General features: G+C 36.1%; 1 protein-coding gene across 1 annotated transcript; it reads right to left on the bottom strand.

The window, feature by feature from the left end:
- Positions 1-20,700: 20,700 nt before the first annotated feature.
- On the bottom strand, positions 20,701-28,226 carry LOC120079948 (protein FRIGIDA). The gene is made up of 3 exons (XM_039034421.1): positions 27,062-28,226; positions 23,096-23,271; positions 20,701-21,784 (listed from the first exon to the last, which is right to left on the bottom strand). The coding sequence occupies exons 1-3, from the start codon at positions 28,032-28,034 to the stop codon at positions 20,930-20,932; spliced, it is 2,004 nt and encodes a 667-aa protein (XP_038890349.1). The 5' UTR covers positions 28,035-28,226; the 3' UTR covers positions 20,701-20,929.
- Positions 28,227-72,089: the final 43,863 nt, after the last annotated feature.

The raw sequence follows: 72,089 nt of genomic DNA, 5'->3' as shown, positions 1-72,089 counted from the left end.
AATTAAAATATTTAATTTTATCAAAATTAAACGAAATTGGAGAAACGATTATGTTTAAAATATGATTTAAATATTAATTGTATAATATTAATTTCATATTAATTTATTAGATATTAAATTAATAAAATTAATTAAAAGGTTTAATTAATTAGTTTTATTTAAAAATTAATTACTTGAATTAATTTTTATAAAACTAATAAATAAAATTAAATAAGTTTAATATAAAAATGGTTTTAGAAATCATTTTTTGGAAAAATCTTTTGAAAATTGTTTTTCAAAGTGGAGATTTCCAAAATGTTGGAAATTTCCACTATGTATTGAACTTCCTTATTCACATCTCCATTTTCTCTATGAAGTAGGAGCCGCCCTTGATGTAAGCCATGAATTTGCATGGTGAAAGCTCTATAAATTGGAGTGCTCAACTGAATAATGATTCATGCTTACAAGAACTTCAAAAGAAACTCTGCAGAAATCACCAAACCCTCTTCAAATCTCATATACATCCAGCTCAATTTAGTGTTTCCGCCACACAATCCTTGCAAGTGAATAGTAAAGAAGATCTTGGTGGTTGTTTACTTGAAGATTAAAGCTCTTTTCACGTGGAACTCAGCTGAACTTTAAGAGGATATTTCAAAGATATTGTGTTCAACAAACTCTTTTATGTAAAAGTTACTTTGAAGCATGTTTTAAACTCAAATTAAATATGATTAGAGTGCTTATTAATTATGTTTTCCCTCCGCTACACGTTAATATACTCTAACACATAATTCCCTAAGATCTTTTACATTGAAATCTTAGTAATAATTCTTTTATGCTCTCTACTATTAGTCTCATACAAAATTCATATTAATCCTAGATTTAGTTTTAGTTTGTTTCTAAAAATTCAACAAACCTCCCCCTCCCCCCTCCCTCTCCCTCAAATTGGAATTCAAGAGTCAAGTTTGCTAGTTAAAAGAGGTTTACTGAGGATCAACCTCCTACTTCTACTATTATTACGTGTTAGTATTAGTAGTTGTATGAGTTTTACAAATTTTATTTGTTTAGTGCTAAGCTTGAAACTAACGACATCATTTTTGGGCCAAACAAATTGGCGTCGTTGTCAGGGAACTGTGAAATTGTCTTATTTGAATTTTGAATTCCTTGAAAATATATATAAGAGAAATAATAAACCTAAAAATAGTTAGTGTGATTAAATTTCCTTTCGTGCATGACCCACTGCTCTCGGAGTGTACTTTCTGATTGGATTGTAGACATAAACCATGAGGAAAGGCGACTTCGAAAGAAAAGAACAAGAAGAGAAGAAGGACAATTTGAAGAGCTAAGGCAAGAAGAAGAGGAACCAACTCAATCAAACATTATGGAAGAAGCAAGGGAGCGAACCTTGCGAAAGCTTGCAGAGCCAAATTACAACCAACAACCGTTGTGCATAGTGTACCCAGAGACTACCGATCCATTCAAACGTAAACCGGGACATGTGCATCTCTTGCCTACATTTAGAGGACAACTTGGCGAGAATCTGCACAAATATATAAAAGAATTCCATCTAGTATGTGATGGAATTCGTCCGCATGGGGTAACCCAAGAAAAACTTAATCTTATGGCCTTTCCCTTCTTTTTGTAGGATGTGATCAAAGATTGGTTGTAATATTTGCCGGCAGGATCCATCACTACATGAAATGGTTTGAAAAAGAAGTTCTTAAAAAAAAAAATTTCCTTGCATCTAAGGCACACAACATTAGAAAAGAAATTTATGGCATTAAGCAAGTTGTAGGAGAGTCACTTTATGAATATTAGGAAAGATATAAACAACTTTGTGCTTCATTTCTTTATCATTATATCTCTAAACAATATCTTATCCAGTATTTCTACATAGGGTTGCTTCCATCGAAAAGGAGCAATATTGATGCTGCTGTCGGAGGGGCTTGAGTTGACAAGGTGTCCACCAAAGCTAGTCAACTCATATCCACCATGGTGGAAAATTCTCAAAATTTCGAATCAAGGACTCTCGACCACAACATTGCTCAATCCAAAAATGTAAGTGAGCTTAAAACTCAAGACTCTAATCTTGTGTCTCTTTTTATACAAGTTGCTCAAGGCGATCTTTCTCAAGTTAAGACATGTGAAGCATGTGGAGTGGCTAAACATACTTCTGAAGCTTGATCACAAGCTCAAATGAATGCAATAGGAGGCTTCCAAAGGAAGTACGATCCGCATGGGAAAACTTACAATTAAGGGTAGAGAGATCATCCTAACTTCAAGTGTGGATCTTAAAGGCAATTTGAAAACTGAAACCAATCATCCTCATCATTTTTCTCAGGTATGTCTTTAGAAGAAGTTGTAAAATCATTAGCTGACGACTCCTTGAAATTTCAATAGGAATTACATCAACTTAAAAAAGACAACATTCAAATCCAACAAGACACGTAATCTTTCCAACAAGAAACAAGACAAAGCTTCACATATTTGGGGACTCAAATATCCCAACTAGAAAATGTGGTAAGCAAGCTAGAAAGCAAGTCCTCCAGAAAGCTTCCCGCCCAACTGGAACATGTGAATGTAAGTGCAATAACTCTTAGGAGTGAAAAGGAGATTCCCTCCTCCTCCTCCTCTCAAGATGCAAACCCGGTTTACTGCCTTTCAAAGAAGCAAGAAAAGGTAATAAATGAACAAGAGAGCAAGGTAAGTGAACCAAATGAGAATCCCATTTTTCTCGAGGTATGTGATTACTTTCCTCCTAAAGTAGAACCCTATGAACCTAAAGCACCATTCCATAGTAGATTAGCAAGGCCTAAAGGAGAAGATACTAATTTAGAGCTTTTTAAGATGTTAAAAAAGGTACAAATTAACATCCCTTTGCTTAATGCTATTCAACAAATACCTAGGTATGCTAAATTTTTGAAAGACATATGTACTCGAAAAAGAAAGGGGAAGGAAAAGGAGAGAGTAACTGTTAGCAAGAATGTCTCTGCTTTGTTAAAGAGAGATATGCCTAAAAAATGTAGAGATTCGAGAATGTTTACCTTGCCATGCAAAAGAAGAGAAAGAATCATTACGCATGCTTTGCTAGATTTAGGCGCTTCAATAAATGTTATGCCTTACCATGTTTATGAAGACCTAAAATTGAATGGCCTACCAAAAACTAATGTTTGCATACAATTAGCCGATAGGTCATGCATACAACCTCTAGGCATAGTTGAGGATGTCTTATTGAGAGTAGGTGAATTGATTTTTATATCTTGAAAATGGATTAACCTTACACTACGTCTTCTTCTACTATCTTACTAGGAAGACCCTTCATGAAAATTGCAAAAACTAGAATTAATGTAGATAAAGGATCTTTGTTGATAGAATTTAATGGAGAAGTAAAATCATTCAACATTTATGATGCCATAAAATTCTTGGAAGAGTACTTGTCTCTTTGCTCTATTGATTTGTATGATGAGATAGATGATGTTGTTGATTCCATGTTATATGGAAATTTTAATTGTTTGACAGTTCCTTCTATAGATTACGACTTTGATTAGACTTCTCAAAATTCTTCTCACGTTTCTCTGAACTTATGTGAAAAATTTAATTCTTCTCTTGAAATTTGCAAAAATGACCAATCTTCTTAAAAAAATATTGATTTTGAGGATTCAAATAAGTTTGACATGAATAAAGATTCTTCTAAAGAAACAATTGATGATTCTTTGAATATTGTTTGTTTTAAAGAAATACCTTTAACTCATGATTCTAATTCTAAATTTGTTTATAAGAACAAAACAAAAATAAAGCTTCTAACTTTTGCTCAGTTTTTAAAATGCAGTTAAAAGGAATTGAGTCCAAAACTCACCTATCTCCTGAGAAGAGCAAATTCTTGGGTAGTTGTTTCAAGAATCCCAAGAAGAAATGACCTAAAAAGATCGAGAATTTTGACGTTCCTTGAAACATGAAAATTTTTCAAGGTGAACATGCATAAGCTTAAAGTCTACAACGAAGGGCACATAAACAAAGTTCAATTGGACTTGCGTTTGACTAATCCCTTTTACATGTGATCCCCCTCTTCACCAACGTCGAGTAAGCGACGCTAAAAATTTTCAAAACAAGATGAATTTTCTCTTTCTTCTCATTTTCATTTTTTTCCTTTTACTTTTTTTCTTTGTGTTTCTTAGCATACTTTGTCAATAAATAAAAGAATTAAAGAATAATTTATTTATCTTTTTCTCTATAGGTAAACTCAAGAAAAAGGAAAATTCAAAGAAAAACAAAAACAAGGAATTCTCACAATCAAAAGAATAAGCAATCACAAAAATCAGGAAAGTTTCTCTCTACATCCCTTACTTTTTGTTCTTGAACTTACATGCATATTTTAAACATTGAGGACAATGTTTAATTTTTAAGTCGGGGGTGAGAAACATTGCATGTTTATCTTTTTTTATTATTATTTTTAATAGAAAAATGAGCCCTACTAAAATGAATCTTACTAAAATTTTTGCTCTATAATGATGATATAAATACATGTCTGGAACTCTTGAACATTTGAGCTCAGGTTAGATTTGAAGAAAATCACAAATGGGGATCTCCATGAGTAACAGAAGTGGATCGTTCCAAATTTCATTCAGATTGAACACAAACACTTACAGTCTTAAACAGAAACTAACAGGTCATGCATAAATAGAAATTACAGCATGCTACAACAAAATACAAGGGATAGAGTATGCGTACCTTTGAAGAACCATTCTTCAAGTATCCCTCGATCAGTAATCCAATTTGTCCACAACAACACTCAAACGCAATAAACAAAACAGTCACCTCCACGAACGTCTGAATGCTCCTTGAACCCAATCAAGTCTAACTCGATTCACGAACAGAGTAAGGACACCACCACAAGTATTACCTTGGTATTCTCGGTGTGAGAATCCAGAAGTTGTGGGCTTTGTATGATCTTGGCTTGAGGAAGACTGGAGTTATGCGATTGAGTAGACGATCGAGTAAGTGGGAGATAAGAACACTATCTATCGCGTAGACGATGTACTTGATCGTTTAGTAAATGAAGTCTATCGCATAGACTTTGCTACTCGACCGTGTAGCAAAGATCAGTTGAGTAACTATCGTATAGTCAACTCTTAAACGATCATTTAGACTCTATCAACGCTATCACTTAGAAAACTTCATTTACTTGATAGACTCTTTCCGTGAGAATTATCCGAATGGATCAACTGCTAATTTTTGGAAAACAATTTTCTTTTTATCTCAAAGTTACCATAAAACTTCTAATAACCTCCCATTCAATCGGTTATTAGAGAAAAATAATTAATTATCATATAATTAATATATTATAAATAAATATGATAACCAACTTATCATATTATCTTTATAACCTATAGTTGTGATATTTCATCACACGAAACACATAAACCATAGTTTTTTTTTCTATTTTTTTGGTACTTAATATAAATCATATTTATTTTAATTTCTCTAATTAATATATCTCATACATTACAACAATTATATCACATATAATTGAATTTTCTCTTGTTAATTTGAACACTTCAAACTAACCCAAAATCTGATTCTCAACTTGAACTCATTGAGCTACCAAGGGGACCTTATGAACTTGTAGCTTGAAGCTCCAACGGTATGTGAATAACCGACTAAAATATTTAGTCATGAGATCTACCATCCGTTAACTGTCGAACACTCCACTAAAGACCGATAGCTGCACTCTTCTCACTGCAGATATATTTCTGAGTCCATATATCCAATCAACAGTGCGTTAACTCTTCACAAATCACTCGTAAGTATAACTAGACTAATTTATCATTTTGCCCTTATAGTTACATCCAATTCCTTAAGTACCACTAATTCCTCTAATGAGTAATAGGTTATAGTTCTACTATGACTGAGTCCTTTCTTTCAAAGGGAGGGTGTGGCTACTATGTTCAAGGCCCATAATCAGCCCTTAAAGGAGCAATTTATCTACTGACCCCTGCTTCGGGGAAGGAATGAATTCCGTCTTCTGTAACTGAGTTCCTAACTCCCCAATCAGACGAATCCCCAAAAAGGTAAACTTGTTGAGTTGGCAATTTGGCCACTCTTACCCATACTAATCAAAGGACTGCCCTCATAGGCAAGAGTTCCCAAAACACTCAAGATTAAGGTCATGTCACCTATGGTCATTATAGTAAAATGTAAGTCTCAATTATCAACAACGTTATATAAAGAGACTAATCATCTCGTGGTCCGATCTTATACAAACTCTTTGTATAGGAAACCCCCGCTCGCATGTCTCCACATGAATGGTCAGGATTAGACCATTTGTAGCACTTTACAACACTTGTAAAATCTACAAAGCGGGCCGTATCCGTAGTGTCACAAGGATAAGGTATCCCTCCTTTATCCTTATACTACATACCATTTAGGTCATTTAGGTTATTACTTAAGGCATGATCCACTTGTATGTCTCACATATATGCTTAAGTTACATAAAATAACCACAGATCTTAGTTTATTGGATATGAGCAAATGCAAATAAAATAACACTTATTTTATTAATAACAATGTGTACATAAAGTTTACAAACTACGAGACCACCGGAAGAATTAGGACACCAATCCCAACAAGATTTAGATTTTGTGATTATGATATTTTGATATCTTGACTATAGATTTATGGCTCTAATATCTGGATGATGGCTTTGTTATTTTGAGATTGTGAATTTTGTACTTCTTGATGAAATCTATCTTTCATATTAAGAAAATGATTCTTCATAATATTCCTTTTAAATACTCCACAACTTCTAGATGTATAAGATCCTTTACTCATTTTGTTATAAATGAATAAATGCATGATTGAATGAATGTATGAAGTTACGTAAAAGAATCACCATTCAATATGTTTTGTATTCTCAATTGATTTTTACAACATCACTTGATTATTACGATGAAATTTTGGTGACACTCTTTTTAAAGTAAAGATACAAGCAAAATTTTAGACATTTTAAATTTTTCAAAAAAAAAAAAAAAACCATTTTTCAAAGGAAAAATTCTTTTCCTTTTAATTTCATAAAAAAATCGAATGCTTTGTTTTTTTTTTTTTATGTTTATTTAGAATCTTAGACTTTTAGAAATGTAATATCTACTTCATTTTGTTTGTCACCCTGATAGAACAACTTTTGGTCTTGAGAACAACCAACTTGTTTTAGAAGTAAGTCTAGACAAAAAGGAATAAAAGGGGCCTAATGTTAATTAAAAGAAAAAAAGTTGCTAGCATAAAAAAAATATAGCAAGCTTGCAAAATAACATAACTTTCACTAAAGTATGTGTGCATGGATAGAGATGAAAGAGCTACCCTCATCGTGTCTAATTAGGGCCCAGGAGAAAAGAGTGATAGGTTCTCGACGGTCGAGTATGAACGCTATCCTTCTAGGTGAAATAAATGCCAATTAAGACTTGTGTGCATGAGTTTATAAATGCACCATTGTCTTAGAATTGTCTCTCTCCAATGCAAGTTAGGTATATCTTAGACCGATAACCGTGCAAGTGTAGGGCGAAGAGGAATTGGGAGTTAGATATCACCTCTCCACTAGCCTTCAACTCTTAAATAAACTAAAGCTTTGCACTCCTTTCTTTCATGATTTTGCTAGAAAAAGAGCTTTCTTTTCAAAAATAAATTCCAATTCTTTGTTAGTAAATTTGAACTTTCTAAATGCTTTTTGTATCAATACTTCCTAGATTGTGGAGAAAAGAGTTAAGAAACAAATATTTGTGTAAGTCAAGTGAGCATATAACAATTTGAATGAACAAATAAGTGATTTTTCATATTTTGCTTGACTAAATATATGTTTCTAATTTTACTTATTCGGGACGATCAAGAGCTAAGTTGGGGGTATTTTGATAGATCTTGAAAAGAACTACATTTTAGTACATAACTCCCTCAACTTTATACCATCAACTTGCTTAATATGTCAAATTTATAGGTAAAATAGTCCTGGGAGCATTTTAGAGTCATTACAACAAATTGGATTAAAATGGAGCAAAAAGGACAAAAAAATATAGCTAAAGAAGTCAAAACCGAGCAATGGATCAAAGGAAGAGAAGAAAAGAAGGAAGAAAATATAAAGATGTGCAGATTTTTATTGACCGACATCTTTTGTGCGTCATTAAAATCAGATTTTTACTGTCTATCAATTAGAAGGTCAAGGCAAAGCTAATATACAAGGGAGCGTTGCAACACTACGGATTTTGACGGAAAGATAAACAAATGCGTACGCCTACGAGAGCATTGCAACACTTCCTACCACCATTGCAACGCTATAACCTTGATATAAGAGCAATTTTTTACCCATTTTCACGAGGAGAGGCCCATTTTTTACAAGAGAGAGACCAAATTTCATGATTTTGGGAGCAATTTCTATAATTTCTTCAATTCTTGTATTACTTTTCTTGTTTAATTCAATGGATTTCTTCAAGAATCTACCACTTCATGGCTAGATAATCTTCTTTCTTGAGGAAATTGTTAGGTTAGTAAATTCTTGAGGTCTTTTCATGTATTTTCATTTTGTGTAATTGATTGTTCTTGAATGTTTATTTATTTTAATTTCAATAAAATCTGATAGAAATGAGTTGAGACCTCAAATTTGTTAGATTTTTGTATGCAAAATTACATGGCTCTATAGCATAATTGTAATGAAGTTGCAAGAACTAGAAATCTTGAATGAAAATTTAGACTTTTTCCTATTTTCTTGAAAGTATGACTAGTTTACAACATTTAAATAAATGATTCTTGAATTGACTCTATAGTATTTTAAGCATGTTATAACCTAGAAAACCTTAGAAAATTAATGCAATTTAGAAACTTGATGTGGAATTTCTTTAGGAAATATCTTATAACTAAATTAGGGTTAATTGACAATTTTAGGTTAATTAACTAATTGGGACATTTGGGCATGTCTCTAATGGGTTATGGAGCAATTAAATTGCATGAATACAATTAAGCCAATGATTGAATTAGACTAACCAACATAATTCCCGAAGATCTTTTACATTGAAATCTTAGCAAGAATTCTTTTATGTTCTCTACTATTAGTCTCTTACAAAATTCATATCAATCCTAGTTTTAGTTTTACTTTGTTTCTAAAAATTCAATACCCTCCCCCCCAAACAAATTGGAATTCAAGAGNACACGCACACAAAAATTGGAATTCAAAAGTCAAGTTTGCTAGTTAAAAGAGGTTCCCTGAGAATCGACCTTGTGCTTCCACCATTACTACGTGTTAATATTAGTAGTTGTATGTGTTTTACAAATTTTATTTATTTAGAGCTAAGCTTGAAACTAATGACATCATTTTTAGGCTGAACAAATTGGCGTCGAACATACACAAATTGGAGGATCTTCTAATAATTCTCACAATTCTTTCAAATCAATTTCTTAAAAAGTGAAGTAAATTTTTTATTAATAACGAACAAATAGAACTGAAATACGAAAGAGAAAATCGAGCCGACTTTCCATCCAAAAAACTCACTTCACAAAACTTGATCTTGTTGATAGAAATCAAGTTATAAAGGCTTTCAGATCATTGTAGATAACTAGTTTCACGCCTCAATAAGTTAATGTGCTAGTTTTTTTCTCATTTTTTGCTCACATTTTTTACATTCTCGACATTATGCGAAACATACGAACGTAGTAAAGAGAATGAGTGAATGTGAATATGTGTTGCACACTGAGACAAGCGAGTAGCTTGTAGTGGAGCAAGGATGAGGGGAGAGAAAACTAAGAAACAATAAGCATCGAGTTAATAGTATCGAGTATCGAGTGACAAATATCGAACATTGAGTAGTGAAAAGCGAGTATTTAATAGAAACCTATTTCACAACTACTCACTTTCTGAATTGTTTTTCTTAAAAGATGGAGAAGTTTCTATTCATACGTTACGTGGTACATGGGACGACACAGAAGAAGGCTATATTGGAGGCCGTTTGAAGGGTTTGCTAGTTTCGAGCACATTAACGTATAATGAGCTAGTAAAGCTAGTATATGAGATAATGCAAGTTAGTTCAACAAAGTTCAAGATTATAATAAGAGTGACATATAAGATGAATATTTATTCTCCTCCAGTATGCTTAATGGACGATGTTGATGTCTAATTTCTCCTCTCAGAGTATAATCATACTAGACCTCAGGTATTTGTAAGTCTTGAGGAAATTCAAGCAATTCATCGCGAGGCAACATTTGATTACACAACGAGAGAAGACCAACCCATGTGTGGAGCAGATGTCAATGAACATGATGTTGGTCCATTGAGTGTCTCATTGGAAAAAAGAAACATCAATGTTAATATAGAAAACATATTGCATCAGAATGTGACAAGAAAAGAGGTTGGAACTTGTGTAAATGAGAATGTGACGATAGAAGAGGAAGAGGTTGGGAATGAAGAACAACCAACCCTGGTTGTTTTAAAGAGTGATCCTTCTATTGTGAATGAAGAACAACCAACTTTGATTCTGTCAAATGATTTTGACTATTTTGTTGGGAGTGTGTCTCACCAAAATTTGTGCAATATACCGTCTAGTAGTAATATCAGAATAGGGGACTTGCCATGTAACCACAGTCGTCCGTAGAATTGGTGAATACCATTAAAGTAGGTCAAATTTTCTTAAGCAAGAATGATGTAAAAATGAGGTTAGAAATTTTGGCCATTAAGAACAACTTTGAGCTACGGGTTAAAAAATAAAACAAAAGATTGTATAGTGTTCGATGTTTACACCCGACTTGTAAGTGGCCTGTTTGAGCAATTAAAATGGACGGATGTGATATTTTCAAGATCATAGATGTAAGCCAAGCACACGTGCTCAATTGAAGTACTGAATCATGACCACAAGTAAGCCAACACATTCATTATTGGTCACTTGATCAAGGATGAGTTTGACGTTGGTTGGGGTGACAAACCGTGCCATATTATTGAGGATATGCAACATCAATATGGTGTTAATATTTTTTGTGAAAAAGCATGACGTGCGAGAGAAACTGCTTTCGCCCTTGCAGGGGATGCTAGAGGAATCATATGTTGTCTTGCATCCATATGGTGAGGCTTTAAAGATAGAAAATCCTAGAACTGTATTTGAGATCGAGCTTAAAAAACCACAATATTTCAAATACATGTTTAAGGCACTAATTTCGAGTTTAAGAGGTTTTAAGAGTTTTTGACCCGTGATCATTGTAGATGGTACTCATATGAAGGGTAAGTACAAGGGAATAATGTTAGTTGGTGTTATAACGGATGATAATAATCAACTATATCCACTAGCATATGCAACTGTTGATAATGAGAATGACCGACCCTTGAAGTGGTTCACGATGAACCTTAAAACAACAATTGGAGAATGCCTTAACCTCGTATTCATCTCTAGAGTATAACTAATGTTGTTGATGTCATATTCCTCGATTCTTATAAAAAAACTTTGTACATTCTATTTGCAAAGGAATGTGGAGGAATACTTCAAGGTCGAGTTCATTAGAAAATTGTTTAACGATGTTTGTAGAGTGTATCGGGAATCAGAGTTCAAACGATGTTAGGGCCAAATAGTGAACTACAACAATGGTTCCCTTGCTAGATATTTGGGGGATGATAATGTTCAGCGATGGGTGGGCACAGTGTTACTAGTTCGGGAACCGATATGATAATATGGCCAGCAATAGTGCCAAATGCTTTAATGCTATTACCAAAGAGGCAAGAGTATTGCCAATAACTTTATTGCTATAATATATAAGAGGTCTACTTCAATAGTGGTTTTGTGAGCGACAAACAATGTGGTCCGATAATACATCGATACATTTAAAGTATGCAAACGAAATAATGGGTTTAGAGTGTGACAAAGCCAGCGATACCAAGTAAATCCAATCAATTGTTATAGATTTCATGTCATGTGAAAGAGCTAACTACAAGCATGCAAAAGCGATTTGGATCCTAAACCATCTAACTACATTAATTTTAGGATTAAAACATGCATGTTCATATCAGGAAATTAGGGTTTGAGATTACAACCTTTGTAGAACCTCAAAATTGATGCAACTTCTTGGTTAATTCTGATCACGAACTCATTGTGGACCACTGCTAGAGTCTTCCCCACTATTCTTCAGCCCTAGAATAGATTGTGGGATCCAAATTGTGGTGAGATTGAAGGGAATTTTGAGTTTGGAAGAGTGTTTATGTATGGATATGAAGAGAACAATTTTTCTTCAATTATCAAATTGCATGAAGATTTAAACAAATATTTTTTTTCCATTTATAAAAGAAACACATTCAATCAAATTGCATGTAATTTTGACACTAAATAAACCACTAATAAGTAGAATTAGGTGTTTAACTTAGTGGGATTTGTGGGAAAAACCGACTAACCCTAAATTACATTTTCGAATCTAAATTTCATAAATTTAAATTGAAATGGATTTTAACTAAATTCTGAATTTCATAAATCAAAATTTTAATTTTAAGTAAAATTAATTCAAATAATTAATTTTAAATAAAAATAATTTCTTTTAAAACAATTTTAAACAAAATTAATTCTAATAATTATTTTTAAATAATTAATTAAACAATTTAATTAATTTAATATCAAATATTAAATTAATAAAACACCAACCCCAAATGTGAATCGTGTACAATATTTAAATCAAATTTAAATTTTTACAACTCTCCAATTTCATTTAATTCGACAATTTAAATGTCAATTAACAATAATTCCCTAAACTGAATTTGAACGTTTCAAATTCCCTCATCACACTGTCCTAAGGTTTAGTCCGATATGAGTTAGCAAGGGGACCTAATGGACCTACAAATCATGAACTCCAATGATCTGAGATCAATCGGTTAAACTCTTTAACATAATTAACCAACATTCGTTAACTACCGGGAGACTTCACTAAAGCCTAGTAGTTGCACTCTCCTCACTGTAGATGTATTTTTGTCCACTTGATTTAACCATGATTAGTAAGTTAATCCTTCACGGGTTGTTTGTAACTAAAGTTGGGTCAAAATGACTATTTTACCCCTGTAATTACATCTTACTCCTTAAGTTTCATTAATCCTCTAATGAACAATTGGTTCATGATCTAACCACCAAACCAAGTTCCTCTCGGGCAAATGAGAGGGTGGGGCCTCTTGTTCAAGACCCGAAGTCAGCATTAAAGAGAACAACCTATATACTATCCTAGAATCGGGTATGAGTGAGTTCCATCTTGTAGGATTATGTCCCCAGCTATCTACCCAATCTTACCCCTAAAATGGAAGGCTTATTGAGTCGATGATTGATAGTTCTAAAAAAGAGCTATATTCCCTTGCTTAGTTTAGGCTTGTTAAGGTATTTTATGTGTTTGTTGTCTTATTTTTTAAGTACTGAGCACTTAAGAGGTAGAATTAGCCATTTGATGAGAAATGGGGTTAAATTGAAGCAATTTGGAGGTGATTTGAGCATCTGGTGTCAAAAAAGTTGAAATGGCCAATTTGCCCTTGTTAGAGCATCACAACGCTCATCACATGCATAAGTCCAACGCTCGCCTGACAATGAATGGCAGTAGTTGAGCAGGGTAGCATTGCAACGCTATGCGTCATAACACTATCCGCTTTGCAATGCAACGATGATTGACGGGATGCCAGCAGTCGCGCGCACACATCTGTCACAATGGAGAGTCAAGCCAGTGTTGCAATACACCCCTGACGGTCAAGGTCTCATCAATAAGAGCATTGCAACGCTATGGAGATTTCTATATAACCTCTCTTCAATTTTAGGTCATTTAGGCTATCTTTTGGAGGTTGAATTGATGGAGGCCGAGGTGGAGCTTCAGTCTCCTTCTTTTCCCTTCAAATTTTAGTATCTTAAGTTAAGTTTTACATTTTATTTTGGGTTGTAATTGATGGATAGGATATTTATCTTGAATTTGTCTATGAATTAAGAGGTAACTTCTATCTAATTTCTTTAGGCAAGAGTCCCTATGTTTAATTACTTGAAATTTCTTTGATTAAATGTGATTTTCTTCAACTCTATGACTTCTTTGAATTCTGATGTAATTTAGAATTGCATTTGTGTGTTAGACTGACGACCTTATCATAATTGCATATCTTTGCTAGTTAATTTCGAGCTCACGCGTTTCCTTGTGTTCATCTATGCTTGAATTTACCCCAGTAGCATAGGATTGGATGTGAATGCCTAGATTTATAGGTTGGTATTGAATCTTAGTAATGTATGCTTAATCTAGATTCGAAGAATATGTTCGTTAATTGAACAAAACTTTCCTGATAATTAATCGATGCGATTGAATCCTCATTCTTAATGTATATGATTTTTAATTCTATATGATCACTGAGAACCCAGTAGAACTAAGAGCATATAGTTTAATTAGGGTATTGGCTTTCCATCCTTAGTTGATAATTAAGACGCATGATTGATTTTTATTTAATTAGTTATCGGCCTTTGTAGAGACTAGTTAAAGCACACCAATTTGGTAGTCGTGCATGCATAGAATGGATTGTTTGTTTAATTATTGATTTCCATGATAGAAATTGCATAGAATTCTCTCTCTTGCTCTAGAAATTAGATAGACCTCTATCCTAGATTGCATTTATCCTTGCATTTTATGTTTCGCACATTTATTTCTTTTACACCAAAACCCCCTATTTACTGCTCTAGTTAGGAAATTGGCTTAATAAAATAAATCGTGCTTCCCTGTGAATCAACTCAGACTTACCACTATTTCTACGTTTTGTAGTAATAGGAGTAGTCTGGTATTATAAATTTTCTTTTGATTCTTAGTCTTTTGGGCGCAACACCAAAAAGGCCAAGGCAGTGATGTTGAGTCACTCTCATCCATGCAGATTAAAGGATGATTCCGAATAAACAAGAGTTTATAGTTAGTTCGAGATTAAGATCGAGTAACCTAGGTCATCGAATTGAAATAGTCAGTCTTATCAGTAAGTAAAACTGACTATTTCGTGGTTCGGTCTTATGCGAACTCATTGCATAGGACGTCTCCACTCACATGTCTCCACATGAACTATTCAAGATCACATCGTCTATATCAAATACAAATTTGGTCGCATCCATAGTGTCCCCAGGATAAGGTACCCAACCTAATCCCTATACTATAAACCATTTTGGCTATTACTCGAACTTAATCCACTTTTATGTCGCCACATAGAGTTCAAGTATTCTTGCTATAGCCAGGGGTTCTTAGTTTATTAGATTTAGGGTTAAAAAGGTGCAATTCACATATTCAATAACATTTTTACTAAATAACCTCAATAACAATTTTATTGTCAAATAGAATATGTTATAAAGTTTACAAACCATGAGTTTTAGGACATACGACCCAATATCTTGGATGGTGGATTAGACGATATTGCCAGACTTAACACTCGAGAATGTAGTTGCATACGATTTCAGTGTTTGAAGATTCCATGTTCGCATGCTATTGCTGCAGCTAGAGAGTGCAACATCAATCCATTGACTCTATGTAGCAGATTCTATAGTGTTGATACTCTAGTACTAGCATATGCGGAGTCGATAAACCCGATTGGTCGTGTATCCGAATGGAAAAGCCACCAAGTTATACCAAGGTAAAAATACTCCCACCGAAAAAGGTTGTGCAGGTTGGTAGACGAAGGGTAAACAGGATATCGTCTGTTGGAGAACATGTCACATTAAAGATCTGTGGCTAGTGTGGCCAACTGGGACATCATAGACAAAAGTGCACCGAACCACTTGATACGTCCAAATTCAACAAATTGACACAGACCGAGACTTAAGGGACCCAGACACAATCGACACAGGTACAGATGTCAAATAATGTATAATATATGTTGATTTAGATTGTTTATTATTCTGCAATATAGACTGTTCATTTTATAATGACATTGGACTCCTAATAGTAAGCATTCCGATAAATACTCGATATTCGATCCATGTTACACGTTACTCACTATGCGATCCATGTTATACATTACTCAATTACTTTATACCTGACAATACTCGATGGATAAACATTAACCAAAATTACTATATATTCTATACACAATGCATGTTATACGATACAAGTTACTTAATACTCGATGCATGTTACTCGATATGCGATACGTGTTGCTTATAACCTAATAAACATACATTTGCTTATAATATGGAAATATGAAAAATTAAATAAACACAATTTGCTCATAAAAATTACATTTGCTCATATAAAATTCACAAGTTCTTACATTGAATAATATCAAAATTTACATAGAAAGACCTAATAAAAAAACTGATCGGTCCACAACTCGGCACCATACTATACCCTAAAATCATGTATTTTATCTTGCCGCAAGCTCTTCATACTTGTCCCGGCCATCAAATATTTAAAGAACTTATGACAGAATATCCCACAGTCTAGTATATCTACACCTATAGGAAGTTTTTATTGACACGACTCAACTTCCAAGGACTAGGTGCAAGGTCGGGCTTTACGGCATATAGGCTGCAAAAGTGTGCTAGGGAGGGGAGAGTGTAGCATAGAGGCGCTAAGAATGCTCCCAAATCCCTCTGTGTGATGTACCTATGGAGTGAGTCATATAAAAGGATACGCCCAAGGTTAATGTCTATCACCAACATAACCCAATATGAATGTCCCCTGCATAATCATTCTTGAAGTACCTATTACATAGTGATCCATGCACTTCAACCCTCATCGCAACTACTGGATTAAGTGACTTGCTACAATCCCGTTACTAACAGAAATTCTTCTTTGGAGAATGTTACAATCATATCATTCAAATCGAAGGTCATTGTATCATTCCTATCGTCTACAACCTCCCTCAATAGAATGTAGTGGACAAATGGACTGTTGAAGATAATGTCCATGTCCATAAATTGCCCAAATGCTGTCTTCTTAAAAAGGGCAAGTTCAGTGGGGATAAACTTGTCTTTCACTATCTTATTAGTCATCCCAATATGAGAGGATATGTTGATCACTTGGTCTGAGAAACGATCCTGGGGAGGAATTTTGAATTGTCTAGCCATACTGCATAAAATAACAAAAAACACTATAAAGTAATCATTCTATTTTATACTCGATACTCGATACACGATATTCTATCCATCATACTTGATACTCAATGCACGATACACGATACACGATGACTCAATACACGGTACATGTGACTCAATGGTCGATTATCGAGCATTCAATTTGATTTTCCACTTCCATGGCTTATCCTACTCAAACCCTAAACTCTAGACATCCGAAATACCAAGAATATGAAAATCGAAACGGAAAAAATTCCAACTCCATCCAAACATGCAAGATATGAAAACTGAAATGAAAAGAGAAAAAACTATATCAGTCAAATATCTAATAACATGAAAGCGCATATCGAGTAACATGCACATGCAAAAAAAAAAAAAAAAAAAATAAAATAATAAAAGAAAAATAAACCAAAATATAAACAAAGAGACAAAATGATCGAGTATGATGGATATAACATGTATTGAGTGTCATGCATGGGCACGAGTAATTCAAAACAATCGAGTATAAAGTGATCGAGTATTGAGTATGACGTGGAATGATCGAGTATAATGGATGTAGCACCGTGCATCGGGTATTGAGTGACTCGTCATCGAGGATCAAGTACCTTGGTTGTGGCAGGCACACAGGGTGTATCTTAGGGACGAAGCGATAAAATCACGCGTGGATGACGCAAGCATAATGCCACTTTTCATCTCTTTTTCAACCGGTGACCATTTTTCATTTAGGCCTCCCAATTAAGGCCATCCGTACAAAAAAACTCTGAGCCATTGTTTTGGTTTGGTTTAAATTGGACATCTTAGTTTTTATATGAATAAGACTAAAATGTATTGGTTTGGTTTAGTTTTTTTAATTGAAAAATAGTCAAAATCGAATCAAACTAGGGAATATGTATCCATGAAAATATAAAATATAACCCTACGCTTCAAAAACCTTTTAGGTTAATTATAGTTGCTGAAATTTTGGGTTTCTAACACTTATTAATAAATTATCCATAGGTTCAAATATTTTTTATAAAATTTTGAAGCGATTTTGAATCCTATCACATTCTTAATAAGTTGTTCGGAGATTTTAAGGTAAATTTATGTTTCGAAATTAGGCCCTAAAGGTGGAAGTTAATTTTGGCTTTTGTTTTAGGATTTGGTTCAAAGTTTCTCTGAGCAAAAAAGGAGATTGATGCAATTGGATATTAATTGGAGTTCATTTTCAAGTTAAGTGACACTACTACTAGAACGCTCTTGTGCCAAGTGTAAAACTCTGTATTAACTTTTTTTTTCCTGCTAAAGGAATTGAATAATGTTTTTTGGTCTTGCCAACTAAATTGTCAATGTGAGATATATGTTGACGTGAAAAAGTTTTTATATGATTTATTATTATTTGCCATGACGTGTTATATGCTTAACATGATCGATGATTATGTGATTTTATGTGGAACCTTATCGATGCATGCATGTTATATTAAATTATGAATTTTGCGACCTCTTTTCCTTTTCATAGTGTTTTGGCTGAATGAAATTGATACAATTGCATGGACTTGGTGCACTTATACTATATAATTAATACGTAGCCATGCATGAAATTAACATAGTAAGGGTCGATGTATATGAAACTGATACACATCAAATTAATGTATATGAAGTCTATGCACATCCAAGGGAATGGAAAACAGAGTGAGTCAAGAATAAAATATCTTTAGATCCCACCTAGCATGAAGTTTTCAGTACATATATATGAACATGATTACATAATCTAAACCCAAAAGTGGGATTACTCACTCAGTATTTTTTATTGGACCTTTTCTTTTAATATCGTTTTAAGGGCAAGAACATATTTGGTGCTTGACAAGGTGGTCTGTTACTATTTTATTGATTTGGTTTAAACATCTAAGTTTTAGCATTTTTGGCATGTTGTTTTTATTTTCAATTAAAGTTTCCTTTAATTTAAATGTTTCATTAAAATTTATTCCTGATTTTCTTTAGGGAAATTGCATTGTATGACAAATACATTTTAAAAAACCAAAACCATAACTTAAATTTTTTTGTAATTGCAGGTGTGTCAATCAGATAGCAATCATATAACAATCATAGAAATCAGATAGCAATCATATAACAATCATATAGAAATCAGATAACAATCAAATTTTCAAGAGGAAATTTTTTGATATATTTGCATAAAAGCAAAACCTAGGGATACGCACCATTCAATCTTTTTTTAATTAAAGTTGCAATTGTCTCTTTTCTTTATTTATATAATTTAATTTTAAGTTAAGTAGGAACATGCACCCAATTTTCAGAAACTTTTTTAATTAAAGTTACAATTGCCCCTTTGTGTATTTATATAATTTAATTTTAAGTTAAGTGGTCAGTCATATTCAGTTATTGAAATTACATGCATGTAATAATGATTCCATCTAGAGGTCTCAAAAACTCGTCCTATAGTTTTTTACTTTCTTTTTTGTATCATACAAGCACGGGTAGGTTAAATATCGTGTTTTGCAACTTGAAAAGGAAAAATACTTTTTTTTAATCTCATTTGATTATCAATTGTACATATAATTCTATAAGAGTATATCAGTGACATACTTCTATAAAAGAAAAGTCATATACTTATAATTTTTATCATTGATAGTTTTATATACTTCTATCAGGTTCTAATAGCATATTGTAGATTTTGATTGTCCCTTTCGTGTCAAATTATAACGTGACTACGTTTAAAGACAAGCTATCAATTTATCACTAAACATAAATCTTAAATAAATAAAGTATCAAATAAGCTAAGTCTAGTAGTTATAACACTAGTGATAAGTGTTATCGGTGATACAAATGGTGGAAGTCTATCACTGGTTTTATCTCTATCACTGTCTAGACTTTTATTTGTTACTTAAGGTGTATCAGTAATGGTGGTCGATGGAGTTGGAAAAAAAAAAACAATAATAGACTTTTATATACATCTATCAAAGTCTATCAAACATAATGAAAGATATAGTATATCTGAGTCTATTTGAGTCTAATAAAGGGTCAATAATTATATATTTATAATTCTTTTAGCAACATACTTCTATTAGGGTCTAACCCAATTTAATTCAAATTACTTAACCAAGATGATGTTCAAAATTAAATTTTAGTTTAACGAAATTAACTTCTTTTGAAAATATATTAAAGATGCAATATGTAAAGATAAACAATAAATTTATCGCTAAACACAAACCTCAAACAAATTAAAGTATCAAATAAAGAAGTTTATCACTATTTATCACTAAATGAAAAAATTCCAACCTTCAACGTTCTTTTGTGTGCCTTCAATGGACTTTTTGGGCATTCTCTATAAACTCAAGATAAATTTTACTATATTTGTTATTGCAACATTTTTACCTCATTTTGCTATACATGCAAGAGCTCTAAATAATACTATCTTAGCAAAATAAGAGTTAAAATAACCCTTACTCCTATTATCTAAACACACACCCATTGGAGGTAAAAAAAAACCAATAGTTTGTGAGTTTGATTGCAAATAACACTAATGGTTAGGAGTAATGCAAGTTTAATTACATCAATTCAAAATCTTAAGGGGCTGAATGATCAAATTCGAAATACAAGGATGTGATTGTAACAAACTATAAAAAGTGGCTTAGGCATAAGTTGGAGAGGAAAAAGCACAAAAACGATACTGCAGTTGAGCTATGAACAGGAACAGATGAATAACATTGTTATATAACTGAAATGTAAAGTTCACATGTATAAGTTGAGTAAATAACATTCTACCAGCCTGCCTAGTAAATCTAAAGACTAATACATCCATCCCTTTGCTGCTGAGACAAGAAAATCCGTTTCAACAATCCTATCCAAAAGTTGAATTCAAAGCAGCTATTTTTGTTATATTATGAAACGAATAACATTTAGGATCAATTGTAAAAGTAGGGGGGATGGTGATGATGAGGCAGCCGAAGACGAGACAAATTGCCAGTTTGAGTGCTGCTGCTCTTAGGTGCATCATTATCGAACACAGCTGAATCGGCAAAATGATACAGATCAAAATGATTGCTTGTTGTGTGTCCCATGAATCCATCTACAGCCGAATAAGACTCCACGGTTGGTGGTGGTGGCGTAGGGGTTGTCTTAAGTGTAGGCATAGCTTGTTGAATAAAGCTTTGGCCAACTGATATATCTTTGTAAGCTGCTAACTCACGAGTTGGCCCCATTTTGTTGTAAATGGAAGCCTCAATGCTGTCCCTTCCCTTTGCTATTCCTCTTGGGAATGAGGCAGCAGCACTGGAGATACTACTACCGATGTCGGCAGGCAAAACTGTGGTTTCAACCAAACCAGGTCCACGCAAAGACAAAGCAGTTTGGTAATTACCTAATCGAGCAGAACGTCCACCTTCCAATATCTTTTGTGGGATTGAACTACTACCACTACTAAAACAGCTCTTGTCCTCCAAAAATGTAGCTGCATTTTGTTCCAACAAGCCATTCACCGGATAGGACATATCAGGGAATCCTCCTTTACTTGCAGCCACCCTTCGCAATCGCTTTATTTCCTGACTCAGGTACTTCTGAGTCGAAGCTTCGTCTATTTTTCGCTTCATACTCGCATTATCTTCCATTCTTTTCCCAAGTTCCACAATATCCTTCTCCAAGTTTTTTATCATTTCGTGAATTTTCCATCCAGGAAGAGACTTCACAGGATCCAACTTGTGATCTTCCAAACATTTGAGAACACATTTCAGAGAAGCCAATTTCTCTTCACTCACTCGTTTCTGACAAAAACAATGTAACTACAATGTAAGTAATTTCAATGACAGGGAGAAGAACAAGTTAAAGATGTTGGAGCAGAATTTGTTGAGAGAAATGTCGGAAACATAACTAAATTCACTGAGCAAAACTAACAAGTGGGCATGCTTGAAAATAAAAACTAAACATAACCACACATTGAGAGAATTAAAAATAAATAAAATAAAATAAAATATCAGCATAAAAGATGGGGTTCAGATTTCACTACTTCAAGGGTTTGGCAAACCCTCTCCAAATCCCAAATTTCACCCATTAACTATGCATTTATTCTAACCTCGTCTATAAACTTCTAAAATTTTCAATTGAAAACTTCATTTAAGACACCTGCTCTAAATAAATCAATGTAGATACGGACGGAATATTATCTTAAAAACATTGGCTAATATGTTACTCATAAAATGAGGTTTCCCCCTTGATTTGGCAGGTGAACTAAGGAAAAATATAAACGACGTGGGATAAAAAGTGTGAAGGTGCCTTTTTCCACATTGACGGGAAGACTTCATTTTGTTATACACAATAGCCAATGTTTTCAATCACATCAAATTCCTACTTATGGTATATTATTGGCTTCATTATTGTTTGTTTGATAAAAAGAAAACTAGACTAGAACTAATCAAAAGTTTGAGGATATAATTGGAACTTGTAAAAGTCCATGTTTCACAAGAGAAAAAAAAAGATTGTGAAAATTACAATGAGTTACATCTGACAAAAGAAGAAAATAACTAGAAAAAATCAACCAATACAAAAAACTCAAAACCAATAAAGCATCAAATACAACTCAACTCACATACTCCTTAAGCTTACAATAAAGACCAACATCCTAAGGATGAAACACATAATTTAACACAAAAAAAAAAAAAAAAAAAATCCTATGTATATAATAGTATAGCTATTTTATTTTTGTTTTTTTTTTTTTTCATTTTTCTGGATGGGAAACATAACTTTGAAAGGAGGGAACAATACAAATTGAATGAAAGGAAGCATCTTCAGACTTCAGAGAATCTAAAAGAATGTAATCCCAACTTACGAAGGAAAGAGCTTCTTGGTTTACTCTTTCCAAATATTTTCAGAACTTTTTCTTTGTACTCAAGTTTGAGTTAGTCAGGTTATTAGAAGCGATGAGTTGTTCAATTGGTCTTACATTTGAAAGTTGGGAAATTACTCCTGATATCGTAACTTTTCACTAATCAATGAAAAGTTATGTTCAAGAAAAATGAATGAATGAACTATAATTTATAAAGACTAAATTAATGCCCATAGGTCGAGATAAACCATACCAGTTGCATGGTTGAACCTCGTACTTCATTTATTCTTTTTTTCCACGTTTCATCACACTCTTGGAGAAATGACAACAGAATTTCCTGTGGTGGAAATACATCCTCCATACCAAAAGCATAAATAATATCAACAGCTTCAACATTCTTACTGCTGTTCATCATCCCCTTTATAATGTCTGTTATATAACAGTCAAGCAGCCAAATGAGAATGGGAATTGATCTAAACCAGCAGACAATCAAACATATGCCAATCAGACTCCAAGGTTGAACAAGCAACTTACAGCTATTAAGGAAATTGAAATCTTTGTTACTGTTTATGCATTTATCAGCATATAATATACCTGAAAGTCGAATTCTTAATTGTGGAGAAAATGCAATTTAAAGTACTCACTTTTATTTTTATTTTTTTGAAAGTAAACAAAAACTGATGAGATGGAATTACAAAATGTTTAGGGGAGAAAACTCAATCCCCAAAACCAAGGGAGATTTACTAAGAACACCTCCAACTGGACAAAAGAGAAAGCAGGCTATAACTCTGAAATTGAGGATAGTTTTCATACAGAGAGGGCAAAAAAGACAGATTTGAATATCAAAAGTTTTCTTCTTTTCATTGAACATTTGGTTGCTTCTTTCTTTCCAAGTGGACCACGTCAATGTCCTGATGGAAGGGCTCAAGGTAATGTGGAACAAGATTAATAAATTTTAAGGGAAAAATGCATCATTTTTAAGGCATACAAATACTTGATTCTGAATTTCTTAATTGTAAATATTTTTAAAAATGCATATTTAAATAAATGTGTCCTTGTATCCATGCCCCAAATGTTTAAAAAATGGCATGTCACCATGCCATGTCCATGTCTGTCTAATCTCCATTACCATGCCCATCTGGATTAGCAAGGATTCAACCTTTTTTAAAATGAAGCAAACAAAGGGTGTGAAAAAATTTAACAAGTTAATTGAAGACCTTGGTTTAATAAACTTACTGCTATCAAATGAAAAGTTCACTTGATCGCATTTGGATGATTATTAGTCACATTCTCTTATTGATCGATTCCTTGTCTCTCAAGGAATGGGATAATTTTTGTTGCATAATTACCAGGTATCAAGACAAGCATGTATATCCTTTTATCATTTTTCTTTGCTCCTTGAATCAGGTATATTTGGTAGGGGTCCATTCTCCATTTCGCTTTATAACAATTAGTTAAATTTTCTGGATTGTGGGGCTGTTCTTGAGCAATATCTCCTTCAAGATTGTTCAAATGGATGGGAAGGATTTGTAATAATTTCCAAGGTCAGAAATTTGAAGAGGGTTATTAAAAATTGGCATGCTGATCGTGAAGAAAGGAGAAAACTGGTGTAATAGCTTGAGAGCTTCTTTAGTTACTGTGTAGTTGCAGTTACTGGATAAGTTTCCTTGTAACTACTGTTCTATTTGTTCAGCCTTTTTGTGTAAACAGCGCCAGCCTTACCATCTTGGGCAGGACTTTGCCAACCTTTTACAACCAGCAGATTTCTGAACCATTAAGTTCCACGAGGTCAGCCTTCTTTTGGGAAGAAAGTTGCTGCCCCTATCACAAGATGTGACCCATCCAAAGACAACCCAAGCCACTTCAAAATCTGAAGTTTGTAAGGGTAAAAATGTCTCTTTTGTAAGAGAACACAATGACGTGGCTGCAAAGGAAAAAGGTAAAGAAATCAAGTTTAGCTCGGAAGTTTCTCTCTCCAGTGTTGAAAGCGAAGACTCGGATGATGAGGACAAGGAAGTCAAGGAAAGGCCTCTATACATCGAGCATCCTAGCAATTTTTTCCGTGTTTGAAGAGGATCAAAGTGAATTCTACAAAAAAGATAGTGAAGAAGTAGAAAATGGAAACCAGTTCAATGTGATTATTAATGAAGAATGGAAGAGGAACTATGCATTCACCCAAGGACTCGGCCTTTGATGACGAATGTCCTTTTTTCCAGAAAAAGAACTAGATCTCTTAAAAGATGGAATTTGAGCATTCGTTCCCTTCCCTCTAAAGCAAGTTTGTCTAGGGGTAACTCAGCTTACAAGAATAAAACTAGGGAGATTGTCTATCTCCTTCGCAGTTGGGAAAATGAAGAGCTTAGTGAGGCTGAAGCAGAAATCCAGGGCCCTAAGGTTTCTCCATGAAGATTCTCTCATGGAACCTGAGAGTTCGGAATTCAAAGCACAAAAGAGCTTTCGTGAAAGATATCATTACAAAGTATAATCTGGATGTAGTGCTTCTTCAAGAAACTAAGATTGGTGGAATAGAGCATTCGTGAAGTTGAATTGGAGCTCCAGAGGAATTGGGTGGGTGGCCCTTGATTCCAATGGCACTTCAGAGGGGACTCTGATTATGTGAAAGAAGACTGCATCTCTATTTCTGACTCCCTTGTTGATAAGTTTTCTCTCTCTATTTCGTTTTGGTTTGATGACTCTTTCCCTAGCTGGATTTCAGGGGTCTATGCTTGGTCCTCCAACTCCAACTAGAAGAGACCTCTTTTAGCAGGAATATGCTCTAATCTTTGGTGTATTGGGGTGACTTTAATGTTGTGAGATGGCTGAAAGAAAAGTCAAATAGAGGCAGAGTTGCCAAGAGCAAGAAGATTTTCAATAGGGTGATTGAGGACCTTGATCTTTTCGATGTCCCCATGAAAAATGGAAGCTTCACATGGTCTGATCGAAGAGAGATCCCTATTGCTACTAGAATTGACCAATTCCTAATTTATGAAGGATGGCATGACACTTTCAAGGATATTTCTCTTACAAGATTTTCATGGCCTACTTCTAATCATTTCCTATGAAAAAAAGGTGGATATTCTTGAAAGCTAACTTAGTAGGAAGTGTTCCACAGTTTTTTTGAAAAGGGAATCATCAATAAGCAAACTAATGATACTTATTTATGCCTCGTCCCTAAAAAATTGCAAGCAAATAGGGTGGGAGAATATAGACCTATAAGCCTTGTTAAAACCCTTTATAGGAGGATTGCAAAGTCTTGGCCAAGCGCCTCAAGAAAGCTCTCCCCTCCATGATTAGTGACACCCAAGCAACTTTTATTGAAGGTAGACAAATTATTGATGTGATTTTAATTGCCTCTAAGGCAGTGGGGAATGTAAGATTATTAAAAAGGAAGGCTTCCTCTTGAAGCTTGATATGGAAAAAGCTTATGACAAGGTTGATTGGGACTATCTTGATGCCATTCTTGAGCTTAAAGGGTTCGTCCCAAAGATACAGGAAGTGGATGACGGGCTGTCTTTTTAATACAAACTTCTCCATCCTTACTAGTTACTAAGTATATTAATTAGACACATATATGAAAAACATAATAAATTTTGTGAGAGAACTACACCAAACTAATCTTTTAAGTATATAGTTGCAAAAAGTCATTAACTTTGAATTTCCTTCTAGTATAAAATCGATATATATTTTAATAAACGTGTAGATTTAAAAAATGGCGTGGCATGTCTCCTATCCATATTTGTGCTTCTTAGCATAGCATGAGGTTGGTTATTCATAAAAAAAATAACAATGATAATATCTATACAATTTAATAAAAACAGTCCCCATCCATACCCAACCAAACATACAGACTATAATAGCTCTACCATCAATCTTCCAAACCAGTTTTACAATTCTCCCAATACTAGCAATTAGCTTGATAAGGTTTTGCCAACTTGGGAGTAGCCCAGGAGATGGCCGAGAAACACTTATCAAGGACATCTTATGTAAGGAGTAAGGAAGTAGCCTAGAACTTACTAACATAACGGACACAATAGCAACATGATGAACAAAACAAAAATCAGATATAAACAAGGACCACAAAGTAAAACAGTCAATAAAGGGAAGCTAAATTCAGTTTTTAAGCAAGGCAATAAAGCAGCGGAACTAATCCATTAAGAGATGAACGACAAGGGAAAAGCATGTATTCTTTTGATAAGTCATGAGTGTTGAAATTACATACCAGGAATACGTGAAATAAGAAAATGTGAACGGCGAAGGGCATTTGATATTCCCTTTGAATTACTCGATCGTAAGAGATCCCTTAAATCATCGTTTGTAAATACAGTAGGAATTCCAAAAGACGCAAGAAAAAGAAGCAAACCCCTGGCATCTATGTCGCTAGCCTGACAAGAACCACTTTCAGTAACAAGCCTTTTTCTCCAGGCAATGGCAGCAAGGTCAGCTTCCACCTTCAAGGAGGGCTCAATTTCTGTTCTTTTGTCGGTTTTAGTCTCAGCTGCACTTGAGATCAGAAAAAGTTCTAGGATGAGGATGGAGGCTTGCCTAGCAGGAATCATAGGAGAGTCCTTGGTGTAGGCTTTGCTGCCCTGAAGATAAAAGCGACCAATGCAATCGAACACAAGTTTGGCTGGGTTGGGAGCACATTGTAGAGCAAGCGGAATTTCATGCCGGAGTCTAGCGAGGTCCGAGAGATGAGAAACTATGTACTTGCGTAAGCCACGGCTGCACATGGTTTCGCAGAGATGCTGAAGCTCGGAGAGAGAGGAGGATTCTGGTTGTTTATCTACACCTTCTCTTCCGTCAATTTTGCCAAAATCGCTACGAGTTTCGGGGAGATTGCTTCTAGGACTACTTGAAGAAACGGGATTTCGTCCACTTTCTGCAGTTGCGACGATAATAGAAGAATCGAACATATGTTGTTTGAAACGTGCATCTATGGCGTTGTGAATGAAACCTAGATGGTCTTGTAATTCATTGAAGCGGCAGTGGAATGCACGAATTGCAGTGGATAGGCTGCCAAGTTCATCAACATAAGAATATTTCAGAAACTGAAATGGAGGTTCTTGAGGGTCTGGTTTTGATTGGCATGGGCCTTCCCCCAATCGTGCATCAGTTTTCGATTCTTCCTCCTTCACGGCTTCGACGAAGGAATCAACAGCGGAAGCCAAGGGGAGATTTGCCATGAGTGACATTGATTCTCCTTGGGATTAAGGACCTCCTTCTTTGCCTTATGGGTTATGGGGAAAACGCCATATTCAAGAACTGAATTTGAAGAGGTTGAAGTATGAAGTTTAGAAAGGTAAAACTGAGGACCCAGTAGTTTTGATAATCTATCTATAAACTTTAACTGCCAATTTAATACGGAGTTCTAGGCAACTCAGAGAAGAATGAGAATGGGCGGCCGGGGGAAAATGTCACAAAATAACCTAAATCACAGAAACTTTTCTATGATCACCTCTTAAAAACTTATCCATAATTGACTATGTGAAATACCAAAGTTACCTATAAATTAAAAAAGTTCACAAACCGCACCACACATCTTCTTCCTTCAACGATTTCTTCAGCTTCATTCAATATGTATTCAATGCAACAATAACATTCTACCAACGCATTTATTCCCAACTAATATTCTACCAATAGCATTGAATAACATTGATATCAAGAATGGAAGGTCTCTCTTAGTTATTCCTTTTCCATCGAACACTTTTCATTCTCTTATTGTTCTCTCAAAGTTTTAGTACAACATCCTCATTGTCGATCACTTTCATCTTTGTTCATTTTATTGTGTCTTTGGATATAGAGGAAGATTCGTTCGTCAGATCTAGAAACGGAGAGAATGTAAGTGATTATCTACAATATTTCTTGTCTCCCAAATAGTTTAGTATTGAATGAACGATCTTATAACAATATACAAATGATCGTTCATTACAATTAAAACGCTCGTTTAGTATTATATGAATGCTCGTTTAATATTATATATACGATCGTTTAGTATTAAATAAACCATCGTTTGTAAAATTCTAAAGGATCGTTTATAAAATACTAAATTGTCATTTATATAATAGTAAATGATCATTTATATTCTAGTTCACGATCGTGTATATGAAGGAAATCTAAACATCGAGATCCAATAAGCGGAAGCGGATTGTTTCAAATCTCATTGTTAAATAATTCAAACAATTACAGTCTAAATGAAAACGATTATGCATATACTATAAATTACAACATGTTTCTTATAAATGAAAAAACAAGGGATAGAGTATGCAAACCTTTGAAAAAAATTTCTTCAAGTATCCCTCAATCATTTAGCAACTCGTTCAACAACTCAAACTCGAATGCAACGATCAGAACACAATCTCAACAAACAATTGGATGAACCTCGATCTTCGAACCTCAAACGAAACTAGAACACCACCACAAGAGTTACCTTGGTATTCTCGGTGTGATAATCCAGGAGTTGTGGGCTCTGTCTGACTTTGGATAGAGGAATGAAGTGTTGGGGTTGATGCCCTAAAGTCTCGTGTCCTGTAGTTTGTAAACAATATGTACGAACACTTGTGTTGTTAATATATGATATTTACTTCACATCTTGTATTTTGCTTGGTTAATTATTTTAATTTGCTTTACCATAAACCAATAAACATAAAATCCTTGGTTATCTGTATAAGAATCAAGTATGTATGTGGTGACATACAAGTGGATCATGTCTTGAGTGATAACCAAAATGGTCTGTAGTAAATGGATAAAAGAGGGAAACCATATTCTGTAACGCTATGGATGTGACTCGCTTTGTGGAATGGTCACAAGTGTTGTGACTTGTCACAGATGGTTTGATCCTGATCATTCATGTTGGGGACATGTGAGCGGAGGCATCCTATACAAAGAGTTTGTATAAGATCTGACCACGAAGTGTTAACGTCTTGTTATATAATACCGTTCATGATAGAGACTTCACTAGGATGACCATAGGTAACATGACCTCAATCCTAAGTAAGTTGAAAACTCTTGCCATTGAGGGCAGTTCTTTGATTTGTATGGGTGCGAGTGGTCAGATCGCCGATTAAAACCTACCATTTTGGAGACTCGTTTGATTTGGGAGCTGGGAACTCAGCTACAAAAGATGGAATTCACTCCTTCCCCGAAGCAAGGATAAGTTGATAGATTGCTCCCTTAAGGGCTGATTCCGGGGCTTGAACGATGTGGCGCCATATACCTTCTCTTGGCCCGAGAGGTGTTCACACATAGTTGGACTATGTTGTATTATTCATTAGAGGAATCAGTGGTACTTAAGGAGTGAGATGTAACTACAGGGGCAAAACAGTAAATTGGCCCAGTTGTACTTACAAGCATATGTGAAAGGTCATCGTACTGATGATTGGTTATATCCAATGGACACAAAAATATATCTGTGGTAAGAAGAGTTCAGCTGTTGGTCTTTAGTAGAATCACTGACAGTTAACGGATGGTGGATCTCATGGTTAAAGAGTTTAGTCAGCTATTCACATACCATTGGAGCTTCGAGCCACAGGTCCATTAGGTCCCATGGGTAGCTTGGATAAAGTCGAGAACTAGTATTTGGGTTAATTTGAAATGTTCAAATTGACAAGAGGAAGTTCAATTATATATGATATAATTGGACTGGTTAATTATATATGATATAATTGGTTAAATGTATGAGATACATTATTTTGGAGGAAATTAGATATAAATAGGATTTATATCAAGTAAAGGAGAAAATACTATAGTAGATATGTTATATCAAACTATAGGATATAAATATAATATGTTTATATTTATTAATTGGTTAATTGATTAATTATATGATAATTAACCAATTCTTCAACGTTCGGACGTGGGTAGTGGGCAACATTGGTTATGGTAACAGGTGGGTTAAAAATGAAAAGAGTTTTCATTTTTCGTATCATGCATTCATTATTTTCGACCGTCCAAAATAATTCGTGAAAACGATCGCTCGAGAGCCTATACTATAGTAGCTCTTCCATCTAAACGATCGTCTGCCTCACGATTTCTCTAAACGATCGTATACATTTTTCTTAAACGATCGTTTAGCTTTTCCTACACGATCGTGTAGCTCTTCTATACGATAAGCATTTCCACTATACGATAGCACCGTATTATCTTTCACTTGTTTATCGTCTACACAAATTGTTGTCCGCCGTCCTCTACCAAACTCACCAAAGCCCACTCTTTAGGTTTTCACGCCGAGAATACTCGGGGTTCATTAGTGGTGGTGTCATCCCCGCTGTAGCGTTCGTGTTCGTGTTGATCGTGTTGTTGCATTCGACGTTCTCATCGGGTGTTGGTAGATCTGTTGGAGGGTTTTCGATGCATTAAGTTCAGAAGTTCGAAGAGAGTTTTCAACTGGTATAGAACCCTTTCACTGTTACTCTTTTTGTTCTAAGCATGCCGATAATTAGATTAATGTGCATAAATGTATGTGTTGAATGTATATCATTTGTATTTCGGTCACTGTGAAATCGGAGTGATCTAATCACACTCATGGAACTCTCGGTATAAGATCCTTCAATTGGTATTAGAGCCAGGTTTTTGATACTCCGATTTCATCTATTGCAACGAAATAACATATACATTCATGGTGGGTGCATTTCTACGCTGTTTTATTTGTTAAATCTAATGTGGATGTGCTGGATTAATGGATGTTTTCGGGATGAATAGCCTCAATTTGTTTAAATCCTTTTACATTTGTGGTTGTTTGTAAAGGCCCCCTACGTTTTTGGGCATTAATAATCGTTATCGAGCTGTATTCAAAGTTTGTTTGAAGTTTTGAGTCGTTCGTCAAAGTTATGGGCAAAGTTTATGGCTCTTCGAGGAAGGAGGCGATCTAGGGTTGATCACATCGTGCAGAAGAAGTTCTACGCGATCGCTGTCCATCGCATCGTAAAGATGAAAGAGTACACGATCGTGGTTGAACACATCGGTTAAACAATGGCGATAAAAAGTTGGTCGTATCAGTTGACGATCAGGCACGCGATCGCTGAGTATCGTTTAGTACGAGCCCGCGCTAGACGATCGTTTAGGTCAGCAAGCTTCATCTCTTAGTAACTGACTAAATGATCGCTTAGCATTGCAAGATAAATTGTTTACCAAGTTGCATGCATCGATTAGAAGATGAGACGCTCGCGTATCGTTTAAAGCATGTGCGCTAGACGATCGTTTAGGTCAGCAAGCTTCATCGCTTAGTAACTGACTAAACGATCACTTAGTAACTCAAGATAAATCGTTTACATATCGTCGCGTTACACGATCGCATGGACGATCAGGCTTCGCAGCCTCTTCGACGTCTACACGATTGTTTGCTTATACTTCTATCGTCTAGTGCACGCTGAACGATCGTCTACCTGCTGGAGTTTGCTACACGATGAAGACCTCCTAGCGGTTCAAAGCCCGGTTCGCCTGTGAACCGGTTTGCTCGATGAAAAATGTAATAGATAGGGTTTTTCATTCCGGTTGTTTGTGTAAAGGCTCATCTCGGTCCATTAATCTTTTTGTTAATTACATGCGATGTATGTTTTATATGTCATATAGTATGCACATATAGTAAATCTCACCTTAGGTTATATAATGATCATGCATTATCTCTTTCTTGTAATTGTTATAATTTGGAGAAGCATGATTTTAATTATGTAAGAGCATGCTCATGCATCATATAATATAAGAGTTATATTTATACATGCATAAAAAGCATTGACATGAGCAGGAGTTTCCAACTCACTCAGAATTAAGGTCATGTCACCTATGGTCATCCTAATGAAATGTAAGTCTCAATTATCAACGACATTATATAAAGAGACTAATCATTCTGTGGTCCGGTCTTATACAAACTCTTTGTATAGGATACCCTCGCCCGCATGTCTCCACATGAATGGTCAGGATCAGACCATTTGTAGCACTTTACAACACTTATAACATCTACAAAGCGGGTCGTATTTGTAGTGTCACCATAATAAGGTATCCCTCCTTTATCCTTATACTATAGACCATTTAGTTTATTACTTAAAGCATGATCCACTTTATATCTCCACATACATGCTTAAGTTACATGAAATAACCACGGATCTTAGTTTATTGGATTGAGTAAATTCTTATAAAATAACACTTATTTTATTAATAACAATATGTTTACAGAGGTTTACAAACTACAAGACTACCAGGAGAATTAGGACACCAATCCCAATGGTATATATTACTGGGTGATCGCTTATCAATTATTGGGGGATTTTTTAAAGTTTGATTGGGTATTGCTTAAAATTTGCTAATTCGATTGCAGATCAATGACGCTACTTCGCATCTTTGTATGATTTGATGGGGAATGGAACCAATCGGGAAGAAATTATGTTGGAGGTCATATGAAAGATTTGAAGGTCAGAAATGATATAACAGTCAATGAATTAGTGAATATTATGCACCAACGACTGAATATTTATCCAATTATGTTTGATATACACATCAAATGTTGCTAGAATCTATTGGTCTCAACTCCCCTAATTGACATAGTCGACGATGAAGATTTTAGCTTCTTTTTAGAAGGTAGTGATGCATCCTGGATGTCGTTATTTGTATCAGTTACACCTTGTGAAAGTCATGGAATACACACTAAGAATATGTACCAATAATGTAATCCAACTAATCAACGCATTCCAACTAGTCAAAACTTTGGATATGCAACCATTTCGACACGTAATATTCCCACCATGTATTCAATGGATGATTATATTGAGCCATGTAACTTGGGGGAAGATTGAAATGAAACTTGGTTTGGTCACACTAATGGACCCCGATATACTCCACAGTTCGATAGTGACCATGGATATGGACAATCCTCAGCACCACAAATTTCTTCAATACCTTACATTCATGTTCCAAACCTACCTGCTCCCATCCCACCAGTTGTGATGCTTTCAGTTCAAATGCATTCCACCACTCCAACCTAACCATTTGTAGATAAACCCAAACCATCAGAGGGCCCATTGTATGATGACATCATCACAATATCTCATGACTGTCTGAATGATGAGGATATAAAGGTCGGTCAGATTTTCTTTTTTAAATATGATTTGTCAGTTAAATTGTCAATACTTGCAATAAAAAAGAACTTCAGCTACTATGTAAAGAAGTCAATGAAGAGCTTGCTAACTGTATGGTGTTCAGTGGAGGAATGCAAGAGGATCCGTGCAAAATTGAAAGAAAGCGATTCCTTCAAAGTGACGAAATATCTAAATGAACATACATGCTCTCTTGAAATGAGAATGGGTAATCATCGTCAAGCAAAAAGTTTGGTTATTGGACACTTAATCAAGTCCAAATACGAACAAGTTGGTCGAACATACCGATCGAGGGATATCATTGAGGACGTCTGACAAGATTTTGGAGTGAATATAAGTTACAGACGGGCTTATCGCGCTAGAGAGTATGGATTGGTGTTTGCATGAGAGTCGTCAGAAGGATCATGTGCTATTGTTAGGACATATCGATAGGCACTTAAGCTTGCAAATCCTGATACGATCTTTGAAGTTGAAGTTGAGGATGCACATTACTTTAAGTATGTATTCATGGCGCTTGGTTCGTGTACTAGGGGTTTCTTGAACTATATACACTCAGTAATCGTTATTGATTAGACACATCTGTACGAGAAATATAAAGGTATGTTGTTAATAGCAACGTGCATTGATGACAATAACAACATATATCCTATCGCCTTCAGCATTGTCGATGAGGAGAACAATGCATCATGGAATTGGTTCATGACTCATTTGAAGGCTTCGGTAGGAGACATTCCGAATATAGTAATTATATCATATCGTCACATCTCAATTGCAAAGGCTATCTCAAGTATATTCCCTGATGCATTTCATGCCATATGTATATACCATATTTGGAACAATTTAGTGGACAAATTTAAGAATAAGGACATAATTCCACACTTCTACCTAGCAGCGAAATCTTATAGAATGTCTGAGTTTCAGATGTCTTGGGCTAAGCTTCATTAATATCTTGGGGTGACGGTCTATCTTGAGGAGATTGGATTACAACGATGGGCAAGGGTTTATCAAGTCCATTGTAGGTATGACAATATTGTTAAGGTTGATGTCCTAAATCTCGTATGGTCCTATAGTTTGTAATTGTAATGTACAAACATTTTATTTATGTAATAATATATGAGATATTTCATTTCAAAATTAATTGCATTAACCACAAACCAATAAATTAACATCCAAGATTATCTTGTAGCTTAAACATGTATGTAGAGACATATGGGTGGATCATGTTTAAGTGATAACCTAAATGGTTTGTAGTAGATGGATAAGGTTGGACACCTTATCCTCGTGACACTACGAGTATAACCCGCTTTATAGATGTTACAATTGTTGTAAAGTGCTACAAATGATCTGGTTCTAATCATTCATATGGAGACATGTGAGCGAAGATATTTTATACAAAGGAGTTTGTATAAGACCGGACCACAAAATGTTTAGTCTCATTATATAACGCCGTTCATAATAAAGCCTTACATTTTACCAGGATGACCATAGATAACATGACCTGAATCCTCAGTGAGTTAGTAACTCCTGTCTATGAAGGTGGTTCTTTGATTTGTATGGGTGAGAGTGGCTAGATCCCTGACTCAACATGCCTACCATTTTGAGGATTCGTCTGATTGGGGACTGGGAACACAGCTACACAAGAAGAAATTCACTCTTTCACCGATGTCGGGCCAAATAGATAAATTGGTCCCTTATGGACTGATTCTGGGGTTTGAACAATGTGGCACCACACCTTTTCCTAGCCTGAGAGGGGTTTGACATAGTTGGATTATGATTTACTATTAATTAGAGGGATCATTGGTACTTAAGGAGTTAGATGTAACTACGGGGAAAAACGGTAATTTTTGCCCAGTTGTACTTACGAGCAATTTGTGAAGAGTCATTGTACTGTTGATTGCTTATATCCAATGAAAACAGAAATATATTTGTAGTGCAAAGAGTGCAGCTATCGGTCTTTAGTGGAGTGCCCGACAGTTAATGGAAGGTGAATAAATTAACTAAAGAGTTTAATTAATTATTTACATACCATTAGAGCTTCAAGCTACAGGTCCATGAGGTCCCCTTGGTAGCTCAACAAGATTTAATAAGAATCACCTTTTGGATTATGAATTGTTCAAATTAATTGAGAGAATTAGTTATATATGATATAATTACTATAATGTATTTGATACTATACATTATAATATTTAGTATTTAATTCAGAAAAAATCAATATTTGAATATGATTCAAATATTAATTATGTGAATTGGATTCATATAATTAAATTTAATGTAAATGTGATTTATATTAAAAGCCATTTGTAAGAGAGAATTGAAACTATAAGTTATATTGTATTTGATGTAACATATAGTTATGTATATATATAAAATAAATTAGTTATTATATATATGTGTGTGTATATATATATATAATATTTAATTTATTGGAATTAAATTAAATTAAAATTATTTTATTTTATTTTGAATTAAATCAAAGGGAGGGAAATAGCTTCCCTCCCCTTAATTTGATGGAACGAACACATGCGCAACGGAAGAAAAACGAATCTAAAGTACTCTAGTTAGGTTAATTACAAAGATAGGCATGCAAAAGAAACAAATAAAAGGGAAAAAATTATACAACCTTTGTAGACTTTGAATCTCCTCCAAATTAGCTCAAATCTCCTTACAAATGATTCGTAGACCACCACGAGAGTCTTCTCGACTATTCTCTAGCCTTAGAAAGGGATGGTGGAATCCGGTGAGTGACCAATTTGGAGAGGAAAAGGTTAAAACTTTGAGAGAAAAACAATAAACACTCCCTTTTAAATATTATTACATGCAAAACATGCAACTTTGAGTTTAATGAGAATTTGACACTAAAAAATCCACTAACTCAAAGTGAGATTTAGTAGGACAAGTGTCTTCAAATGAAGATAACACTTAGTCATGCAAGAGTTGATATTTCCCACTCACAAATGTTGGATCTTTCCACTAACTTGGTCAAAGTATGATTCTCAAAGTCCAAAGTCAACAAATTTGACCTCTATTGCATTTTTGACCTAGTCAACAATTTGACTTTTAATGCAATTTTGACCAATTCCATTTAATTTAAAAAATTAATTCTAAAAATCAATTTTAAAATTAAATAATTAATTAAAAATTTTAATTAATTTAATTAAATATTAAATCCAACAAAAATCCTAATTAATATGAATCACTATTCATAATCTCGATATTTAAATCTTATTTAAATATCTCATATTTTTTCTCTCTTTATGTTTAATTCACAATTAAACATTAGGTTCAATATATTGTATATATTTAAACCAAATTTGAACACTTCAAATTCGTCCGTCACAATGTTCTAAGGTTTAGTCTGATATGAGCTAGTAGGGGGACCTTATGGACCTACAGATTATGGGCTCCAACGATCCACGATTAACTGGCTAAAACTCTTTAACCTAATTAACCACCATTCGTTAACTATCGAGTCACTCTACTAAAGCCTAGTAGTTGCACTTCCCTCACTGTAGATATATTATATCCACTCGATATAACCATGATTAGTAAGTTAACCCTTCATAGGTTGTTCATAATAATGGCAGGGTCAAGAGTTGTTTTATCCCAGAGATTATATCTTGCTCCTTAAATCCTACTGATCCTCTAATAAACAATTGGTTTGTGATCCAATCACTAAACCGAGTCTCCCCTGGGCCAATGAGAGGGTGAAGCCCCTTGCTCAAGATCCGGAGCCAGCAATTAAGAGAACAACCTCTCTACTATCCTTAAAAGCGGGTAGGAGTGAATTCCATCTTGCAACTTATGTCGCCAAATATCTACCCGGTCTTACCCTTGAAATGGGAGGCTTATTGAGCTGACGTTGTTGAGTCAACCTTCACCCATGCTTTTATTTGTAATAGTTAGTTTTAAATTTTCTTTTAGGTGTCCAATCCTAGTCCATTATTTGCTTTTATTTTATACATGTGATGTATGAATTTCATTATATTTATATACCATAAAGTATGTCATATAGTATAAAATCTCACCATAGGTTATGCATTTAATTTCATATATCATATTATAAATGTTATAAATTTAAGACACATGATTTAATTTCATAGCATACTCATGCATTATATAATATAAATATTATAATATATGCATACATGCATTAATAGCATATCCATGCATCATTTATATTATAATTGTTATAATATATGGTTCAATGCTATAGTATGTTTCATTACTTTATTATATAAATGTTATATATATTAGTAATGAAATGAAATTGCATGAAGTATAACACTGCTTTAGGTTAATTTGTAAATGTTATAATTTACTAAAGTATGTCAAAGCATGCTATGTATGGTTTTAGTTTAGATCTTTTGTTTATAATTATTATAAAAATGACATTAGAAATTAAAATCAATAATTAAGAATTGCATGCAAACTTTAGTTTATAATCATCTTTTAAAATTGTTTCAAAATATGATTCACATAGACCTAAGTTCACTTTTCTAATGAGATTAGAAATTTATATTTAATCTTTTAATCGGTTTAATAGGATTAAATTGATCTTAATTAAAAGATTAAATATTGTAACAAATATATCTATAAGAGACCTTTTGTCTAAGGTTAGTTCTATCTAGGTTGGGATATTTAAGTTGACGAAAACGTAACCTCTACCCGGGAACTAACCTGGAAAGGTGAATTAGATAGATTTGTTACAAGCATGCAAGTTTGGTTAAAGTTTGTTAAAGAGTTTAATAGACCTTAATCAAAATTATGTAAACTATCCAAAGGCAAGTGTTGTTTTTGGGTAAGTTAAACAATCACTTAGATAAAATCAGTAGCTGGATTTTCCTAAGTTAATTAACCCTAGGTAAAATGCTCAGTGGGAGGAAAATGGGGCATATGATACTTCATTTCATCCTTTTCACGTTTCTCCTCAAAGTTCACATCATAAGATATATACTCAGCCTCGAGACACCATGGGTGTCCCCCCTACGTGTGACAGTTGTATAGATCAATATCAAGGTGAATGTAGAGAGTGTTTATAGTAAGTGGGAGCAGGACGTGTGACAGCACATCCCTTAGTCTCTCTCATTAATTTGAAGTAAAGTTTCATGCATGACATCGTGGCACCATGGGTGTCCCCCTAAAGGATGACATTTTTGCATGACATTTTATTCAACCTCTAGAAATGGACAAGATTGTTTTAGTTTCATGTCCCAATCGGTTTTTTCCTACGGTTGGCTCATTGGGGTGGAACTCTAGGACCTAAAATGAGGGGTTACACTTGAAGAAACTCTTATACAAGAGTACTTCTGAGCGGAAGCGGATCGGTCCAAATACATTATGAAAAAATTTCCACATTTACAATCTAACAGACAATTTATGCAATAATAACAAATTACCGGCATGCTTTGAACAATAAATAACAAGAAAACAAGAAAACGAACCAGTTGAAGAACGCTACTCCACAGAAAATCTCGTTCTCTCCAAGGGACTGCTTCTTTTTCTCTCGCTGGAACGTCCAAGCAATCGTTCACCAAATCCCCCAATCTACTCATGAATGGCCTCCACACAAACACAACAACAATGGGGATGACACCACCACTTAGAACCCTCAGTATTCTCGATGTGAGAATCCATGAGGTGTGGGTTCTGTTGGATTTGATAGAGAGAAGGAGGCAATGAAGATTATATACAACGACCAAGCAAGAGGGAGAAGGCAGGGTCTATCGTATAGACGATGCTTGATCGTTTAGAAGAAAGTACACGATCATGTAGTAAATAGGCTGCAATCGTATACACGATCATTTAGTAAATGCTCGGGTGCATACGATCTTACATTATAAATCCTATGATCAATTTAGAAAGAGATCGCGTGTATATGATCGTGTAGCAACATTGACTATCGCGTAGTCTCTCCGTTTCTATGCGATAGGTTGTATACAACTCATGAGCGAATTATGTGATCTTTTGTAAAATGAAAACCATTTTCATTTTATTCTTCAGTTACAAAAATTGAATGAAACCTCCCACTATCAAAACACGGTTACGGATAAAACACGCCACAACAATTAACCATAATTGTCCAATTAAAAAAATAATATAATCATATTATATTCATTAACCTATGATTAATATCACATATAAACCCCATACCGTTTTCTCCTCCACTAGATATAAATCATATTTATATCCATTTTCCTCCAAATAATGTATCTCATACATAAATCAATCATATCATATACAATTAACTAGTTCAAATCAAACATATAAATCGAACTCCTCTTGTAAGGTTGAACACTTCAACTAACCCAAAAACCTTAATTTTTAGCTTGAATCCATTGAAGCACTCAAGGGGACCTTAGGCCTAATGGCTCTAAGCTCCAATGGTACGTAAAAGCGACTAAACTCTTGAGCCACGAGATCCACCATTCGTTAACTGTCAGGTATTTCCACTAAAACAGACAGCTGAATCTTCTTCTTACCGACAGATATATTTCGTGTGTCCATCGATATATAACCAATCAACGGAACGATAATCTTTCTCAAATGCTCATTGAAAATACAACATGACCAATTATCCGTTTTCCCCCGAATTAGTTACATATAACTCGTTAAGTACCTAACTGATCCATCTAATGAAAAATATAAATAACATAGTCTCTAACTATGTGTGTACATCCTCTCAGAGCCATGAATAAGGTTGTAGATGATGTCACTGTTAAGCACCCCAAGATCATTGCACTGTAAGGAAGCAATTTAATTACTTACCCGCTGTTTCAGGGTAGGAGTGGAAATTCCATACTTTGATGTAGTTGAATTCTTAGCTCCAATCAAGATGAAATCCACCAATAGTTGTAGGATTATTGAGTCCGGAGAATCTAGCCAACTCCGCAACACCATACAAATACTAAGGATCAGCCACTAAAGCAGGAGTTCCCAACTCAGTTTAGGATGAGGTCATGTTACCTAGGTATCCTAAGTGAAGTGAAGTCCTGTCATGAACGACATTATATTAACGAGACGTACACTTCGTGGTTAGGTCTTATAACAACCTTTGTTAGGACCCCCTGCTTGCATGTCCCCACAATAATGACAGGTCAGATCTATCTGTATCAATCCACACCAACACTTGTAACTAAAAGCGACCAACCATCGTTAGCGTTAACCCCAGGTATAATGTTTCCCTCCTTATATCCATAATATACAGACCATTTTTTGGCTTATCACTTAAGACAGATCCACGTTGTAGTCTCACATATCATGGCCTTAAGTTACATAATGAAAACCCAGGGATTTTTAGTTTATTGGTTTGGTAAAGCGAATTATCAAAGACAATGTAAAGTGAAATAAAATTATCATATATTAACAGTCACAAGCGCTTGTTCCAAAACCTGTGGTTTACAGACTATGACAGGTACAATATTGAAGTTTGTTAGGTGCGACATAATCCCATTAATCTCACACTTTCCATAAAGCAAGTAGGGTTGTAACTACAACCTATAATAAGAATAAACTAGGTGCATAAGGCCCATACAAAATATCTCTCAACTTTGCTCTAGTCCACCAATGGGCGTTTCTGAGACCTATGCTTTTAATTAGTGGACATTCGAACAGCTATAGCTCGAGAGCCTTCAGTAAATGGTACAAACCGTTGTGCTATTGACAGCGATCTTTATGATGATCACATCCCCTCAATGAACTATCTCGCGGATCAGATGATACTTCAGCTCTATGTGTTTGTCGCGCCTGTGACTCCTTGGCTCTTTGGAGTTCGCCACAGCACCACTGTCACAATAGAGGGTGATGAGCCTAGATATGTCTGGAACAACTTCCAGCTCTGTCAGGAACTTCCTGAGCTAAACGACCTCCTTAGTAGCCTCACAAGCTGCTACGTATTCGGCCTCCATCGTGGAATTGGCGATGCACCTTTGCTTAGTGCTTTGCCATACTACTGCTCCTCCGTTAAGAGTAAAAACTGACCCTGAAGTGGACTTCCGAGAGTCCTTATCAGTTTGAAAGTCACAATCCATGTATCTAGTAAGAATCGAATCCCTAGTTCCATACACGAGCATGTAGTCCCTCGTTCTCCAAAGATACTTGAGGATGTCTTAACTACGGTTCAGTGACCCTGGCCTAGGTTAGACTGATACCTACTGACTATTTCCACAGCATAGCAAATGTCTGGCCTAGAATATAGAGCATCACATACATCAAACTGCCAACGACAGATGCATATGTGACCCGTCTCATCTTCTCAACCTTTTGAGGCATCTTAGAACACATTTCCTTACACAGAGTAACTCCATGCTTGAACGGCAGTAGGCCCCTTTTGGAGTCCTACATCGAGTGCTTGAGCAACATCTAATCAATGTACGATGCATGAGACAACGTCAACACTTTGTTCTTACGATCCTGAAAGATCTATATACCCAGAACAAACTGAGCCTCTCTCAAATCTTTCATTTGGAATTGGGTCACTAGTCAGTTCTTAACTACAGTCAGTAGTCCTACATCATTCCCAATGAGTAAGATATCTTCTACATACAACACTAAGAAAACTACTGAACCGTTGACGACCTTCTTGTAGACACAAGACTCATCAACGTTTTAGTCAAAGCCATACGATTTGATTGCATTATCAAACTGAATGTTCCAAGATCGAGACGCCTGTTTTTGCCCATAAATGAACTGATTCAGTTTGCAAACATTTTGCTCTTGACCTTAGACAATGAATCCCTCGGGCTGCACCATATAAATGGTCTCCTTAAGATTTCCATTCAGAAAGGTCGTCTTGATGTCCATTTTTCAAATCTCATAATCATAATAAGCATCAATGGACAGGAGGATGCGGATCGACTTCAACATGGCAACAGGCGAGAAACTCTCCTCATAGTCAACTCCCTCCACCTGGGTATAACCCTTTGTCACAAGTTGAGCCTTGAAGGTTTGCACCTCCCCATCAGCACCCCGTTTCCTCTTGTAAATCTATTTACAACCTATAGGTCTGATCTCATCAGGCTGATCTACAAGATCCCATACTGAGTTGAAGTACATCGACTCCATCTCGAGATCCATGGCTTTGACCCATTCATCCCGATCAACATCCTCCATTTCCTTATGATAAGACAACAGATCTTCAAATAGCCAAGATTTTCATGAAACCCAGATAGCGAATAGGTGGGTTCACAACCCTTTCACTACGTCGAGGTTCCCTAAACTCTTAAGGTGGAACTGGCCTACTAGATAAACTATCATTAACAACTCTTGCTGATGAAGCAGACCCTTCAACAACTCTTGTTGGAATTTTAGTAGTTTTGCTGGAAAGCTTACGTAACACGACTTTACTACCTGGACTGTGCATCCTAATATGATCCTTCTCCAGGAAAGTAGCATTCGTAGAAATAAACATTCTATTTTTCGATGGATCATAAAAGTAACCCCCTCATGTAATTTTGGGGTAGCCTACAAAGAGACACAACCTCGACCATGGTTCCAATTTCTTTGGATTAGCCTCAAGCACATGTGCTGGGCAACCCCATATGCGGAAGTGACGTAAACTAGCTTTATGGCCGTTCCACAACTTCAGAGGTATTCTCGCAAGGAAAGAACACAGTTGAGTATATGTACTTCAGTCTCCACTACAAAACCCCAAAACGAGTTCGGTAAGGAAGCGTAACTCATCATCGAACGAACCATGCCCAACAAGGTTTTGTTTCTTCTCTCTGTTACACCAGTCTACTGTGGTGTACCCAGCGCTGAGAGTTGGGAAATGATTCAATGTTCTATCAAATAGTCCTGGAACCCCGAATCTAAAAACTCTCCACCTCGATTTGAACGAAGTTTCTTAATCCGTCTATCCAATGCATTTCAACTTCAGTCTTGAACTCTTTGAACTTTTTAAAGGATTCAGACTTCCATTGCATCAAATAAACATACCCATACCTAGAGTAATCATCAGTAAAGCTAATAAAATATTCATAGTCTCCCCTGGCTCGCACATTCATAGGACCACAGAGGTCAGAATGTACTAATTCTAGAGGTTCTTTGGCTCGATAACCTTTTCTAGTAAAAGGTATTTTAGTGATCTAACCCCCAAGGCAAGATTCACACACCGGTAAAGAATTTTCTTCTAACTCGCTTAGAAAGCCATTCTTCACCAACCTATCAATCCCATTGAGATTGATGTGCCCTAATCGAAGGTGCCAAAGTTGGACATTTTCTTTTGGAGAAACACGTTGAAGTTTATTTTGAGTTACGACAGTTTTAAACATCTCTATGTTATGGAGAGAACTTAATGTTAACGGTCTTAACACATATAAGTTATTTTCTAGTTTTGCTGTACAAATTTCTACTCCATCTTTATGAATAAACACTTTATCCACATTAAAATTAAGAGTATATTTACATTGTAACAAGCACTTTACAGAAATTAAGTTCCTTTTCAACTCAGGAACTACAAATACATCTTTTAAAATAAGAAATTTATTTTGTAAAGTCAACGAACTCCTCCCACTACTATAGCTAAGACGACGTGCCCGATGCCTACTCACATCGTCATCTCACCAGCCTCTAGTTGCCGTCAGGATCTAATCCCCTGAAAAGAAGAACAAACATGATTAGTGGCGTCTGAATCAATAACCCAGAAAGAATCATCATTCTCCACTAAACAAGTTTCTAACACCAGTAAATCATATTTATCTTTGTTCGCCTTGGTCGCTTTCTTTTCCTTCAACCAGCGAGGACAATTCCTCTTCCAGTATCCATCTTGGTTGCAGTGGAAACACTTTCCTTTTTGAATCGGCACCGAAAGCCTATTCCACTGGGCGACAGATGGCAGGTTAGCAGGTGCCTTCCCTTTCCCTTTACTACCCTTCTTCTTCTTCCACTTTCCAATGTTAGAAATAGAAGGTGCAGACTTAGTCCCAAAGGTTGAACCTCGATGGAATTGCTTTGAAGAGGAGGCAAAATTTGCCTCACCTCCCCTCTTCTCCTTACTTTTCAATACGGATTGATGGGTCTGCAACTCGTTGTGGAGAGTATTAAGGGTATAGTCCACTTTGTTAAGAATCGCATTGCTAACAAGGTGGAGGAAGTTTTTCGGCAACGAATGTAGGATTATGCTAACCTGATTACTCTTATCGATCCTAGACCCATTCATCTCCGCCACATTGAAGTAGACCATCATGTTAAGCACGTGTTCACGAACAGAGGTGCCTTCCTCTATTTTAGAGTTGAAAATGTATTTTGGAGCCTCGTGCTTGAGCTGTCCAGACGATTGTCCGAACATCCCTTCAGGGACTCCATGATCTCACACGCTGAGACCATGGACTCATGCTTCTTGGCCAACACGTCGCTAAGACTGGCCAAGATATAGGCTTGGGCCTTTTCGTTTGCCCGTGTCCATTGCTCATACGTCTCCCGAACATTTAGAGCGGCGTTAGGAGATGGAATAGGAGGACACTCCCTCATAAGGGTGAACATAAGATTCTCGATGATTAGTATAGTCGTGATCATATGTTTCCAACTAGCGTAATTGTCGCCAGTTAACTTATCGATGCTTAGCAAAGCAATTTTGGTTGTAGCCATTTAAAACCGTTGCTAAAAAATGAACAAACTTTTATAAGTCTTTTCCTAAACCACATTTTAATGCCAATTAGTTTTAGTAAAACAGTTACCAAGTACTCTAAGTGATAAGACTTCTATTTCGCAATGAGCCCCAGCGAGGTAGGACAAACATCACTGATGGGGTGACCAGATTCCCATTCACTGGGATGAGACATTCTCAACCATTAGGTAGAACCAACTCTTGAAACTGAACCTAACAGTCACAATTTATTCGGTCCAGAGCTGTTAACCCTGAACAATTCCACGTAAGTGTAACCCCTCGTATTCGGCCCTAGAGTCTTGCCCTAATGCGCCCACTGTAGGGAAAAAGCAGATTAGGATAGCGAAACTAAGTAAACCTTATCCTATACAGAAGATCAAATAAAGAAACGTGCAAAACTGCTATCCTATTAAGGACACTCCCAGGGTGCCTCGAAGCGATACACAGAAACCTTATCTAACCTAATGAAAGAGATCGTGGGATATGCACAGAAAACCTTACTATGAACAATTCTCTCCATCCACCTTGATATTGACCTACCCAAACACCATCCTTTAGGGGGACACTCTCAGGGTGCCAGAGGCTGAGATAGATCTCATGGTGTGGACAATAAAGGAGAAAACGCGAGAGGTTTAAATGAGGCATCAGATACCTCAAGTACCTCCCATGAATGTTCTACCTAGGGGTTCATTAACCTAGACAATCTGGCTACTGATTTTAGTCTAAGTTCTTTTAATCCGCTCAAAAACAACTTTTGTCTTTGAAAATAAACAAGTTCAAGTAGTCACATTAAACTTCAATGGATTGTCCTTAACCTTGCATGCATGCATCAAATCTATCTAATTCACCTTTCCAGGTAGGTTCCCAGGTAGCGTGTTCCGTTTCTGTCACCTTAAATACCCTAGCCTAGACAGAACCCACCTTAGACAAAATGTCTCTTATAGATAGATTTGCTACATTTTAACCTTTTATTAGTCAATTTAATCCTATTAAACTCATTAAAAGATTAAAGCCTAAGGTTGCTAATCAGATTAGAACCGTGATCTTAGGTCTAACTCCACCAAATTTTAAAACATTTTTAAAACCATGATATAAACCTAAGTTGGCATGCACGTGTTTCTTATTGATTTTAGTTCTGATTTCCTTATAACCTTTATAAAAGAAACAACTAAAACCATACATTACCACACAACAAGGTATTCATAACACTTATAAATATAACCTATGTGTCATGCTTCATGCAATGCCCGTTCATTACTATACATAACTTTTATATACATGTAACGAACCAAGCAAACATGCTTTCCATACACCCTTATACTATAACACTTATAATATAAAGATGATGCATGTCAATGCTTTACGCATGCATAAATATAACTCTTATATTATATAATGCATGAGCATACTCTTACGTAATTTAAATCATGCTTCTCTAAATCATAACACTTATAATAAATAGATGATGCATGACCAATGAATAACCTAAGGTGGGATTTCTTCTATATGGAATACCATATGACATATAAATAAAACATACATCCTATGTACATTCATACAGATTAATGGATCGGGATGCATCGCCTCAAAAATCGGAAAGAAAAAAAATCTATCAATTACATTTTTCTAAAAAATCGGGTCTTGAACCGTCGGGCGAAGCTCCCATCGTTTAGTAAACGTGGCCAGGTATACGATCGTTTAGCGCATAAGATAAAAACATGCGTGTGCTAAAAGATTGTTTAGACGACAACGTAGCTGCAAAGCCCGATCGTCTAGATGATCACTTAACAAACACTAAAGTAAACAATTTACTCCGCGATCGTGTAGTCAGAAAGTAAGCGATGAAGCTTGCTGAGCTACACGATCGTTTAGTATGCGTGCTTCAACCAGCTCCCGAGTATCTGATACTCAACAATCGTCTGCCCCATTGTTTACATGACCCGTCCAATGTTTGGTCATCTTCATCCTCGAAGAATAGCAACCCTTGCTATGAAGCTTCTTCATGAATGACTCACAGACTCAAACTCTTTGAAATTATAGACTCGATAGGAGTTAATATGCCCAAAAACTCAGGGGCCCTTACAATTAACTTCAAATGTAAAAGAATTTAAACAATACAAAGGCTTCATCCCAGAAACTCCATTAATCCCACATCCATATAACTATTTAAAAATTAAAAAGAGAATAAACATGCTTTTACCCACCGAGAATGTAAATGCAATTATTTGCATCAATGAATTTGGAATATCAGAACCTGGCTCTGATACCAATTGAAAGAACTCTTATATAAGAGTATCTTTGAGCGAAAGCGGATCGTTCCAAATATATTGTGACAGAATTTCCACATTTACAATCTAACAGATAAGTTATGCAATAAACAACAAATTACCGGCATACTTTGAACAATAAATAACAAGAGAAAAAGAAAATGTACTAGTTGAAGAACACTTCTCCATAGAAAATCTCGTTCTCTCCAAGGTGTTGGGTTTTATGTCCTAAAACTCGTGGTTTGTAAACATTAGAACTTATTCTGAGAATTCGATAAAGTTGTTGTTGAATATCCAATAAATCTAAGTCCCTTGACTATTATATGAGTACTTGAACTTTATATGAAGACATACAAGTGGATCAGGTTCGAATAAATAGTCAAAATGATCTATAGTATATAAATAAGGTTGGGTACCTTATTCTGGTAACACTATTGGATGCGGCCTACTCTGTAGTTGTTACAAAGAGTTGTAAAGTGCTACATATGAAGTGATCCTAATTCGTGCATGTTGAGACATGAGGAGTGAGGGTGTCCTCTGCAAATGAGTTTTGTGCAAGATTGGGCCACGAAACCTATCACTCTTACTTTATAACACTGTTTACTGTTTAAGACTGACTATTTCAAAGTGATGACCTAGGTAACTTAACCTGAATCCTGAGCTAACTATGAACTTCTGTTTGTTTGGGATTATTCTTTGATCTGCAAACGGTGAGAGTAGACCAATTGCCTCTGCTGAATAAGCTTACCATTTTGGGGATAAGACCGGATGAATAGCTGGGAACATAGGGTGTAAGAGGGAATTCACTCCTACCCGATTAGAATTAGTAGAGAGGTTGTTCCCTTCAAGTGCTGATTCTGGGTCTTGAACAAGAGGCCGCACCCTCTCATTGGCCTGAGAGGGATTCAATTTGTTGATTGGATCACAAATCAATTGTTCATTAGAGGATCAGTGGAACTTAAGGAACAAGAGGTAATTACGGGGGTAAAACAGAGATTCGACCCAACTGTTATTACGAGCAACCTATGAAGGGTTAACTTACTAATCATGGTTATATCAAGTGGACATAATATATCTACAGTGTGGGGAGTTCAGCTATGGGCTTTAGTGGAATCACCCATTAGTTAACGAATGGGGGTTAATTGGTCTAATGAGCTTAGCCGATTAATCTCGGATTGTTGGAGCCCATGATCTGTTCGCGAAGTCCCCCTACTAGCTCTTAAATGGGTAAGCTTTAGGGTAGCTTGAGAAATTAATTTGAAACGTTCAAATGAAATGGAACAAGAGAATAAATATTTAAATATGATTCAAATATATGAAGATGATTATTGTGCAAAAATTAATTTAAGAAAATCAATTTTTGAATTAAAATGATTTAAAAAAATTTTTTATTTTAAAAAGAAAATGGAAAAACGTTTTGCATCGTTGCACAAAATGGAAAAAGAGTTTTCTCCATTATCATCATCTTTATGCTCACACACAAAAAATTATCTTCTCTACTTTGATTATCCAATCATGAGCTGCAAGCCATGCACTCCATCACTTTGCATGTTCATCTAAATATATAAAGAAGATTGGAGTTGTGGGAGAAGAAGTGGGATACAGAATTCGGAGAGAAAAACTATGGTGAAGAAGAAACTATCTTCTTCAATTTGCTGCTGTGAGTTTTCCTTGTTTCTTGACATCTTCAAGCTATTCTTGAGTCTCACAACTCTACCTAAAGCTCCAAGAGCATAGTAGGAAAGGCTTTGAGGTGGTTTACATTGATATCAAGTGAAGACAGTAGTTGAACAGACGTTTTCTTGGAGAGTTCGCCAAAGGTATGTTCTGAAAACCCATTTTTATGAAGAGTAAGCTTTAGTTTTTGCCAAAATTAGTCCTTGATACTTCCACTACATGTTATTTAACTCTTACACAAGGGATTGCTTCTTTCGCTCTCGTTGGTACATCCAAGCAATTGTTCACCAAATCACCTGATCATCTACTCACGAATGGCCACCACACGAACAGAGCAATAATGGGAATGACACCACTACTTAGAACCCTCAGTATTCTTGGTATGAGAATCTAGGAGGTGTGGGCTCTTTTGGATTTGGTAAAGGGAAGAAGGCAATGAAGATCGTATACAACGACCAAGCAAGAGGGAGAAGGCAGGGTCTATCGTATAGACGATTCTTGATCGTTTAGAAGAAAGTACACGATCATGTAGTAAATAAGCTGCGATCGTATAGACGATCGATTAGTAAACGCTCGGGCGCTAGACAATCGTTTAGAAAATCCTATGTGATCGTTTACAAAGAGGCGTGCGTGTATACGATTGTGTAGCAACGTTGAGCTATCGTGTAGTCTCCCAGTTTGCTATACGATAGGCTGTATACAACTCGTGAGCAAATTATGTGATCTTTTGCAAAATGAAAACCATTTTCATTTTATTCTTCAGTTAGAAAAACTGAATGAAACCTCCCACTATCACATGGTTACAGAGAAAATGCCGGGATAATTATCCCATAATTGTTTAATTAAAAATAATAAATATAATCTTATTATATTCATTAACCTATGATTTAATATCACATATAACCATACTGTTTTCTCCTCCACTAGATATAAATCATATTTATATCCATTTTCCTCTAAAAAATGTATCTCATACATAAAGTCAATCATATTATATATAATTAACCAGTTCAATCATATCATATATAATCGAATGCCTTCTTGTCAAGTTGAACACTTCAAACTTACCCAAAAACTGATTCTCAACTTGAATCCATTGAGCTACCAAGGAGACCTTATGGACCTATGGCTTGACACTCCAACGGTACGTGAATAGCTGACTAAACTCTTTAGCCACGAGATCCACCATCCGTTAGCTACCAGGCATTGTACCTAAGATTGACAACTGAACTCTTCTTACCATAGATATATTTTTGTGTCCATCAGATATAACTAATCAACAGTACGATACCTTCACAGATGCTCGTAAGTATAGTTGGGCCAATTTACGTTTTGCCCCTATATATACATCTAACTTCTTAAGTACCACTGATCCCTCTAATGAATAATACAACATAGTCCTACTATGTGTGGACACTTCTCAGGACATGAGAAGGTGTGTGGCGCCACATCGTTCAAGCCCCGAGATCAGCCCTTAAGGGAGTAATCTATCTACTTACCCTTGCTTCGGGGAAGGAGTGATTCCATCTTGTGTAGCTGAGTTCCTAGCTCCCAAATCAGACGAATCCCCAAAGTGGTAGGTCTGAGTCGGCGACCGGGCCACTCGCACTCATACAAATCAAAGGACTGCCCTCAAAGGTAGGAGTTCCCAACTCACTCAGAATTGAGGTCATGTTACCTATTGTCATCCTAGTGAAGTGAAGTCTCTACATGAACGATGTTATATAATGAGACGTTAACACTTCGTGGTCAGGTCTTATACAAAGTCTTTGTATAGGACGCTCTGCTCGCATGTTCCCATATGAATGATCAAGATCAGGCCATCTGTATCAAGTCACAACACATGTAACTATTCTACAAAACGGGTCGCATCTGTAACGTTACTAGGATAAGGTTTCCCTCCTATATCCATATACTACAGACCGTTTTGGTTATCATTTAAGACATGGTCCACTTATATGTCTTCACATACATGCTTAAGTTACATAATGACAACCAGAGATTTTAGTTTATTGGTTTGTGGTAAAGCAAATAAAACATCCAATGTTCAAAGACAAGTAGTGAAGAAAATATCATATATTATACATCACAAGTGTTTTTTAAAAACTGTGGTTACATACTACAGGACATGAGAGTTTAGGGCATCACCCTCAACAACACTTACAAGAATTGTTAAGCGAGTTTAAAAAATTCTAGATCGAACAATGGTGACTAATGGTGACAGTAACAAGGAGTTGTTCTATCTATTAGTTGAGATTGTCTCATTTCAGTGAATGGGCACTTGATCAGCCTACGGTTACTTTTGTCTTGCCTCACTGGAACGTCATTGCAAAATAGATGTTACAAAGGGTACACTAGACTATTTTGTTAGAATTGATTGGTTGTCTTGATTGCTTATTGCAAATAGACTAATTATAAATAATTTGTATGGTTTCAGCAAATTTCTTTAAATATGACTTCCGCAACCCTAAATTTACTCGTTGCTAATAAATTTACAGGTGAAAAATACACTTCTTGGAAAAACACGATCAATACAATCCTTATAATCGATTGTTCGATTTTATGTGCTAAAACTCGTGGTAAATCAATGAAGCTTATTCTAATAATTCAATAAAGGTGTTATTGAATAGATCCATTAATTGAATAGAAATCCAATAAACTTAAAAGTCCGTTGACTATTAGATGAGTACTTGAACTTCATGTGGAGACATAAAGATGGATCAGGTTCAAGTAAATAGTCAAAATGATCTATAGTACATGCATAAGGTTGGGTACCTTATTCTGGTAACACTATTGGATGTAGCCTACTCTGTATTTGTTACAAGAAGTTGTAAAGTACTACAAATGAAGTGATCCTAATTTGTTCATGTTGGACATGAGAAGTGGGGGTGTTCTTGTGCAAAAGTGTTTGTATAAGATCGGACCACGAAATGATTCACTCTTACTTTATAACGTTGTTTACTGTTTAGGACTGACTATTTCAAAGCGAGGACCTAGGTAACTTGACCTTAATCTTGAGCTAACTATGAACTCCTATTTATCTGGGATTGCCTTTAAATTTGCATAGGTGAGGGTTGGCTCAACAACGCCGACTCAATATGATTGCCATTTAAGGGATAAGACTGGATAAATAGTTAGGAACATAGGGTGCAAGGGAGAATTCACTCCTACCCGCTTTAGGGATAGTAGAGATGTTGTTCCCTTAAGTGTTTATTCTGGGGCTTGAACAAGGGATCCCGCCCTCTTATGGGACTCGGTTTTGTGATTGGATCACAAAATAATTGTTCATTAGAGGATCAGTGGGGACTTAAGGAACAAGAGGTAATTTCGGGGGTAAAACAGAGATTTGACCCAACCATTATTACGAACAACCTATGAAGGGTTAACTTACTAATCATGGTTATATCGAGTGGACATAATATATTTACAGTGAGGGGAGTTCAACTATGAGCTTTAGTGGAGTGACCTATTAGTTAACAAATGGGGGTTAGATCGGTCTAATGAGTTTGGCCAATTAATATCAGATCGTTGGAGCCCATGATCTGTAGGTCCATGAGGTTCCCCTACCAGCACGGAAATGGATTAGCTCTAGAGTAACGTGAGAAGTTAATTTGAAACGTTTAAATTAGAATCAAACGAAATTGGAGAAAATATATTTAAATATGATTTAAACATATGAAGATGAATTTGTGTAAAAATTAATTTAATATTGTATATTAAATTAATTAGAATTTTTTAAATTGTTTAAATAATTATTTATTAANATAATTATTTATTAATTTATTAGAAAATTAATTTTTAAAATTTATAAATTTTGATTTTAGAAATAAAATATGGTTTTAAAATCAAAATAGATTTTGTAAATTGAAAATTACACAAAACTTGAAAAATGGGTTTTTCAAAGTTCATCTTCAACTTGCTCACAAGGAACCCACCACCTCTTTTTTGGTTTACTCCAAGCATGAGCTGCATCCCATGTAGCAGATCTCTTTGCTTGATAGTCTGCATTATATTGAAGAGTTTAGAGTGAAGAAATGAAGGAGGAACCGACTGAATTTTTGCTGAAAAATTTGGATGAAGACGGTGTTCTTCAATGGGTTGGTTCAATGAGTTTTCTCCATATTCCCTTTAATTCCAGCTTATTTTGAGTCCCACAACTCAATCTAGAGCATAAAGAGGATAGTAGGGAAGATCTTGTGGTGGTCTACACAAGGATTTGGAGGATTTAGCAACTGGAAATAGAGATTTCGTTGGTTCGGCCAAGGTATGTTCTTGAAACCCATTATACTTTGTTTTAAGCATGTTTCTTTTCAACCAAAATTAATGAATTAGAATGCCTATGGATCCTAATTTCTTCCGCTACGTGCTAGTGTCGATCCAACATCGATGACCTTCATTTTATTCTTCTGGAAGACTATCCTCCCATTCTAGCTCTTATTGCTGCTTGAAATGTTCGAAAGGCATACAAGCATTGGACCTGGGTAGACGAGAAGGCTCGAGCGTACATCTTGGCAAGTATTTCCGAAGACTTGGCCAAGAACCATGAGCCCATGCTCATAGCCTGTGAGATCATGGAATCCTTGAAGGGAATGTTCGGACAACTGTCCGTATAGCTCAGGCATGACGCTCTCAAACAAATCTTCAATGCTCATATGCAAAAAGAGGCATCTGTTCGAGAACATGTTCTCAATATGATGGTCCACTTCAACGTGGCGGAGATGAATGGGTCCATCCTTAATGAAGCCAGTCAGGTTAGCTTCATTTTGAAATCTTTAACTGAAAGTTTCCCACACACCCGTAGCAATGCTATTTTAAACAGGATTGACTATAACTTAACGCCTTGCTAAACGAGCTACAGACCTTCCAGTCCTTGATGAAAAGTAAGGAATAGAAGGGTGAGGCAAATGTTGCTTCATCCTCTAAGAAGTTCCACATAGGTTCGACCTCTGGGACAACGTCTGTACCTTCTTCCTCTGGCACCAATAGGTGGAAGAAGAAGAAAGGTGGAAAAGGGAAAGCTAACCTATAAGTTGCTACCCAAAAAGGCAAGAAAGCCTAGGTTGCAAAGGAAATTTGTTTTTATTGCAACTAGGAGGGATATTGGAAAAGGAACTGTCCCAAGAACTTGGCAAAAAGGAAGAAGACCAAGCATGGTAAATGTGATTTACTTGTTTTGGAAACTTATTTAGTGGAAAATGATGATTTTTCCAGAATTATAGATTCTGGCGCCACTAACCACGTTTGCTCTTCATTTCAAGGAATTAGTTCCTGGTGGCAACTTGATGCTGGTGAGATGACGATGCGGGTTGGAACTGGGTACATCGTCTTGGCTGTGGAAGTGGGAGGTCTCCAATTAGCTTTACAGAATAAATATATTTTACTAGAAAATGTATATGTAGTTTCTGGTTAAAAAAGGAACCTAATTTCTGTAAAATGTTTACTTGAACAATCTTATTGTATCAACTTTCATGTAAATAAAGTGTTTATTTCGAAAAATGACGTTGATATTTATTCTACTAAACTGGAAAACAACCTTTATGTGCTAATACCATTAGCAACTAAGGCACTACATAACATTGAGATGTTTAAAATTGCGGTAGCTCAACATAAAAGACTTAAAATTTCTCCTAAAGAAAATGCCCAACTTTGACACCTAGGGTTAGAAGATATCAATCTTAATAGGATTGAGAGATTGATGAATAATGGACTTCTAAGCGAGTTAGAAGAAAATTCTTTACCTGTGTGTGAGTTATGTCTTGAAGGCAAAATAACTAAAAGACCTTTTACTGGAAAAGGTCACAGTACCAAAGGACCTCTAGAGTTGGTACATTTAGACCTTCGTGGTCCGATGAATATCAAAGTAGGGGAAGGTTTTGAATATTTCATCACCTTTACTGATGATTATTCAAGATATGGTTATGTTTATTTAATGTAACACAAGTCTGAATCTTTTGAAAAGTTAAAAAAAATTCAAGGTTGAAGTTGAAAATGCATCAAATAGAAAAATTAGACATTTTGATCTGACCGAGGTGGAGAGTTTATGGATCTGACATTTGATGATGGGAAATTGAAAGTCAATTTTACTCGACAACCAACTTCCCTTGGATGCAGTATGCGATGCATGTTCCTAAGATATGCATTGATAGTCATGCATCGATGGTCATGCGTTGGAATGAATATGCATTAATAAATGTATGCGATGATCATGCATCCTGCCATAAGTTTTCTTGCGTTTATGCCAAGTATAACATGGATGCAAGTTTCTCGGGTAATCCGAGGTCGAACATAGAGACTTGTAACTATATGTTTACGGTGATGTGCATGTGGCGGTTTGAATAAAAGAATGGAGAGAATATTGCTACGTTAATCCTACTTCTACTCCTATCTATCAGACAACGCAATGAGAATATGCATGAAAGGTAGAGATGCGACAAACCTTGACATGAAATAAATGTATGAAAAATATATAAAATGCGGAGATATTTTCATTGCAACCCTTAAGAGTGACCGCAAGGGCAACCTTAGTCAACGCAAACTAATGCGATCATGCAACACTCATACAATAGTAAACCACCTCTTGGTGCGAATGCTACGGCTTCTAATGCTAGAACGCATGCGATATATATGCAAAGGTGTCTATAGGGCCTACACATAAGCTCTAATTCTTATCTATGCGATGATACACAAACAAGGCGACCACATATCATCATTCCTATTCCTAGGGTGCATGCGATGCAGTGTTAACAAACAGAGCTTATCTCGAAGTTCATATCTCTTGCTTATGTCGATTTAATCTCGCTCGCTCGAGTCTAGATTCTAACCTATCTCTCTCAAGTCATTAGGTTCTTTCTTTAGACTCTCTCTAGAGTAGCTCTAAAGGGGTGTTGGGCACAACATAAGACAAGGCAAACACATGAACTTTGTTGACGCAAGATTGTTACTATCCCTAGTGAACAACACATACCTTGCTTAATGCGTCCAACCACTTACCCTCTCGAACAGTTGATTGTTACTGACTTCACTTATAGACAAGCAATGCGTTAGCCTATAGACATGCATTGCAACAGCTTCACACTAAGCAAATAAGGTTACTCACACACTCACGCAATGCACACCTCTCGATGGTTCGCTACATGCTTCATATCCCTAATCCACATGACTAAATATGCAATACCCAAGCAATCCCACTAAATGCTGCAATGAAAGTAAAGATGCTAAGCATAAAAGATGGAGATGGAGTCGAAGGAACAGAGAAATGCATTGAAAACAGATAGTATTGATTTCTTAATTCCAAAATGTTATACAATACAATATGAGAAAAGAAAGGAAAAGAAATGATCGGCTGGAAGCAAAGATTTGCTTCCACCGAATGTGCGTCAAGGCTGTCGGTGGTGCCATGGATGGGCGGAGGAGCTGACTCTCTCGAGATCTAACTCCGATCGAAGGATCTGGTCGTCACTCGAAATGGATGAAGGAGGTAAAAAACTCCCAGCCGTCTTCTCACGCATTTGTTTGGATCGCAAGGATCCGCCATAGGAAAACCTCAAGCGAAAACCTTAGATAAAATGAATTTCAGCTCATCGGCTTCTATTTATAGAGCTTAGGTCCCCGACAGCATTAATTAGACTGCTCTGAGTCTGACATTCGGCGCGTTCGTCCTTTCTCTGATCTTCTTCCACTAACAGCGTGGTAGGTGAAATATTAACATCATCTTTGGATTTTCTAGAGGTAAATGCATTGATGCATTCATTCCATCTACCTTGCGTTGATCTCATTAGTTGCGTTGTTGCGCAGCCGCAATCATTCAATGACCACATTCGTTTAATATCACAACTCTACACGATGACCGCATTTGCTTGACGAGCGTAACTCCCATGCGATGGATGCATACGGCTGATTACCGCAACATCCATGCTCTGATCGATACGTTTGCCTTTGTGATGGAGTGTTTCTCCACATGCGGTCGTCTATGCGATGGTCCAGTTTCCGCATTTGCATTCATTTCCTATATTAGCTACAAAAATAGAACATTGAACGCATAATTAACGCAAAGTAACGAGTTAGCTGAGATTCATCATACTGATCGACGCAAACTCTTTTTCTCGTGAATTTCTATCATGATCGACGCAATTTCTTCCTATCAACCTTTATAATTCTAAGTAAAAGGCCTAAGATAACATGCATCAACATTCTAAAACTATTTTACAGAATATAGAATTGTATTCCAACTTTCAGCACCTGGTACACCTCAGTAGAATGGTATATCAGAAAGAAGAAATCGAACCCTGTTGGACATGGTTCGGTTTATGATGAGTTACACTTCCTTACCTGACTCGTTTTGGGGTTATGCAGTAGAGATTATAGCGTATATTTTGAACTGTGTTCCATCCAAAAGTATTACCAGAACACCTTTGGAGTTATGGAATGGTCGTAAAGCTAGTTTACGTCATTTCAGAATCTGGGGTTGCCCACTATATGTGCTGGAGGCAAATCCTAAGAAACTGGAATCTCGTTCAAAATTGTGCCTATTTGTACGCTATCCCAAAGGAACGAGAGGTGGTTTCTTCTTTGACCCTAAAGATAACAAAGTGTTTGTATCAATAAACACTACTTTTCTTGAAGAAGACCACATAAGGAAGCACAGGCCTCACAGTAAAGTTGGGTTGAATGAACTTTCCAAAGAAACTACTGAACCTTCAACAAGAGTTGTTGAAGAACCTACATCTCGACAAAAGTTGTTAAAGTTGGATCATCTAGAAGGACAAATCCACCTCAAGTATTGAGGAAATCTCGATGTAGTAGGAGGGTTGCGAATCGACCTGTCCGGTACATGGGTTTAATGGAAATCCTAGCTATAGTAACTGACTGAGATATTGAGGATCCATTGTCTTACAATAAGGTAGTGAAGGATGTTGACAAAGATGAGTAGATCAAAGCTATGGATCTCGAAATGGAGTTGATGTACTTCAATTCGATTTGAAATCTTGTAGATCTACTTGATGGGGTCAAACCTATAGTGTTGGGATTGGTGTCTTAATTCTCCTGGAGTCTCGTTGGTTTGTAAAGATACACATTGTTCAATGAATAAAATAAGTGTTATTTAATTCTGGTATTTACTCATATCCAATAAACAAAGCTCATTGATTATCTTATGTGAACTTAAACATGTATATGTGATATACAAGTGGATCATGCCTTAAGTGATAACCTAAATAGGTCTATAGTATAAGGATTAAGGTGGGATACCTGATCCTGGTGACACTACAGATAAGGTTCGCTTTGTAGAGGTTTGCAAGTGTTGTAAATTACTACAGATGGTAGATCTTGACCATTCATTTGGAGACGTGGAGTGGGGATGTCCTATATAAAGAGTTTGTATAAGACTTGGACCACGAGATGACTAGACTCTGTATATAATGCCGTTGATACTAGAGACTTACATCTCACCTAAACGACCATAGGTGACACGACTTCAATCCTGAGTGTTTTAGGAACTCCTGCCTTTGAGGGCGGTCCTTTGATCAGTATGGGTGAGAGTGGCCAGATTGCCAGCTCAACATGCTTACCTTTTTGGGGACTTGTCTGATTTGGGAGCTGGAAACTCAATCCATAAGATGAAATTCACTCCTTTCCTGAAGCAGGGATAAGTAGTGAGATTGCTCCCTTAAGGACTTGAACATAGTAGCCAGAGCTTTTCTTTGGAAGAGAAGACTCAATCATAGTAGGACTATGACTTATGTTCATTAGAGGGATCAGTGGTACTTAAGGAGATAGATGTAACTATAGGGGCATAACGGTTATTGGCTCAGCTGTACTTACAAGCGATCTGTGAAGGGCCGTCGGCACTGCTCATTAGTTAAGATGGCCACATAATATATCTGTGGTAAGGAAGTTCAACTGTCAATCTTTTAATGGAGTGCCTGGCAGTTACGAATAGTGGATCCTGTGATTAAAGAGTTTAGTCAGCTATTCACATACCGTTGAAGCTTCGAGCTGTAGGTTTATAAGGTCCCTTGGTAGATTAATGGATTCAGTTGATGATCGTTCTTGGTGTTGTTTTGAAATGTTTTAAATTGACGAGAGGTATTTTGATTATATATGATATAATCGGTATGATGTATAAGATACATCTAGTGGAGGATTGATGTAAATGAGATTTACATTAAGTACCATGGAATAGAAAAAGAACTTTGGTTTATATGTTTTATGAGATCAAATATTAAAACTATATGTTATAAATATAGTATGATAAGTTGGTTATCATTTATATTTATAATAATATTAATTATTGGATAATTAATTCTATTTCTTTAAATAACCAAGTTAGTGGGTGGTTATTGGATTCATGGTAACCGTGAGTTTAAAAGGAAAATGGTTTTCCTATTTTGAAAAGAAGATTTTACAAACGATTGAATTTTTTTTTTTTTTAGTTTTCTCTTTCGCACAAAAGAAACTCATGGGGTCGTCAAGTAAATACGAATTTACTAAACAATGGCCGGGCGAACTAAATGATCGTGTAGTGGCGAGCTAAATGATCGTGCAGTATTTACTAAACAATCGCATAGTTTTGCTAGACGATCGCTTGCCTTAAGTAAACGATTGTGTAGAGTCTGTAGGCGACAGACCAAGCTAAACAATCGTATAGCTTTTGCTAGTCGATCGATTAGCTTTATCTAAATGATTGTGCATCGACCTATACGATAGGTCTCCGCCATCTTCCACTTACCCAGTCGTCTACACGATCAATGTTTCCTTCTTCATCTGCCTCATACCAAGTCTGGACAGAGCCCACCGTCTAGATTCTCACATCGAGAATACCAAGGTCGCCTTGTTGGTGGTGTCAAACTCAACTCGATATCGTCGAGGTTTTCTAGAGGCCATTCGTGGTGTTGTGGAGGTCGTTCATGTTGTAGAAGAGTTCGTGACTGAGGCGATCGTTGAGGACGAGTTTAAAGTGTTCGTGTTATGTTTGTGCAGTGTTGCGGTCGGGTAGATCGAGTGTTCGTGTAGATCGAGCGTTCGTGGTCGCTATTGTTCGAGCGTTCGTGCGCAGGAGAGCGTGGAGACGTTTCTGCCATTATTCGTAGAGTTCTTCCTTGTTCTTTTGTTGTTCATGCTGTAATTTCTCTATTAATTGGATAATTGTTTGTATTGAAGTTGATTGTAAATGCATTGTTTATTCATGATTGTAATTTGGAATTATCATTCTTCCGCTGCTTATAGAAATCTCGAATCCGATTTTCTTCATATAGTGGTTATAAATGAATCTACAAGAGAAAATGGGGTGCTAATGGGAAGGTGCAAACCTTCAAGGCTAGACTAGTGTCAAAAGGTTATACCTAGGTTAAGGAAGTCGACTATGAGGAGACTTTCTCATCTGTTGACATGTTAAAGTCTATCGGTATTTTCCTGCCCATTGCCTCATATTATAACTATGAGATTTGGCAGATGGAAATCAAGACTGCTTTTCTGAATGGCAATCTTGAGAAGGGCATCTACATAGAGCAGCCTGAGGGATTCATTACTCAAGGTCAAGAGTAAAAGGTTTGCAGGTTTAATCAGTCCATTTATAGACTGAATCAGGCTTCTCGATCTTGGAATATAAGATTTGATACTGCGATCAAATCTTATGGCTTTCATCAAAATGTTGATGAGTCTTATGTATACAAGAGGACTATCAACAATTTAGTAGCTTTCCTAATGTTATATATAGATGATATCCTACTCATTGAGAATGATGTAGGTCTACTGACTAACGTTAAGGACTGACGAGCGATCCAATTCCAAATGAAAGATTTGGGAGAGGCTCAGTTTGTTCTAGGAATTCAGATCTTTAGAGATCGAATGAAAACAACGCTAGCTCTATCTCAAGCATCGTACATTGACAAGATGCTTGTCATGTATTCGATGCAGAACTCCAAGAGAGGCTTACTACCTTTCAGGAATGGAGTGATATTGTCTAAGAAGCAGTGTCCTAAGATACCTCAAGAGGTTGAGGAAATAAGATGAATCTCCTATGCATTGGTTGTTGCAGCTTGATGTATACGATGTTATGTACGAGACCTGACATATTCTATGTGGTGGGGATAGGGTTGGCAACAGGGCTGGGACAGGGCGGGAGGGCGTCCCCCATCACCAGCCCCATGGGGGAAATTCTCCCCCCTCCCCAACCCCGTCCCCGCCATTTGAAGGCGGGGATGGGGGCGGATATTCCTCGTCAGGGAAACGGGNCTCCCCAACCCCGTCCCCGCCATTTGAAGGCGGGGATGGGGGCGGATATTCCTCGTCAGGGAAACGGGGTCCCCGCAGGGCCCCATTCCCCTTTTCCCCGTGGGGATTCCCCAAACCCCATGAGGAATCCTCTATTAATTCCCCGCAGGGATTCCCCATTTTTTTATTTAAAATTTGATTAAAATTTGAGCTTGACTTTTGGGCTTAGATTTAGAATTTAGATATTTAATATTGAGCTCCACAACACTATAAGTCTATACCTTATAAATATACATATAAATAAGTTATTTTATATATTATAAATATATATTTATAAAATATTAAGAATATACATTTATCAAATCGGGGTCAGGGCGGGGATACTGTCCCCATCCCCACCCCGTCGTCCCAAAAAATTTCCCCGGTTTGTCCCCATCCCCAGTCAAACCAGGGATTCCCCACGGGGACCCAACCCCATGGGGAATTTTGTCAACCTTAGGTGGGGATAGTCAGTAGATATCAGTCTAATCCAGGATTTGATCACTAGACCGTCGTTAAGAACATCCTCAAGTATCTATAGAGAACGAAGGACTACATGCTCATGTATGATTCTAAGGATCTGATCCTTACTAGATACACAAACTCTAATTTCTAGACTGATAAGGATTCTAGGAAATCCACATCAGGATCATTGTTCACTTTTAATGGAGGGGCAGTAGTTTGGAGGAGCACCAAACAAGGTGCATTGCTGACTCTACTATGGAGGCCGAGTATGTAGTGGCTTGTGAAGCTGCTAAGGAAGTTGTTTGGCTTAGGAAATTCTTGACTAATCGGAAATTCGTTCCAGACATGTCAAAGCCCATCAAGCTTTATTGTGATAATAGTGGTGCTATGGCTAATTTCCGAGAGCCTAGTAGTCACAAGCACGAGAAACATATAGAGCAGAAATATCATCCCATCCCAGAGATTGTGCATTGAGGGGACATGATCGTCATGTAGATAGCTTCGGAGCACAATGTTGCCGATCCACTTACAAAGGCCTTCATGACTAAGGTGTTTGAGGATCACCTGCAAAGTATGAGTCTATGGGACAAACCACGTTTAAATTAGGGCAAATAGGAGATTTGTATTGGGCGGTTTATGCCCTAGTTTATTGATTTGTGTACTTTTTATTTTAGTATGATTTTTACATTGTACACCTCTCAAGCTTTAGGTCAAGTGGAAGATTGTTAGGGTTGATGCCCTAAATCTCATAGGGTGTATAGTTTGTAATTGTAATGTACAAAAATTTTATTTGTGTAATAAAATATGTGATTTTTTATTTCAAAATTAGTTGCATTAACCACAAACCAATAAACTAACATCCAATGTTATCTTGTAGCTTAAACATATATGTAGAAACATACGAGTGAATCATATTTAAGTGATAACTTAAAGGGTCTGTAGTCGATGGATAAGGCTGGATACCTTATCCTGGTGACACTACGAGTATGACCCGCTTTGTAGATGTTACAATTGTTGTAAAGTGCTATAAATGATCTGATCCTGATCATTCATGTGGAGACATGTAAGCGGGGATATTCTATACAAAGGAGTTTGTATAAGACCAGACCACAAAATTTTTAGTCTCATTATATAACGTCGTTCATAATAGAGACTTACATTTTACCAGGATGACCATAGGTAACATGCCATGAATCCTGAGTGAGTTGTTAACTCCTGCCTATGAAGGTGGTCCTTTGATTTGTATGGGTGAGAGTGGCCAGATCACCGACTCAACATGCCTACCATTTTGGGGATTCATCTTATTGGGGAGCTGGGAACACAACTACACAAGAAGGAATTCACTCATTCTTCAATGTCGGGGCAAGTAGATAAGCTGCTCCTTTAAGGACTGATTCCGGGACTTGAACAATGTGTCGCCACACCCTCACCTAGCCCGAGAGGGGTTTATTCACAGTTAGACTATGATTTATTGTTCATTAGAGGGATCAGTGGTACTTAAGGAGTTAGATGTAACTACAGGAGCAAAACGGTAATTTTGGCCCAGATGTACTTACAAACAATTTGTGAGGGGTCAGTGTACCGTTGATTGGTTATATCCAATGGACACATAAATATATCTATAGTGCGAAGAGTGCAGCCGTTGGTCTGTGCCCGACAGTTAATGGATGGTGAATAATTTAATTAAAGAGGTTAATTAATTATTCACGGCCGTTGGAACTTCAAGCTACATGTCCATAAGATCCTCTCGGTAGCTCAATGGAATTTAATGAGAATAAGTTTTTGGATTTATTTGAATTGTTTAAATTAATTGAGGAAATTAATTATATATGATATAATTACTATAATGTATTTGATACATTATAATATTAAGTGTTTAATTGAGAGAAATTCAATATTTGTATATGATTCAAATATTAATTATGTGAATTAGAATCATATAATTAAATTTAATGTAAATGTGATTTATATTAAAAGCCATTTGTAAGAGAGAATTGAAACATTAGGTTATATTGTATTTAATGCAATAAAAAAACTATAGGTTATATGTTAGATATGATATAACATATAGTTTAATTTAATTTAATTTTAAATTAAATTAAAGGGAGGGAAATAACTTCCCTCCCCTTAATTCTCTCCACATCACATTGGTGGATGGTTGTCATTGAGAGGGGATTCATCTTCTACCTTTGGTGGATTATTCATAGATCTCGCTGAACCGAAAAGTTCTGTGTTTTAGAAATTTCGCTGCTCCTTCATCTCCTCTCTCAATCCATTCCCTCACAAAATCCAAAATAGTCAATTTTTTATTTTGTTTCTTTCTTTCAATGATTTTGTTCACTGGTTATTACATGCATATTTCATTTTTATCGAGTAAAAATTTATTAGAGCCCTACAAACTCCTGGGTTCTCACTTGAGAATATCAAGGTTGAGTTCATGGTAGTGTCCGACTGGAGATCGAGTTTTTCCAATTGAAGAAACGTTCTTCAAAATTTAAGGGTTTCATAACCCATTTTAATTTTCTGCAATTTCATTATCAGCATGCTATAATTATTTCTTGTTCTGTGTTTTAGAAATTTCGCTGCTCCTTCATCTCCTCTCTCAATCCATTCCCTCACAAAATCCAAAATAGTTAGAGCCCCACAAACTCCTGGGTTCTCACTTGAGAATATCGAGGTTGAGTTCATGGTAGTGTCTGGTTGGAGATCGAGTTTTTCCAATTGAAGAAACGTTCTTCAAAAGGTAAGGGTTTCATAACCCATTTTAATTTTCTGCAATTTCTTTATCAGCATGCTATAATTATTTCTTGTTAAATGCATAATTTCATTGTCTCTGTGAAATTTTATGTTCTGTAAAATTTTGAGAATTGGGACGATTCGTCTCTTCCACTCAAGGACCCTTCATAGGGATCCTTCAAAGATGGCGACAAATATTGTAGAATGCCTCAATGGAATGTTGAAAGACGCACGAGAACTACCAATCACGAAGCTATTGGAGCATATCCGTGAGTGGCTACAAGGTTGGTTCTATGTCCAATGCACACATGTAATGACATGCACAAACATTGTAGCTGATTATGCAATGAGTGTTCTTAAGGAATCAGAATTGATGTCTAGAACATATCGTGTTTCGCTAGTGGACATGCATATAATTAATGTAGACAATGGATATTTTAGTGGGAGGGGTTGGTTGATCTTCGTTCACAGACATTTACTTGCATGGAGTTCAATTGCATAGAGATCCCATGCTCCCATGAAATATCTGCAGCAACCCTTAGAAATATTAATGTTCAAACATTATGTGCAAAATGGTTTACAGTTGAATGTGTGCTTGCTGCTTATGCAGAATCAATCTTCCTTGTTGGATATAGATAAGAATGGAGTCGAAGATATGATTTTGAAGACTTTGAACTTCTACCATCATGAAAGGTACCAAGTATAGGTCGACGTTAAACCGTTAAGATACCTTCTATTGGAGAGGAGCCATGATAGATCCACAGGTGTACACGATGTGGTCAGAGAGGGCATAGCAAGAAAATGTGCAAACAAACATTAATAACACTTGGCATTGGCCCATCTAGGCTCGATGATATATAATTCATGGGCAATTGTTTACTTGTGTATATGCGATCATGTACTTATTTTTGTGAGATCGTTCACTTTTTTTTTTATGAACGATCATTGACTTATATATATACGATCATTCACTTATATATATGCGATCATTTACTTATATATGTGATTGTTTACTTATATATGCGATCATTTACTTATATATATGCGATCGTTTAGTTACTTATAACCGATCGTCTAGTATTATATGGACTATCGTTTAGTTATTTCTGTACCATCGTTTCTTCATGTTATTTTTTGTTCTTTGTTGTATTTTTTTAATATTGTTCGGTTCAAAATAGATATACTATGCAAATTCACCTCAAGAAATTCAAGTATAGATTACCATATACATTGATTAGCCCACAACTAGGCAACATATTGTTTCCTAAACAATTCGATATTGTTATGTTCTAAGCTATCCCTATATGTACCTGTTACAAGATATTCTATAAACTTAGAACAAAAATGTCACAGTCAAGAGACATGCCCTATTGGAGTCGTCTTCGATCTCTTCACTTCCCATGGCCCATACTTGAACTTTCGATGTCACTTGTCATATCCAACAGAAATCAACATCGAAGGTATGGATCTAGCCATTAGCTAAAGATAACCATCAAATATATCACTACATATGTAGTTAGACATTGAGTCAAATACATAGACGGTGCACGAATCTAAATTGATGGCAAGCATGAGCCAGTGTTGTTTAATGTTGATTGGCCCAAATATGAAGTCAACCTCTGTCCATGATGGTTTATATTCTTTGTGTTGTCCAAATACATAGTCAATAAAGTAAGACGACCTTGCCCAAAACCTCATGTGTTTATCTTAATCCAACCAACCTGCAATTTTTCCTTCTTCCATTTCCACACCTTCTGGCCGGATCTTGGAAGCAATTTATTCTGGCGACATTATTGCATCCTGGGGCAAAGCAATACATAAATATGAAGTTGAATGAAGAGTTATTATTAATGTGAAATTTTGCATACCATGAAGCTAGAATTAACCATTGTGAACCAAAACTTGCATAGGCCAAGTCTCAACTACAACTTATGATGCACGTGTACCAATAACATATCCATATTCTGATAAAAAAAAATGATATATGTATAAACCTAGTTTTACTAAATGATCGCTTACCTGTTCTTAAACAGTCATTGAAGATTTACTACAAGATCATTCAAGTATTTCTAAACAATCGTTGACGATTGTCTAAACGATCGTTGAGGACTTTCTAAAAGATCGTTTAGGATTTTTTCAGCAATATTTAAACATTTTCTAAACGATTGTATAGAAATTTTTACAAGATTTACAGAATTATTCACGTCCCTAATCACCCATATGTTCTGTTCAAGTGTCCTGAAGAACTCCTTGGTTCCGAATGTGTATACAAACATTTGCTCCTCATTTTTAGTTTTTGGATGGATTTTCCATTTTTTGTATGCATTCCACAACTCATTTAGGATTGGGAACAACGAGTTATATTTAGTAACAATTCTTATAGGAAAGTCCGACACCAGGACCAAGGGGTTGGGATTGATAACACCTGTTGCTGGTTTCAATTCCACTACAGGTGCTTGTGGCTGAGGCTTTATTACATGTGGTTGAGCTTCTTGGTAAGATTTTGAAGGTGATTGAGGGTGTAGATCACTTGAAAGTGGTTAAGGATCATTTGGAAGAGATGGCTGATGCTCGCTTGAAGGTGGTTGAGATTCTCCCTCTTTGTTACCAACCGCATGTGACTTTTTTCCCCCTTTTCACATCCTCAAGTGAAAACTTGGTTGGTTTCTTCCTTTTTCGGCACTCAGGGAGGTCATTTTTCTCCTATATTTAAATTTTAAATTAGTCAAATAATAATGGCCTTGATTTCAATGTTAAGATGATTAATTCATACAACGGTCGTACCTTTAATTCAATGGCTTCCTTTTGAGTTTCACTCTCCATAACATTAAAGTGGCTCCTAAGACTGAATGATTGGATGGGGAGTTCAAGTCTCATCGACTGTTGCTTCCGTGTGCTCAACAGCCACGCACTGATCACTGATACATTTGGACTGCTCATCGTGGGGGGTTCCTTCGTCATGATTATTATTATTATTTCCATCATCGTGAGTCCATTCATTATTACCACCATCATCATCATTACCATCATTTTATTACCGTCACGAGTCCTTACATTGTTATCCTGAACAAATCACATAAAAAATAGAAGTAAAGAAGATATTCTACACGATTATTTAAGAAATTTCTACACGATCGTTTGAGATTTTCTACATGATCGTTTAAAATATTCTACACGATCGTTTAAGTTTTTCTAAAAAATCGTTTCCTCAACGATCATTTAGAGAATTCTAAACAATCATTAGGATTATTCAAACAATTATTCAGGACTATCCAAACGATCTTTTAGAATTATCTACATGTTTGTTCAGGATTATCCAAATGATCGTTTAGGATTATATGCATTCATACCTCATATAGATGCTGGACAAGCAGCTTTATTTCGTTCAGTTGTTGGCCTATCAGATGATGCTGGACAGTAAAGGTATCACCCATCTGACGGACCATAGTAGTCAGGTTCGCCAAATCCTTTCGAACTTCTTTAATTTCCTCCTAAGAACTTTGTATGATTTGGAATGGCGATGTTTGAAGGACTTATGTTGCATATTTGACGATTCATCTTGTCCCCTCTTACTCTTCTTCTAATTAATCTTAACTGGCCTACTAATGATGAAAATTTGAAGCGCAATATATGTTGCATGTCTTAGGCTATGCGTTTTTTTCATGCGTCGGTGGTCATGCGTTGGAATGGATAGTATGCATTTATCTCATATGTAATGACCATGCATTCCTATCACAAGTTTTCTTACTCTCTCGCTAAGTATAACGAGATCGCAAGTTTCTCAGGTGATTCGAGGTCGAAGTCAGGGACTTGTAGCTAAACATTATGTGGTAGTGTGTTTGCGGCGAAGAATAAAAGAATGTTGAAGGTTATGGGCTATGGGCTATGGACTACTCCTACTCCTAACTGACAGATTAAGCAGTGGAAGTATGACTGTGAGAGATGGGGACACGACAACTATTAACGTGTAATAAAATGCTTGGGAAAAATAGATAAAATGGCGAGGATGTCTTCATTGCAACATTAAGCTTGACCGCAAGGGTGACCCTAGCCAGCGCAAGCTATGCGATCATGCTATTGTGGACATTATTTTAATCTAAGCTACAAGTCCATGTTTTCATTACTAGTTCCCCGACAATGGTGCCATAAACTTGTCGACATAATTTTAATCTAAGCTACAAGTCCATGTTTCTGTTACCAGTTCCCCGACAACGGTGCCATAAACTTGTCGTGACATAAAATGCGATGATGCCATAAAATTGTAAGTATAAAATTTATCTTCTTATGTCATAAAACGCTTAAGATGCGGTGATTCTAAATATTCATATGGACTGTGATGAATGATGGATCATACAAGCTTATGTTACCCTAAACTCAATGACTTGGAATGGAAATGTGTTATGCTTATTCAGACACATTTTATTTATGCGATACCACTTCTAGATATGCGTTATTTATGAGAATCTTGTAGTATACTATGCGTTGTCACAAGTTTCCTTGCGTTAGAACCAAGTATAATTCCACCGCAAGTTTCTTGGTGTGATCTGAGGTCGAACAAAGGGATTGTTTTAGGTTAATTGCGTTATATTTGTGATATATGTGACTGGGAGTTTTTCAATTTAATAAAAGTTGTGTGTACAGGTATTTAAAGATGCGATAAAGTAAATTATGCAGTAAAGTAAAAATAAACGATAAAAATGTGATAATAAAGTAAATTACGATAAAAGTAAAGTGCGATAAAATAAACCTAAGCTATGATGATACAAGATACAGATTACATGATACAAGATATCGAGGTTGAGACTGACTGTGAAGAATATACAAAGATCGTGTTATGCGGTGGCAAGGCTTATGTGCAAAACAAAAAGAGAAAGGATAATTAATATAAACAGCGCAAGTTCCTTAATTGCGTTAAAGATATAAGTACGGTTCTGCTTTCCCTTGGCGTACACCTCTCGATGATTGGCCGCATTTCCCACATCTCTGTGGTGAAACAGGGACGAACGTAATGAACGCAAGGTTGCTTCCATCTCTGGAAGTACTTCTTTCTTTAGTTAATGCATTTTTCTAACCTTCTCTCGACAGATCAGAATGACATCTTCACTTCTGCTCTCACAGGTGAAAATGTCGTCTAGCATGCTTTAGCTAAACATCTTTATTTCTTTAGCACAGATTAAGTTATTTGTTTAATTCATATTAATTACCAAAGCATTAAGAAAACATCGTAGAGAAAGCGATTAATAGAGGAACGGAAATGGACAGAAATGTGGAAATGAAAATGATCATGACAATTAATCAAGCGTCCGATTCATGGTTGTGAATGATTTAGACTAAGAAGATGAAATACAATTGATGAATAAGAGTTAGAAACAGATACAGAAGAGTGTCAATGTCTTGACACCGATCTGGATGGAGAGATTGCTTGCCGACGTAGATGAGTGAATGGAAGGATGAGCTTCCCTCTCAGGCTTGCTCAACCGGTAGAGTTGATCTAGGTACAGAGCTTCACGGCGGGGATTTGGAACAATTCGCCCTGAGACTCACCTCTCGACCTTGTCTCTTTTCTTCCCGGATCTTCCCCAATCAGCACTCAGATCAGTCTCTCTCTCAATAGCCTCGTATCAATTATCCCTCATATCAAGTATATCCATCAGTGAATTCTCTGAGGGTATTTATAGATGAATGCTCTAACTCTCTGTCGTGTAGTCCCCACTTTTTTGTTATGAAAATTCTGAGAATGGTAGAATAAATATTCCTTCTGTTATGCAATCAATCCGTCGAAAATGCACAACGATTAGTTGTACACGTGTCAAAATCCTCCATGATTGCATTGTTCATTTGCATCTTTCGATCGTGTGCCTGCATGCGGTGTTCTTTTTTATTACCGCATGCGGTTGAAGTTAAGCTCTGGATCGATTATCGCATGCGCCATCATTGCATTGATCGTCTATTCATTCCTGAATGATGGGCGTAATGCGATGTAGATGTGTTAGTCTTTCTCTCTTGAGTCGTGAACGCATACGGTGACTGGATTTCCTGCAAATAGACTTGAAATATTCTTTTCTACCATCACAATGGTGTAAGTGGGTGTATTGATGACAATTTATAATTATTGTATTTCTTAGCTAATTTTCATACAATTGACGCAACTTTCCTCTCTTTTGACCCCAATATCTAAATAAAGCAGTATAAATAATTTGTAATTCTACAAGTTATCAGCTATACACACACTTGACGAAGACGCATGCAATGTGTAATGGCAAACGGAGCTTATTCATAAGTCTCCATTCTTGCTTATGCGATTCTACTCTAGCTTTCTCAAGCCTAGATTCTAACCTAGCTCTCTCGAGCCTAGGTTCTTTCTTTAGATTCTCTCTCGAGCAGCTCTAAAGGGGTGATGGACACATACATAAGACAAGGTAATCACATAAAACATGGTTGACATAATTATTCCCATCTCTAGTGAACACTTGCTTACATTGCTTAATGCGATCAACTACTTACCCTCCTGGGCAGTTGGTTGCTGCTGATTCTACTCATAGACAAGCATTGCGTCTGCTTATAGGCAAGCGTTGCTACAGCTTCACACTAAGCAAATAGGATTTTCTCACAATACTCGCGCAATGCACCTTCCGGTGGTTTACTACATGCTTCATATGACTCTGTCGCATGATTAAGTATTTGATACTCTAGTAGTCTTACTTAGTGATGCAATAAAAGTAAAGGATGCTAAGTGAATGAATATGGAGATGGAATTGAAGGAAAATATAGAAATACATTGATCACAAAATGTATTAATTTCTTAAGCCACAATGTAATACAATACAAGGATAGAAGAGAAATGGAGGGCCAGATGGAAGCAATGTCTTGCTTCCATCAAATGTGTGTCAAGGCTGCCGGTGGTGCCATGGATGGGCGATGGAGTAGACTCTCTCGAGCTCTAACTCCGGTGAAGGCTCCGATCGTCACTTGAAATGGTTGAGGGGATGAAGAACTCTTAAGACTATCTTCTCACGCTTTAGTCTAGATCACAAGGATCTGCCCTCAGGCAGAAAACCCCTGAATCCTCTGAAGTTGGGCTCTAAGGTTTCTATTTATAGAGCTTGATTGTCGACAGCATTAATGATCCTCTCTAAAATTCTGCAGTTAATAGCGTGATGGACTACT

The sequence above is a fragment of the Benincasa hispida genome, chromosome 6 (genome assembly GCF_009727055.1).
Source record: "Benincasa hispida cultivar B227 chromosome 6, ASM972705v1, whole genome shotgun sequence".
Lineage (NCBI taxonomy): Eukaryota > Viridiplantae > Streptophyta > Magnoliopsida > Cucurbitales > Cucurbitaceae > Benincasa > Benincasa hispida.
The sequence above is the reverse complement of the archived record's forward strand: the minus strand, read 5'-3'. Positions and strand labels throughout refer to the sequence as shown.

Coding starts and splice junctions, on each gene's coding strand:
- LOC120079948 (XM_039034421.1), bottom strand. CDS start 28,034: ATGTCACTCATGGCAAATCTCCCCTTGGCTTCCGCTGTTGATTCCTTC. Junction 23,272..27,061: donor TCTTATTTCACGTATTCCTG/GTATGTAATTTC, acceptor GTTATATAACAG/ACATTATAAAGGGGATGATG. Junction 21,785..23,095: donor GAGGTTCAACCATGCAACTG/GTATGGTTTATC, acceptor TGTTTTTGTCAG/AAACGAGTGAGTGAAGAGAA.